Source organism: Pongo pygmaeus, chromosome 1 (assembly GCF_028885625.2).
Source record: "Pongo pygmaeus isolate AG05252 chromosome 1, NHGRI_mPonPyg2-v2.0_pri, whole genome shotgun sequence".
In the NCBI taxonomy this organism is placed as follows: domain Eukaryota; kingdom Metazoa; phylum Chordata; class Mammalia; order Primates; family Hominidae; genus Pongo; species Pongo pygmaeus.
The window spans coordinates 123,669,464-123,741,552 of record NC_072373.2 but is presented as its reverse complement, the minus strand read 5'-3'; the positions used below and the strand labels follow the sequence as shown (position 1 = coordinate 123,741,552).

General features: G+C 34.5%; 1 long non-coding RNA gene across 1 annotated transcript; it reads right to left on the bottom strand.

Moving 5' to 3' along the window:
- Positions 1-35,691: 35,691 nt before the first annotated feature.
- On the bottom strand, positions 35,692-62,828 carry LOC129038638 (uncharacterized). Its single transcript, XR_008503194.1, has 3 exons — positions 62,559-62,828; positions 37,126-37,239; positions 35,692-36,647 (listed from the first exon to the last, which is right to left on the bottom strand). It is a non-coding gene; the product is annotated as an uncharacterized LOC129038638 (long non-coding RNA).
- Positions 62,829-72,089: the final 9,261 nt, after the last annotated feature.

The window sequence follows — 72,089 nt, the reverse complement described above, 5'->3', positions numbered from 1 at the left end:
TGTTGGCACGCACCTGTAGTCCCAGCTACTGGAGAGGCTGAGGTCAGAGAATCGTTTGAACATGGGAGGTGGAGGCTGTAGTGAGCTGAACTGAATTCACACCACTGCACTCCAGCCTGGGTGGCAGAGTGAGGCTCCGTCTGCTTAAATAAATAAAATAATAATGCTTGATGGCAAGAATGTGGTAAGAGTGTTGTATATCTGTTACTATTGGGAGCATTCAGCCCTTCACTTATTTAAGTCATTTACTGAGCACATACAAAGTGCAATAAGCCATGATGACACATCAGTGAACAAGAAGAAAAGCTTTCTGCTTTCATGGAAAATATGGTTAATCAAGGAAAATATTAAACAAATACTTAAATGAAAATAATTATCAAAATTCTTGCAATCTTAAAATAAATATCTTGCCTATTTGAATTCAAAAAGTTTAGAATTTGAAAATTTATTGCTGAAATTGAATTGCCTCACAATCACACACGGAATATGTTTATAACTCATAAGTTTTCCTCTTTCTTCAGATGTAACTGATATTGATTAATTAATTGATTAATGAAGGTATTTGAGGTATTTTGATTGCTCCAAAATAATTTAAGGAATAATCAAAGTTACATACAGAGCAATACTTACTGTCTAAATATTTTAAATACTCTAATATTCTTTTCTGTTGTCCCTTTAGATTCAAAGATAATTCAAGTAAATCATCAGGCATAGAAAGGAACAGAACGGGATACAGAGTTTCTTTGAGACTTAGTTTAATTCATGATTTTTTACCCTTATTTATTTCAATGTTTTATAGCATTCTCTAGGAAACGTATTTTTAAAACTAGAAAGCCCCACTCACTATTAATTTTCAGTGTTGGGGACCTAACAAATCTATGACTTGGTAGCCTATTGTGAGAGGCATATGTTGCTGTGTGTATGATAACAGCACTCACTCTGAGGTCAAGGAACTTTGTATTAAAATTTCAGCTCTCACATTTTTTTGTGACATTAACCAAAATAACTTTTAAACTCAGTTGATTTTTCATTCATATGGTAACAATAATAGTAATGTAGATTACATCAGGGCAGGTATTATTGTTTTGTTTATTGCTGTATAATTAGTGCCTAAAACAGTTTATGGCAGCTAGTACCATGCCAATTAAATATTTTGGAATAAAATAATCAACCAATTAATGAACAACATACTCTAACTCAAAATATTCATGTGAAGGTTAAACTGTAATGTCACTAAATCATTAAGAGTTATTCTGATCCAACATTCCACTTCCTTTATGGACTTTGAATTTACAGAATATATTTCATGTTCCTGGGTGTTTCACTCTGCATTAGTAAAGGGTATGTAGAGAAGTTAATTAGGTTTGTTGATGTGATTGTGTAAATACCAATTCTAAATTTTTATCAAAAATATGAAATGACAAGACAATTCTAATTACAGTAATTCACTTACATGTTATACCGGATTGAGAGCTAAAGATGAAGAGTACAATGCAGTTTCTTATAGTGATTTCAAAGCACAAAAATGAAAGCATTTATAACTCGTATTATCCGGGGAAATCTATTATACTTAACCAAACAATGAGCAAAGTCATCTTCAAAATTAATATGTGACTAATAGTCTCTTAAAATAACACATTAATACTCTTAAATTACATATGTATAGTATGAATCACAATAATTCCAATTAATTTTTCTTTAATGCTGTTATTTTTTATACACTGATACATGCCAGACATATTTAGGACCTATATTAAGCTGTTTTCACATTATGCTGCTGCAAGGAACTATCTGAGACAGGGTAATTTCAAAAGAAAAGCAGTTTAATTGGTTCACGATTCTGTAGGTGGTACAGGAAGCATGGTGGTGTCTGCTTCTAGGGAGACCTCAGGAAGCTTCCACTCATGGTAGAAGGCAAACGGGGACCAGGTGAGTCAAATGGTGGGAGCAGGAGCAGGAGACGAAGTGGGGAGGTGCCACAAACTTAAAACTATGAGATCTTGAAAGAACCCACTCACTATCACGAGAATAACACAAAGTGGATGGTGCTAAACCATTCATGAGAAATGAGCCCCTATGATTCAATCATCTCTCACCAGACCCATTTCCATCCCTGCGTATTACAATTCAACATATTTCGTTGGGAACACAGATCCAAATCATATCATTACAACCCTGACAATTCTTATGTCTCATATTCTCACATTGAAAAATGCAATTATGCCTTCCTACTAGTTTCCCAAAGTCCTAATTCATTCCAGTATTAACTTAAATGTCTGAAGTTCAAAGTCTCTTCTGAAACTAGGCAACTCCCTTTTACCTATGAGCCAGTAAAATAAAGAAAAAAAGTTATTTAATTTCAAGATACAATGAAGGTACAAGAATTGGGCAAATATTCCCATTTCAAAAGGCATAAATCAGCCAAAAGAAAGGCACTACAGTCCCATGCAAGTCTGAAACCTAGCAGAATATTCATTAAAACTTAAAGCTCTGAAATAATCTATTTTGACTCCACTTGCTGCAACCAGTGCGCACTGGTTCAAAGGGTGGGCTCCCAAGGACTTGGGAAGATTTGCCCTTGTGGCTTTGCAGTGTTCAGCCCCTGCAGGTGCTGCCACAGGTGGTAGCTAAATGCCTTTGGTTTTTCTACACACAGTGTGCAAGCCACCAGTGGATACAATGAATATATACAATATACAATTCTGAGTTCTGGAGGGTGGTGGCTTTCTTCTTGTAGCTCCACTAGACAGTGCCTCAGGGAAGACTCTGTGTGGGGTCTCCAATGCCACATTTTCTATCTTCACTATACTAGTAGAGCATCTTTGTGAGGGCTCCACCCTCGTAACAGGCTTCTGCCTGGCACCCAGGCTTTCCTATACATCCTCTGAAATCTAGGTGGAAGTTCCCAAGCCTTAACTCTTGCACTCTGTGCACCCTCCAGCTTAATACCAAAAGGAAATCACCAAGGCTTACGGCCTACATCCTCTGAAGCAGCTGGTCCAGTTGCACCTGTGCTCCTTTGAGCCACAACTAGAGCTGGAGTGGCTGGGATGCAAGGAACAGTGTCTCAAGGCTGTGCAGGGCAGTGGGGCCCTGGGCCTGGTCCATGAAATCATTCTTCCCTTCTAAGCATCTGGGCCTGTGGTGGGAAGGGATGCCATAGATTTCTCTGAAATGGCTTTGAGGCCTTTTCCTTATTGCTTTGGCTATCACCACTTGGACTACTCTTAGTTATGCAAATATCTCTAACAAGTAGTTGCTCCACAGCCTGATTGAGCTCTTCTAAAAATAGGCTTTCCTTTTTACTATATGGCTAGACTGCAAATTTTCCAAACTTTTATGCTCTCCTTTCCCTTTAAATGTAAGTTTCAGACACAGATCAATTTTTGCTTATGCATCTGAGCATAGGTTGCTAGAAGCAGCTACACCACACACTTAACACTTTGCTGCTTAGGAATTTTTTCACCAGGTACCCTAAATCATCAGTCTCTAGTTCAAACTCCACAGATCCCTAGGTCATAGAAACAATTCAGCCAACTTATTTACTAAGAAATAACACATGTGCCTTTTGTTCCAGTTCCTCATTTTCATCTGAGCCCTCCTCAGGCTGTACTTCCCTGTCCATATTACTATCAGCATTTTGGTTACAACCATTTAGTCACTCTCTAAGAAGTTCCAAACTTTCCTTCATCTTCCTATCTTTTTCTGAACCTTCCAAACTCTTCCAATCTCCATCTGTTGCCCAGTTTCAAAGTCATTTCCACATCTGCAGATATCATTGTAGCAATGCCCTACTCCTTGGAACCAATTTTCTGTATTAGGTCATTCTTGTATTTCTATAAAGAAATACTTGAGACTGAATAATTTACAAAGAAAAAAGGTTGAACTAGCTCACAGTTCTGCAGCTATACAGGAATCATGATGCCAGCTCTGCTTGGCTTCTGCAGAGGCCTCAGGAAGATTCCAATTATGGTGGAAGGTGAAGAGGAAGCAGGCACGTCACATGGCCAGAGCAGGAGCAAGAGAGGGATAGGGGAGGTGCCACACAATTTTACACAGTGAGATCTCTGAGAACTCACTCACTGTCACGAGGATAGCACTAAGTGGATGGTGCTAAATCATTCATGAGAAATCCACCTCCATCATCCAGTTACCTCTCACCAGGCCCACCTCCAACATTGGAGATTACAATTCAAAATGGAATTTGGGTGGGGACACAGATTCAAATCATATCAGGACCGTAGAAGGTTTCAAAGGTAAAGTTGTTCATCATCTTAATAAATGTATTTTTTACTTTAAAATCTAAAAAAAATACTATTTTACAAAATATTCAAGCTTTTAAAAATATTTTTAAAATAGACATAATTATTGTCACATGATTTAAAAATAAAAAATCTATACATTTTAATTTTCTTTAGATCCACATTTACTACCTTAGCCTAAATTTTAAAATAATGATTTATTTTTATATACAAATTAATGGCATGGCCTTTTAATTATCAACTTAAATAAATTAGAATTTTATAAATATATTATAACATTACAGATGAAGTTATTCATAATATAGCTAGGTAATGATCATAGAAAGCATTTCTACATAGAAATTTTACAATAAAAATGCCACATACCAACATAATTGTTTAATATTACTGTTGATATTTTTAAAGAATTCTTAATTCATTGAACTTGAAAAAAATCTATGACTTTTTATCTATATTCTTATTTTTAAACTTGTAATTTACATAAAGTTCTCTTCATTCTCTCTTCCATAAGGTAAAATTGTCATTTTGTTTTCATGAAAGGGGAGAACGTGCATATTTTTTAAAAATCTGCCATCAATATCTTTAAAATAAAGTTCTAATAAAGTAGGTATATGAGAACCCTGTGATAATTATGTAAACAAAGTGCTTACATATGTAATAGAATTGTATATGTAATTATATGTAAAATATAATTATGTATCTCAAAGTGTTGGTATTATATCTATGAGCAATCATACCTTGCCCAAAATCGTTTTAATAAATTTCAGTGAGTGACAACAGATATACAACTTAATGAAATCAGAAAAACAATTCATAAAAAAACAAGAGAAATTTTAGAAAGCAATAGAAACCATAAAAAGAAGCAAACCGTAATTCTGGAGCTAAATAATACGATGAGTAAAATTTCAAAAGCAATAGACAACATCAACAGCAATCTGAAATATTCTGTGAATTCAAACACAGGCATTTGAAAACAATCACCAGAGGAGAAAAAAGAAAAAAATAGAATGCAAGGGAATAAAGAAAGCCTGTGGAATTTATGGGACACCAATCAGAGAGTTAACATTTGTGTTATAGGAGTGAGATAGGGTAAGAGAGAGAAAAAGAGACAAAGAGCTTTTAACAACGGCTGAAAAATTCCCAAAGCTGAGGAGAGATACATACATCCTGGTACATGAATCTCAATGGTCCAAACAGGTTCAACCCCAAGAAAACTTTACCAAGACATAGCATAATCACACTTTCAAAAACTAAAGATAAACAGAGACTCTTGAAAGCAACAAATGATTTTTTTCTCACATACAATTTTTTTGTCTGTTTTTACAGTTTTTTATTTAAAGTATATTTTATCTGATATAAGTATAGCTCTCTTTGGTTTCTGTTTGCATGGAATTTTTTTTCTATCCATTTACTTTCTGCCTCCGTGTGCTCCTAAAGTAATTCTCTTGTAGCGAGCATAGAGTTGGGTCTGACATTTTAAAATTGAGCTACTGGGTTTCTTTTGACTTACATTTAAACTAATCATTGATAGGTAAAGACCTACTGTTTCAATTTTATTAATTTTTTTCTGGCTGTTTTGTACATCCATTGTTCCTCTTGGTAGATTATTTTGTGATTTGATAATTTTCTATGGTGGTATGCTTTAATTCCTTTCTACAACTTTTATATATATATGTTTATGTTCCCCATAAGGCTGTCAGTGGAATTTTCAGCAAGAAACTTTGTAGGCCAGGAGAAAGAAGAATGCTACATTCAAAATTCTGGGGGAAAAAAAAAGCATGCAACTAATAATACTATCTTTACTGGGCAGAGCTGTGCATGAAAAATAAATAAAACTAAAGACCTGCCCAGAGAAAGATAAAGCTGAGAGAATTCATCATCACTAGACCTGTCTTGCAAGAAATACTAAAGGCAGTTCTTCAAGCTGAATTAAAAGGATGTTATTAGTAACATGAATATATATAAAACATAAAACTCACTGGTACACAGGTAAAATTAAGTACGTATTCAAATGTTAAAGACTCTAATACTATAATAGTGGTGTGAAAATAACTTATATCTTCAGTACAAAGGTTAAAAACAAAAATATTAAAATAACTATAATTCCAATAATTTGTTAGTGAATAAACAATATGAGAATGTAAATAATATCAAAAATATAAAATATGTGTGGGGAAGCAAGTTGTAAAGTTATTGTATGTGATCAAAGTTAGGTTGTTACCAGCTTAAAATATAAGATGTTTCGGTAAGCCTCATAGTAAGTACGGAGAAAAAAACTATAATATATACATAAAAGTTATACAAAGGAATTAAAGCATATCACCATAGAAAATGATCAAATCACAAAATAATCTAGTGAGAGGAACAAAGGATGTACAAAACAGTCAGAAAACAATTAATAAAATTGAAATAGTAAGTCTTTACCTGTCAATGATTAGTTTAAATGTAAACCAAAGAAACCCAGTAGTTCAATTTTAAAATGTCAGACCCAACTCTATGCTCGCTACAAGAGAGTTACTTTAAGAGCACACAGAAGCAGAAAGTAAATGGATAGAAAAAAAATGCCATGGAAATAGAAACCAAAGAGAGCTATACTTATATCGGATAAAATGTACTTTAAATAAAAAAGCTGTAAAACAAGACAAAAAGTCTTATTATATAATAATAGAAGTCAACTCTTTAAGAAGATATAACTATTGTAAAAGTACACACTCCCAACATTTAAACAGTTAAGCATATAAAGCAAATACTAATGGATGTGAAGGGAGAAATAGCAGTAAAACAATAGTAGAGTACTTCAATATCTGACTTTAAACTATAGATAAGTCATCTGGAAAGAAATTGAAGAAGAAAACATTGGACTTAAAGTATACCTTGACCAAATTGACCAACAGACATATACAGGAAATTTCATCTAGCAACAGCAGTATGTACATTCTCCTCAAGTGCATATGGAACATTCTCAAGGATAGACCACGTATTAGGATACAAAATATGTCCTAACAAATTTAAGAAGATTGGAGTCAAATTAAATATCTTATCATTATGACTCTGGTATGAAATGAGAAATCAATAACAAGAAGAACCTGAAAAATTTACAAATATGTGTAAGTTAAACAGCATTTCCTGATAAAATGACATCTCAAAAAATAAATAAATACTTAAAAATTATTTTGAGACAAATATAAATGGAAACAAACTATATTAGAGTTTATGAGAGCAATTCTAAGATGTAAATTTATAACAATAAATACCTATATAAAAATAACAAATACACAATCTAACACTACTTTTTCTCAAGGAATTAGAGAAGAAGAAACAACTAAGCCCTAAGTTAGTAGTCAAAATGAAATAATGAATATCAAAGCAGAAAAAAAATAAAATTGAGACTATGGGAAAATGGAAAATATCAATGAAATTAGAAGATGGATTTTTAAAAATACATAAACAAGATCAACAAACCTTTAGCCAGACTAATACAAAAAGAGTAAAGACTGAATAAATAAAATCACAAATAAAAAGGAGATATTACAACTGATACCATAGAAATACAAAGGATCATAAGAGGCTACAATGGAAAATTGTATACCTGCAATTAAGATAGCCTGTAAGAATGGTTAAATTCCTAAAATCATATCTCTACTGAGACTGAATCACAAAGAAATAGAAAATCTGCTCTGACCCTTAAGTAAGGAAACTGAATAAGTAATATCAAATATGTATCAAAGAAAATCCTAGGACCTGATGGCTAGCTGTTAAGTTTGAACACACATTTACAAAAGAATTAACCAATCCTTCTCATACTCTTTCAAAAAATTAAAGACAGAGTACTTCCAAACTCATCAGTCCAACATCACTCTGACTCCAAAGCCAGACAAAAACATTACAAGAAAAGAAAATTCCAGGCTGACATTTCTGATGAACATCGATGGAAACATCTCCAACAAAATACTAGCAAACCAAATTCAACAGCACATTAACAGAATCATTTGCCAAGATCAAATGAAATTTATCCCTGGTATGCAAAGATGATTTAATATATGCAAATCAATAAATATGATAAACCACAATGACAGAATGAAGAACAAAAGTTACATAATCATTTAAATATATGCAGAAAATATTTGGATAAATTCAACATGCTTTTATGGTAAAAACTCTCAACAACTTAGGTTTAGAAAGAGTGTACCTCAACACAATAAAGGCCATATATGACAACCCCACAGCTAACGTTATATTCAGAAGTGAAAAGTAGAAAGCTATTCCTCTAAGATCAGGAACCAGACAAGGATGCCCACTCCTGCTACTTCTACTTAACTTTGTACTGGAAGTTCTAGCCAGAGAAATTAGGGGAGAAATAAATAAATAAAAGGCATCTACATCAGAAAGGAAGAAATGAAATTATCCCTGTTTGTAGATGACATAATTTTATATGTAGAAACCCAAAAAGACTCTACAAAAACACCTGTTAGAACTTGTAAGCAAATCCAGTAAATTTGCAGGATAGCCAATATATAAAATATAGTTGCATTTTATTAGCTAATAATGAACTATTCAAGAATTAAGAAAACAATCCCATTTATAATATTAAAAGAATAAAATACTTAGGAATAAATGTAGTCAATACAATCAACTAAAAATTATAAAATATTGATGAAAGAACAAAAAGTTTGTGTACAGCAAACCATCAGCAAAATGGAAAGTCAACTTATGGAATGGGAAAAATATTTGCCAACCTTACACCTGATAAGGAGTTAATATCGAAAATATTTAAGGAGCTCATACACCTCCATAGCAAAAAGCCAGACAACCCCATCATAAAATGAGCAATGGATCCAAATAGACATTTTTCCATTTTCCAAAGAAGACATAGAAATGGCCAACAGGTAAATTCAAAGCACTCAATAAAACCAATTATAAAGAAAATGCAAATCAAAACCACAATGAGAAATAACCTCCTGCAGTAATCTTCCCTGCAATAGGTGAGGAAAACACTTTATGTAAGTCAATATCACCCAGGCTTAGCATTCATTACTTAGAGGGCTTCTTAAACTGCAGATTTCTGAATCCCTCCCCTTGTTTCTATGAATTAGTCTGTCTGGGTTGGTACCAGGGAATTTGAATTTTTAACAAGTTCCTAAGTTATTATTTGATTTTTAAAACACAAATTTATTATTTTACAGTTCTGCATGTCAGAAGTCTAAAATGGGTTGGCAGGACTGTGTTCCTTTTGGAGGCTCTTGAGGAGACTCTGTTGCCTTACTTTTTTTTCAGTAGAAGGCATAGTGGCTGCTTGCATTCTTTGGTTCATTAGTTACCCCATTTTCAAAGCACAGTGTCTCCTAATATCTCTCTCTCTCTCTCTCACACACACACACACACAGACACACACACACAGACACACACACACACACACCCTCTCTCATACTCTCTCGTTTTCACTCTCACCCCTGCTTCTGTCATCACATCTCCTTCTCTGATTCTGACCCTCCTGCCCTTCTCTTGTAAGGATCATTGTGATTACACTGAGCCCACCAGGACAATCTTTCAAAGTCCTTAACTTTTGATATGTACTGTAATGAATTCAGAGATTCTCATAGTGAGGACATGGATATAACACAGTTTTGAAATATTATATGATATTTGTAGGTACGGAGGTAAATTGGAAGCAAAACTAAAAAATGTTTTCCATTTAGCGCTGACTTTTAGTGAAACAAGCAACTACAAAACCTTGGCTAAGTCAGTAGACACATTTGAACATTTACTTCGTTGTAATAGAGGGATTGATCTAGTTATTTCTAAAATATCTAACAATTCTTCATGTTGCGATTATATAACTAGAGGCTACCTCTGATTTTTTATGACAGTCATAGGTAAAAATAGATGTTGAGTTTTAAAATACAGATAGTACAAAATTCAGAATTTAAAAAAATATCAGTACATAAATATAGTTTGTTTCATGAATAAATTGTATAATTAATTATGCTACGTTTGTCTAAAAGTATTATCCTTCTTTTAGGAAAAAACATGGGATAAAATATAGTTTAGATGATATCTAGCACATAATCAGGCATGTAGAGACCTCAGGATTCAAAAACAAATATCAAATGAAGTGCAATAAATTGCATTTTTTATATAGATCCTTTGAGTCCTATGTCAGAAAAGAGAGAAATGGCTTATCCAGTATTTAAGCAGAGACAAATGGTATATGAAGAGGGCTTATCAGGGCAGTGGAGAGAATTGATGATGAAAATTGGTAGGGGGTGAGTAAAACAAGTTTGAGACTTTGTAAATTTTTCCCTAGATTGTGGATTTCTAATCAAAATTCAAATAGAAAAAGGATTCCATCAAAGAATCTAATTCAACATTGATAATACCATTCACAAGGAGAAACAGAGTAACACTTTTCATTTACTAAAATTTGTTTTACTAAATTTCTTAGGGGGATGAATCTACTAAACGACATTCAAGGCTGTTAGTTTAATCATGTCTGTTTATTAATGCAGAACAGATGGTTTCAGTGTTTCTATTCAAATATATGTCAATGTGAACTTTGCTGTAACAGCAAACTGGTGTTTTCAGTGTATTTTAAAATTTATTAATCACCACTAGAGGGCAGGGTTATTTCTCAATATTAGTTCCCTTATTGATGAAATTAACAAAATAATTACATCATACTTATATTTCTGTTAACTTTTTTGAAAGACAATTTCTATATGATGATATTTTTGGGTTACTCTTATTCTAATGATTTCTTAAGATGTCCTTTTAAAAAAATATCAAATTCCATCCTACTTCACAAATTGTCTTAAATATATTAAACATTTAAAAATTCATAGTCAATGGACAGATACCATTTTGAACTTAACTGTGAAACCTTGTCCCTACTAAAAATACAAAAAATAAGTATACAGGAAAATGATACAAGAGTGAAATTACAATATATTAAATATTAAATGTATATTAAATTATATGTAACATATTAATATAAGTAATATTGTTAAAATATTATTTTGGATTCAACATGGCATTTTTTAAAAATTACCGGCCATTTTGTTAGACCCCAAGAATAAAAATGATAAGACAGTCTATTTTAGATATTATTCTGTTTTAGAAATCTTTTACTTCCCTTTGCAGAACTGAATTATGTGCTTCTGTACTTCCAACTCAGATTGTAAAATATTATGTAAGAATCACTCACATACTCTATCCCCTTTCTGGACTTATGAACTCCCTAGGCACTGATTCAAGATTGTGTCAACCCTTTATCCCAGAATGCAGACTTGACCTGCCATATAGTAGATAAATACTCAGTAGAAATTTGTGGCTATACAATAACGATGGTAGAAAAAAAAAAAAAACAATGAAAATTTAATTATTTACTATGATAATACCTTACTGTTTTATTTTATCTCACTCAATTTCATATCAATATAATATTGATTTTAAAACGATATATGAGCTGGGTGGGGTGGCTCACGCCTGTAATCCCAGCACTTTGGGAGGCTGATGTGGGCAGATCACTTGAGGCCAGGAGTTTGAGAACAGACTAGCCAGCATGGTAAAACCTCATAACTACAAAAATACAAAAATTAGCTGGGCATGTGGCACATGCCTGTAATCCCAGCCATTTGGGAGGCTGAGGCAGGAGAATCGCTTGAACCCAGGAGGCGAAGGTTGCAGTGAGCCGAGATCACACCACTGCACTCCAGCCTGGATGAGAGAGGGAGACTCCATCTCAAAAAAAAAAAAAAAAAAAGTATGGAGAAGAGTGAACCAACAATAACGTGATTATCAATTAAGGTTGATTCAGTAAGCATTTCTTGAGGGCCTAATATGTTCCTTGTATTATGCTCGGTGCTGGGCATAACAAATTGAATAAAAAGTTTATGCCTTTAAAGGACCAGTGAATGGAAAAGCAGATACAACTGATAATTCTAATCTTTGTAATTAAACATCTTGGCCAACTTATAATTGGTCTTCAGGTTGACTAAGGTAGAAATGTCAAGAAATGTCAAGTTTGGGGCAGAATATGGAGAAAAGGGACCCCTATTACATTATTGGTGGAAATGTAAATTAGTACAGCTATAATGGAAAACAGTAAAGAGGGCCTCAGATAACTAAAAATATAACTACCATATAATCTAATAATGCCACTACTGAGTATATATCAAAAAGAAATATCAGTTTATATTTTAAAATGCAGAGTCTTCAGAAACTAAACTTTTCTCCCACATATTTATGTTAATGTTCAGCTTTATACTAATTTATCAAAATTATAGACAATTAATATGAAGATGCATTTGAAGTAATAGTCCATAATGATTACTCTAAACAGGAAAGGAAGTAAAAATTAATGGGACTAAGCAGATTGGGAAAAAATATATCAGTGGATTAAGAATGGAAAACTTTCTTATTAAAGGAGTAGTAATGTATACGGAAAATAACAAAAGGACCAGGAAAAGTAAAATATTATAATTAGAGAGAGAATGAGACTTTGTGTTTCAATGTTAATCAGCTATCTGATTAAAAGAAGAAGAAAAAACTATTTATCATTGCTACCAGGATATTCCATGGAGTAAGAGCTACCTTCTGAGAGTGACTTAGATCTGTCTGCTCTCATTTATATAAGGACTTTATTCTCACTTTCCATTTTACCACATTGTTTACCACCAGCAAGAATTAAAACTAATGTATATCCTCAGGGACTTGCTATTTTAAAGTGTGGGTATCTATCTATCTATCTATCTAACTATCTATCTATCTATCATCTATGTTTTATACTTATATAAGATATGTTTACTAATATATAATTAATTATATGTATATGAGACAATCTTGATAAGACACTCAGTTTCTTTACTTCTTTACTTCTTTACTTCTTTACTTCTCTGAATTTTGCAACCCTTCTTATTGTTTGCAAACACTGAGAATGATTGACCATGTCCTTGAGTAACTTTACTAATACAGGAGGGTGAATATTTAGAGCAATATATAGGGATTTAGTCCGTGATCCCCATTCTTATAAAGTAATATAAATATTTACAGTGCATTTATCCCACAGTGTCTGTCCTAGGAGTGAATATAATGAAACAACAAAAACTACTTTTTAAAAAATAGTTATCTGCAGCCTCCACTCTACTTACATTTAAATTTGTGACTTAAATAACACAATGTAGAAGATATTATGGCTTCCTAACATCTCAGAATTCAGTAAAACATAATCAGTCTAAATATGGCCAACACTCCTGAATGAGACATAAATGTGAAATTAGGGCTATGAGTAATTTATAAATAGTTTGAAGAAAAAATGTACATTTTTTAAAAGCCCGAGTGGAAAAATAGAAAAGTGATTAATTATAATTCTTCACCTTATTCCCATAAGTGTAGAGAGTCAGCATGATAAATTTAACATTTTTTATTAATACAATATGTCATATACTCTGCTAATGTAAAAATGCAAGTAAATTGACCTTAAATCATCCTGAAGATTTAAGGTCTATCTGAAGATTTAAAGTAAGAAGATTTAAGGTAAATCAATCTGAAGTATCAGATTAGTAGAAGAGTAAGATATTGTAGCATAACCTCTGTTTCAAGGCTAACAAAATTATATCATTTTTGCTTTGTCTCTGTTTTATTCACAGTACTGATTTGAAAAAAAGTTAAAAAACTCTGATTTTGAATATAAGGAAACAACATCTTCTCAGAAACTAGCTAAGACACTGATATTACTCTTCTTGCTATGAACTTATCTGCTCTTGAAAATATTTATGGTTCCCCAACTTGGCTGTGTTGATATCAGTTCCATTAGGTTAAAAACAAAGCAAAACAAAACAACAACAACAATAAAAAAAAACTCTCATCAAAGTTGCTTGCAGTAGTATGTTCTGTACAGTATTTCACCTTGCTTTGTCTGGTTCAAGAGCAAAATAGGAATCCTATCCTACCAAATGCCTTTCCAACTCACTCATAGAGAAGCCTCTTCTGTGCATTAATCCACTATGTGCTCATCACTACTGTTGAACTTGAAGAGGTTAAAATATGCTATTCTAGCATATTGGCTATTTAAGTTTAAAGTGGTTTAAAAAACAATACATACAAAAGATCACTTTGACCTCTGTGCTGTCTCTCAAAATCAGAAGATAAAATTCCCATGTGAAAGACGCCCTCCCTTTACCAGAAAGATGCAAAATCTTTATATTCAAGGATGTGAAGTCAAAACTAAAAACTATGTAAAGATCTTGTTAAAATACCTCTTGTCTTTTAAGCCTCCCACATGATTTAGTTGCTTCTTCGCAACTAACTATTCTTTGTCCAATTCAGTGTTTAGGTAACTGACCCTAACTACTTATTTGGGTCTTTATTTCCTTATGAGAGCTTCCACGCCCTGTAAAACTTGTATTACACTTTTATCTTGTTAATCTATATAATGTCAATTTAATTCTCAGATCCAGCTGAAACCCCACGGGAATGAAGGTGGAATTTTTTTGCCCCTAGACCTACTCTTTGCACCATATTATGTTTGCTTATATAGCTACTTTCCCCACTAGACAGTAAATTCCTTGATACAGGGAGTATGTCTTAAATATATGTATCCCTAATACCTTACACTATTTTTGACACCAAATTCTCCTCAAAATAAATCTTTCACTATTTAAATAATTTTCACCAAGGTTTATATGTATTCATAACCCTATCCTGAATGTGTTAGAAAACATGGCTTAGTTAAGAACTTGCATTTATATGAAAATTAACATTCCATTGAATAAATCGAATTATCTCTTGTTTGACACTGAAGACTATCTAAATAAAATTCCAAGCCATTCTATACTGTTGTAATTCAGGTTTTACATAGTCAATTATCACATAAAACAGTTTTGCACAATTAACTCTCATGGGATTTCAATTTTCAAAATGTTAACCAAAGATACCACTTTAGTTTTCCAGGGAAATGATCCATGGCATAAAATGTGTGTGTGCATTTACATGTGTGTGTGCATGTTTGGCCCAGACAGAATTATACATAATCTTTAAATTAATAAAAAAACAGCATATTTCTCTTCCAATAACAGAATAGGGAGAAAATGTTATAAAAGTTAACTTATTACAAAACTATTTATTTACTAGGAGAGAAAAAAGTAAATGCATCAGATAGACACACCTATTTTTTTAGCTTTAGAGAAATGAGTTAGGGGCGAGGTATAGGGCACTGAAACTGCCTAAGCCAGGAGACTATCATGTGATTTAGCATAATACACAAATACACCTACTGACCAGACATTGCTTTGTAAACAGTACTTACCTCTAAAAGAAACTAGGACTCCCTGAAGAAATGGTTGATTCCAAGGCGACGGCAGGAAAATTTCAGATGAGCCTAAACATCTTATTATATTAAGCCAGAAAGTAGAAATTCCTTTATTTTTCAGATATAAAGAATACTGTTTTAAAGAATCTTAGGTAGGTATCGAAAGGGCACAGGACCTAGCTTAAAGGGGATTACATTCCATTAAATCTGGGACAGTGTGGACATCAAAATAAATACAGAGTAATGAATTATGGCATAGAATAAAGCAAGAATCCATGAGTCTATACTTATGTGAAAAGGTAACAAATAAATCTTTTGTAAGAAATGGGACATTGACCTAGTCTCAAAATATCTCCCCACTAACACTTATTAATTACAAGATTTAAAAAATGAGTAGAGAAGCCTATCAAACACCACTTTAATTAAGCATTAAAGTGAATATTACCAAGTAATAGAACAAGTAGAATTTGTGCCTCCAGCAGATAGGAATGTTTGGGAACCAGCATCACTCCTGTAGTATTCCTTACAAAGATGCCTAGTCTGAATGTAATAAAAAAAAATTTAGGGAAATCTAAATATAATGACATTTTGTATAATAACTGACCTGTAGTCTCCCAAAGCATTAAAGTCATGAAAGACAGTGTGAGGAGCTATTCCAGATCAAAAGAGGTTAACAAATAAATGCAACACTTATTTTTGAACTGGATCTTTTTGGTATAAGGAATATTTGATAGGATGGAGGGTAGTTGGCAAAACTTGAATGGGGTTTGAGGATTAGATGTTTGCAATATATTTTTCTATTAATAGTTTTCTATTTCTGTATATGTGGTCACTCTCAGCCTAGTGGCAGAAAGCAATAATGACTTCATAATGCTCATAAATCCTGTGGGTTAAGAACTTGAAAAGGACTCGGTGGAAATAATCTGATTCTGTTCCATGATACTGGGGGCTTCAGCTGAAAAAGCTTGCTGGCTGAAAGCAGGAATCCTCTGAAGGCTTGCGAAGTACAGGTCTAGTGGTTGAACTTGGACCTAAATAATGGACCTAAAGTATTTAGGCTGTTGGCTTAGAACCCAGAACTCATTTCAGAATCTCCACATTGTTACATGGGCTTCCTCACAGCATGGTGACTGCATCTCAATAGCGAGTGTATTAGGAGAATCAGCTAAAATTCTATAACTATTTATGCGTTAGCCTCATAAGTCTTAGAGCCTTCCTAGATTCAAGAACAGGAAATAAAGACCTTCTCCCCTTTCCTTTTCCAGGTCAAAACCACACATTTGATAGCAGGAGGATGAAACTCACTTTGTAATAAGAGCGTGCAAGACAGAAGAGAGATTGAGTTGCAGTTGTTTTTAGAAAATAAAATCTGTAAATCAAATACTGCCTGTTCTCACTTATTAAGTAGGAATTAAAAAATGGGTGTACATGCACATAGAGATGAAACAATAGATAATGGGGACTCCAAAAGGGAGGAAGGAGGGAGGGGGAGGGGAAGGGTTAAAAAACTACTTATTGGGCACAATGATTACTATTTGAGTGATGGGTTCAATAGAAGCCCACACTCCAAAATTAGGCAATATACCTATGTAACAAACTTGCATATGCACTCCCTGAATCTAAAATAATTTTTAAAAACAAAATAAAATAAAATTTCTGTCATTTGTAGTTATAATTATTTTGAGAGTGGTGCTGTGGCTTTGTAAGATAGTGACCTCATATGTAGGAAGTCCATACTTAAATATTCATGGTCAGTGAGGCATTATGTTGACCACTTACCCACAAATAGTTCAGAAAAAAAAATGGAAATGTATTTTTCTTACATAGTTTTGTAAGTTTTTAATTGTTTTAAAACAAAAAAGTACAACAAATAAATAGCTAAAAATATAAATGGAGGTTATCAGGAGGACCTGATTTACATTACTTTGCAAAATAGAAATCGAGAAAGTCAGCTAAGAATACACCTGCATGTGTGTTAAGCTACTACCTGAGGCTGTGAATATAAGGCTTTAGTTAAATATGAACATTTGAATCAAATGCTCAAAGGTAATTAGCTATAGACATATCCTGTTTCTTACTTCACCTTCACCAGGGTATTTAGAAATTCATGGAAGAATTTTTTGTTTTCACAGTAAATGGGAGGCACTGTTGGAATTTAGTGGGAACTGTAATGGCAAATATCCCATTCTTGGTACATCAAGAATTGTGTATCCAACATGATGCTAACACTTCCTTCAAAATAAACTGCTGGTATGCATAAGTGAATTAAGCAGGAGAGTTATATAAATATATTGTAAACAAGTAGAATAATATTCTATAGAACAGTAACATTGTTTTATATGATGTGAGATAATGCATTAATAATGGAAACAGAATTACAATTGATAATTGGATTATTTAGTCTCAAAAGGTAGAGTTTGGTATCACAGATACTTTTGTTGCCACAGTGATATTAGTTGTTTAAGACACTAAAGACACAGGTTTTATGGACAGATCTTGTCCATATTACCTACTGGTTAGTAACCTTGGACAAATTACTTACATTCTTCAAGCTGTCTTTTTATTTTTCTATAAAACAAGACTAATAGTCTATAGTATTCTTGGGAGATAATGGACCTAAAGTATTTAGCACAATAAATTCTTCATATTTAATAGAAGCCAGGCCTTGTGGCTAACGCCTAAAATCCCACCACTTTGAGAGGCTGAGGCGGATAGATTGCTTGAGCCCAGGAGTTCAAAATCAGCCTAGGCAACATGATGAAATCCTGTCACTACAAAAAATACAAAAATTAACCAGATGTGGAAGCACACCCCTGTAGTACCAGCTACTTGGGAGGCTGAAGCAGGAGAATCACATGAGCCAGAGAGGTTGAGGCTGCAATAAGCCATGATCACACCACTGCATTCCAGCCTGGGCAACCCAGTGAGACCCCATCTCAAAAACAACAACAGAAAACTATTTTGTACATAGCAAACGTTAATAATGATAGTATTGCTAGTGTTGGTGGTAACAATGATTGTAGGAATAGTAAATAGAAGACTTTCTAAGTTTCATCTACCAAGGGGAATGTCACTATTGTCTAAACATTTCAGAGTATTCCTAATGGGGGAAATTAGGAGTAGGATTTCAGCTTCTACTTCCAGTAGAAACCTTGAAAGAACTCATGTAAAGAAAGAAAATCCTTTTTATCTATTTCACAGAGAACATACTGAAGTTTTAAATTTAACGTTAATGCAGGAAAGGTTGAAGAAAATATTTTTCAGGTTAGAAAGACAGAATTGAAGAATCACACATCAAATCTATCTTCTTAGGTATACTGCTTATATTCCTTTAAATTCCCAAGTGAGGCCGGACGCGGTGGCTCACGCCTGTAATCCCAGCACTTTGGGAGGCCGAGGTGGGTGGATCACGAGGTCAGGAGATCGAGACCATCTTGGCCAACACGGTGAAACCCCATCTCTACTAAAAAAAAAAAAAAAAAAAAAAAATTAGCCGGGCGTGGTGGTGGGCGCCTGTAGTCCCAGCTACTCAGGAGGCTGAGGCAGGAGAATGGCGTGAACGTGGGAGGCGGAGCTTGCAGTGAGCTGAGATCGCGCCACTGAACTCCAGCCTGAGCAACAGAGTGAGACTCCGTCAAAAAAAAAAAAAAAAAAAAAAAAAAAAATTCCCAAGTGAAAAGGAAATTATAATTGGTATCAGAATATACTTTGTATCCTCCAGAGCTGGGCTGTCCAGTGGAAATATAATGAGAGCCATATATTTAATTTTAACTTTAGTAGTATTTACATAAAAAGTAAAGTTAAAAAGATGAAGCTAATTTTAACATTTTGTTTAACCCAACATAATCAAAATTATTTCAACGTGTAACAGATATTTAAAATTATTGAGTTTTTAAAATATTCTTTCTTTTGGAATGTCTTTAAAATCGAATGTGTATTTTACACTTAGCTATGTCTCAGTTGGACTAACTGCATTTCAAAAGTGCTCAATAGCCACGTAATATGTGTGGCTGCTATTTATAACATATATATAACATATTATATATGTATATATATATATATAACATATTATAAATTTTTTTTTAGTCATTTCTGTTATCCACATATTTGGGGAATATATTGTATCAAATAAACTTTTTTAAGCCAGTCATTTAATTTGACTACATATGAATAAAACAAATTTATTTTCAATCTTAGAACACTTGGAATTGTATATCTCTACAAATTTGAAAAAAATATATATTATTTTATCAGTGCCTAATTGTTTTCATCTCCATTAGCCTTGGTAGTCTCCCAAGTATTGTGTGTCTGTCTGTGTGTGTGTGTGTGTGTGTGTGTGTGTGACCACTCTGGATTCTATATCATCTTCCTCTCCGAATGACTAACACCTTATTTTTACTTCCAACTTTAAAACCAAATGAAATTTAGTACTTCAATTTTTCTCTGTGGCTTCTAACAGATTTCTTCTGTTCTGAACCAGTGGAGAATAACGACAGGCAGTAGAATTTCTCTATGTCCTAAACCATCCTCACTTATTCTGCTTACTGCATCAGAGATTCTCTAACTGAAGTCTCACATGTTCCCTAGAAATTTAACAGTAAACAGAGCAATACTCAATGTACTCCACACATCAACTCATATACACACAGCTAGTTACTCAACCAGGGCTCATGGTGGGGGTAATGAAGTGTTTCCTTTGCATCCCAGAAATAGACACAAATTTATTCCAGAGCAATGAAACAGACACTTTTGCCAAAAGAGCAGTTTGTTTTCAAGACTTTTCTTGACTAGTGTCAATGTTGTTACTGCTTTTCCCCTCTCTTAGCTTGTGACTATCCCCAATTTTGAAATTATGTGGCCCCTCTAAATGCTATATTTGAAAAAACAAGAAGCCCTTATTATGTGACTCAAAATAATAGAAATCCACATTTGTACTTAACATTATGTGCCCTAGAAATTTCCTGATTATCCTTTTTCTAGTTAGATTTAGCTAGGACTAGATAGCACCTTTGATTATTAATTGGAAAATAAGGCAACGTCTACTTTTCTTGATGCATTTAGACCAAGAGAACATACAAAATTCAGACATGAAACACAGAATTTTGGTATAAAAATTAGTGTTGGGAGGTTGATTTCTATAGTTGATAGAACAGGTGAAGCAAATCAATAGTCTATCTGAATGTTCTATTTTTCATGAGAAATCTATTGCTCATTGGGATAAGTAATCTTAAATAAACAATTGCATTCTGCTCTTTAGAAAGCTCCCTTTCTCCTTGTAGTCCACTTATTAATAGGAATAAAAACAGTAAAATATTATTTTTTTCAACTATATATTATTCTCGATGCCTGCCTCAGTTTTCATCTTGTATTGTTTCTATTTGTAAAGTTTGTACTGGTACTCCTGGCAAGCAGAATGACATAGTCACCTAAAATTATTTCTTTAGCTACTTGTATTCAAGCACCTAGAAAGGGGAAAACTACATGGCAAGTGGTTGCTACCATGAAACATTTTTGTAAAAATAAGCAGTAAAATTGAGTTTGTTCATTGCTTATAAAGTGCAGTGAAAAAATCATTGGGAAAAATGATATGCTGAAATGATAAATCCATACCTACTCAAGTTCAAGGGATTAGAAAACCTCTATGAATTTTCTATAAGAAACTCTCATTTCTTATGGCTTCATGGTTGAGATTTCAGAAAACTAAACCCAAAGTCTATTCCTACAAATAGCTGAATTATAATACAAATTGGATTATCCTGTTCATAGGATTCCTTATGTTAGATATAGGGCATTGTTAGGGAAGGACTTAATTTCTGAGAATTGGAATGAGAACATAGAGGCGTATTTCCATGAAGCTGGAGACCTTAAATTGGTACATTCTATTGAACCATATTTGACAGTGGGTGTAGCCTTTTTCCCTCTTCCAGGAAGTTAGGCTTCCCTTGCTTGAAGAACTTGAAATGCCTATTTGTAAGGGACTGTTTATCCTCCTCAGGAGGAACATAGCCTCTAAACCTATAGCTAGACTTATGTACCAATTGGCCCCAGAGGATGAATTACGAAGTATGAACAATTGATACTTTAATACACACCAAAGTAATCGCATTATTTTTTCAATTTCTATAGACAGAAGCCTGGGGAACAATATGTGGAAATGGGTCCTAAGGCTATTGGGTTCAGTTGGAAAGAAAATAATATTTGATGAGGTTGAATTTTTTGATGTGAGAATCTCATTTGCATCTATTAGCTCAAATGGCAAGGAGAGGTTCCAAAGTTTACTGTTGACTGGCGTATGGATCCAAATGAAGTCTGCATAGGAAAACTGAAATGCCAGAACTTTCTGGGTGTACAATAGAGGAAGTTGTCCAAAGATTTAGGGAAATTTAAATGAAAGACTGGATTTATTATGTAAAAGTTGCCTGCTGTCCTCTCAATATATTTTCTTGAAGAGTCTATTAGAGAAGATACTCCTCCTTCATAAAGGTCATCAGAACATTCATGAGGGGAGGTTTGAAGATTTGTGATAAGCCTCTTTATTCTTGAAGAATATTGTTGTATTTGTTCCCTGAGATCCACAAATGAAAATGAGAAATGCCACCATCGTGGGAAAGGTCCCTTTATGCAATAGAGAAGATGAGATATCAAGGTGGCTACAGCCAAGTGAGGGCTTCAAATTGTCAAAGACACATAGGTGCTGTTAATGGACACATAGTTGCAGTAATCCAAAAAGTCTTAACTGAAGACATATTTGGCCTTGACTATTGGGTCATGTTGCCCTATATGGATGGCCTATTAAAGATATTTCTGATTTGTGTTAGTTGAATAGCTCTATGTCTGGTGAGCAGAAGTCTGACTTGAATTATCATGATTGGTTTGGTTCCTCAATCAATTCCCTGATTATGCCATTTCATTGGCCCAGAGCACTTTGAGGGAAAGGGTGGTTTGTGGTAGTTTGTTCCCTTAGAGGATGGATAATGCTACAAAGCCAAAATGTTTTATCTTTCCTCCTGACTTTCCCTCATGTGACCTCTGAAGACATTTCCCAGAGTCTTTGCATTGGAGTAGAGAAATTGTCAGAATTTAGAATAATTACCAAACACAGGATCTGCACTGATGTTAATTCCTAAAGATTAAAAATTTCACTGTGGTTTACCAGTCATAGTAGGAGCTTATGGAGGTCAATCATCAGGGGAGTTTTGGCTTAAATCTATATGAAATGAGTCTACAGCACTGCTACATTGCCTTCTACATTTCAGCCTGCACTATGGGTTCTCAGGTAGTTTCCTATTCTCAGTTGACTAAGGAAAAAAAATGTTCAAGCCCAGTTTATAGATAAAAATGTGTGCTATGCAAAAATAGATGTTGGCAGCCTTGCAGTACAACTACATGATAGCCCTGAAGGGTAATGATGATGGCAAATCCCTCCCATAGGCAGAACTCCAAGAAATGTGCTCCTTTGGTTATTTTGTCTTGAATATATCTTTGTGAGAGTTATGGATCCCCAGATATACTTGCAAGCAATGGCTAAGAACTTTTCTAAATGTTCAAAGATTGAATGAAGGGTAATTGACAATTGATGACAAGGATGACTAGAGAATATATATGTATGTAAATAGAGCTCTCTGAATGGTTACAAAGTATGAAGATGTTTGTACCCCAAGTGAATGCTCACCAAACAGTAATCTCTTATCAGAAGATAATTTTAATAAGTATGTGAACAAGGAAACAACCCAGTGTGTGGATGCCATGCTAGCTTCTTACTCCAGCCAACCCAGTCATTTCCCAATGAACTCATGAATAAAGTGCTCATGCCAGTTGAGACGGAGCTTAAATATGGCTCAACACTATGGTCTTCTACTTTCTAAAGGTTATCTCACTATAACTGTTGCCAAGTGGCCAACTTGCCAAAAGTAGAAACTGACATTGAGATCTCATTATAGCTCCATTCCCTAAAGGAGAATAGTAAGGTGCCATATGTCATGTTGATTGCATTGGACCATTTCTATCATGGAAGGAGCAACACCTTTTTTTCTCACTGAGACAGACACTTGATATCTGTATCTGTCTTTCTTGTCCATGATGCTTTTGCCAAAATCTATGAACTTACAGAATTCCTCACTCATGGTAATCAAACAGTGTTTCAAAGCAAGTGAAAGGAAGAAATTTGCGTATATTCATGGAATTCACTTACCTTACCATTTTGCTCATCACCTTGAAATAGCTTTCCTGACAGAACAGTAAAATGTCCTACTGAAGTCTATGCTGGGACACTGTGGTAATGTTGCTCAGGATAAAGTGTAAACTTTAAATCAGTGATTACTCTATGGTTATGTTTTTACCATAGCCAGAATTTGCAAGTCCAGAAATGAAAAGGTGAACAATGAAGTGTCCTTTCTTACCCACCCTTGTGATCCAGAAAGGTTTGTTTCCCATCCCTGCAACTGTGGACTCTGATGGTCTTCTTATTCCTGTTTCTAAAGGAAAAGGATTCTTCCCAAAGATAAACCAATAGTTTTGTTAAGCTTAGGGTTGAAATTTCACATAGATGTTTTGTACCCTAATGCTAGTGAACCACCAGGGAAAAAAGAACCTTAGGGACAGGTAATTTATTGTGACTCTCAGGAGGTATTGGGGTGCTGCTGCACAACATGGGTGAGAATGGTTAAGTCTGAAATGAAGGAGATCTCATGAAATGCCTCTTAGAGCTCTTATCCTTGCTGATTAGAGTCAACAGACAGCTAATCTGATCGGACAGAACTGCTAATGACCCAGACCATTTAGAAATGAAGTTTCGGGACAACACACCCTACAGGAAATCATGACTATCCAGAGGAATATGGAATGGCTAGTGGAAGAACTTTGGCCATGACCAGTTAGAGAAATATGCACTGCAATAATTATAAACATTTATTTTTCACTTTCATATTGTCTGTGTATACATGTATCGACGTATTTTCCTCTCCTATTCCCCTACCATATAAAACACTGTATGTGCTAGTAGTAGGTTTTTTTTATAATTTCAGTGTTTAAGTTTTAATCTACAAAACAATATGACTAATTTAAAAGAATAACTTATTTTTGGAAAGCAGCAACCTCTTTTGGGGAGCATAGTTGGCATGTTTTCAGTTGTACGAGGAGTCATTTCGCATATTAGGCAAAAGCATGGTTTATTCTTGTCTTTATTCAGAAGTTGTTTGCTTAAAGAAAACTGCGTGGGTTAAATTTTGCCAAAGAGTAGATTTTAGTGAATTTGTTTTTTATCAGGTTAGCTAAGCTAGGACTACGCTTTCCCTAGTTGTCTTTACTGTGTAATTTTCTGTTAGTATTGTTACAAGACACATTTGAATGCTTTTCAAAAGGCATAAGAGAATCACCACTGTACACTGTTTTACTCTGAAACCTGTGCATGGTACAATAGCTTTAGAATGTTGTCACTGATCTAGAGCTCACCTTGCTGCTCGTAACATCTGGAACTTTAGCTCCTGCAAATCTTCTTCAAAGTCTCTGAGTCCTAAGCCAAGTGCACATGTAGCTCTGTGGTGAAAGGCAGCAGCTTTCTTAACAAGTCTCCAATAGCTTCAAAGTAAGAGGTGGGAGAAGACAGATATTTCATCCTTTTGGGTTCCAATTTGCTACTAATCTTTTTCATATCCAGATTTTATTTTTAATTACTGTCTGGCCAAGCTATAATGACTTTAGATTCAACACTAGACACAGGGGCATTAGCCAGCCAAAAATGTTCCATCAACTCCCACGGTTGCTTAAAGTCTAACCTTTATAAATCATTTATTCTATACCCTTCATCTTGATTCTTCTTTTCTTTGTACCATGACTGTTCCAAATGCTACACAGCAAGACAGTGAAAATTGCAGCCTTGAACTTCAGAAATTTGATTTGTGAAACATTCATTTAAACATGCTGAAAGTTTAAAAATGGCCAGGTTAACTATAGACCTGCTTGGAAGGTAGTCCTGCCCCTTGAGAAAAAGTAAGAGGAAAAAATGAAATCAGAGTTAGCTGATCATAACCTATATTTAAAACTAATAATGAAAAAACGAGAAAAAGTTAAAGAGAAAAACCAAATTTTCACAGTGGAACTGGTTACATTTTGACTGTAACTACTTTCTGAATGATAGTATATTTCCATCTTCATTTTTTTCTTTGACAGTCTATTATGATTCACTTTTTTTTAGACCATAGGAAACAAAATTTTAAATCATAATCCACATATAAAATGTATTTGGAGGCTAACACTTCCAAGTGTCTATTCTACTTTGCAAAGTGACACTCATGTAACAGAGACTGTGAATAGCTTGGCCAGGCTTGTTCAGATCAACTTATTGAAAAAAAAAAATCCCACAATGCGTTCCCGGTGCTGTAACCACATTGTTGATATAGATCTCACTGATTTTGTTCTGGTAGCTCCTCTAAATGTTTAGAGACACTGAAATTACCTTTATCTTTCCCAATTGATATTGACATGTCAGATCTCATTTCAGGAGTAAGCTTGACAACTATGTGGCTATATCTGTGGATTTTTTTTAATTTAATTCTTTCTTTATCTCTCTACTTTTCTTTCTCCTTTGTTGGGTCTTTTACTGTAGACTTTTAATAATGCTAAGGAAGAGTTCATTTGCTTCTTTCCATTTCTTTTTTAATTACTTGAAATTTTACACCCTGACACAAAAATTTGTACCATCATTTGAACTCAATGTCTTCATGCATAATCTGAGAAAATTTAAGCAAACAGAAAACAAAACAAAAAAAAAACACTAGAAATAATTCAATTTTTAAAATCTCTGCACAGATTTCTTTCTACAAAGAATATTACATTTAAAGATTAGAAATCAGAATACATCAATGTGACCTTGGCCTCATTAAGTTTGCAGTAAGATGTCTGTTTTGTGATACAAGAAGTTTTACATCATTTTCAAATTAGATATGTTTTTCTCTTTGCAAATAGGGCTTGTCTTTCCTTAAAATGTAACCCCAGTGATCTATACTAAATGTTTTGACAGTAAGTTCTGACATCATTTCATCTTCCTTTCTTTTAGACCAAAAGCACAGTGATGCCTTTCTTTTTACTCACATTTGATGACATCCATAGTGAGAAACAGCAGTTCCACTGTCCAACACCAGGAAATGCTCTGACTGCTTTACCACTCCAGCTAATACTTACAGAGGTGTAGCCTATTCCCACTTGTACTGGGGCTTTAGAATCCGACTCCTTACATTCCTAAGATTAAAAGACATCTTGTGCTATTTTATGTTCTGAGAAGGATTGATTACCACAAAGATAGATCTATAGGTATGTATGGGTAAATGAAAGGCTGACAAACAGCATGAGGTATAATCACTTTTATGGTTAGGAATCTAATATGCTGCCAGCAGAGACTTTTCAATTCATACTTCCATTTCCTTTTAACCTTGATGCTTGGGTATGGTGTAGGTAAAATGAGGGTTAGACTGTAAATGAAAGTCTTTTATAAGAAAAGGAAAGCTTATTGATGGTGGTTGGATCACCTGAGGTCAGGAGTTTGAGACCAATCTGGCCAACATGGTGAAACCCCCTCTCTACTAAAAGCACAAAAATTAGCCAGACATGGTGGTGTGTGCCTGTGGTCCCAGCTACTGGAGAGGCTGAGAGGGGAGAATCCTTTGAATCCAAGAGGCAGAGGCAACAGTGAGCTGAGATCATATCTTTTTCTAGATAAGAAAACTGAGGCTAATGGAAGTGAAGTGATGGATAAAATCTTAGAAGAAATAAATGACGGCTAAAAATCTCAAATGGATAGGAAAAGCTACAAGGAGTCTGGATATTCTCAGGACTGTTATCTGAAAGACTGCATGAAGCAGAACTCATGTGAAGTGTGCCTAGTTACAGACGTACAAAGACTCACTCCCTTTCCCTTCAAAGACAGTGGTGATCCTGAAAAAGCTTCCACTCACACAGGACCATAGCTTCGTTTCCCCCTTTGACCTGACACTGGGACATGAAGAGGAAGGATTGGTTTCTTCACTGGTATTCTGAGAACAACCTTATGGATACTGAGGGTAGCATAATCTGGGAGTCCTAGGAACCCAGGTACTATCTAGGATGGCAGACTGCTGTCATTTCAAGCTTTGATCCATGTAACCAAGTCCCTAATTAGCTTCACACAATTGCTCTTTCATTTATCCTCAGTTCTCTTTAACATGTCATATGATTTCCTAAAAATCACAGTGTTATACAAAGTCACACACACAATAAAAACAATAGGGTATATGAGGAAAAATGGAATCAAGAGCATGCCTTAGTCACTTTGGGTCAACATAAGGAATTATCATAGACCGAGTGGCTTAAACAACAAATATTTCTTTCTTACAGTTCTGGAGGTTAAAAGTCTGAGATCAGGGTGCCAGAAGTGTTGGCTTCTTGATGAGGGGTCTTTTCCTGGTTTACAGATAGTTTTCTTCTTGCTGTGTCCACACAGGGTAGAAAGAGAGTAAGTTAACTCTCTGACCTCCTCTTCCAAGGACTCTAATTCTATTCAGGAAAGCTCACAACATAATTACCTCTCAGAGGCCCAACCTCCAAATAACATCAGGGCGGGTACTAGATTTCAACATACAAATGGGGGGAGGGGCACAAACATTCAGTTTATAATAGAACACAATAGTCAAAATAATGTAATAAATAAATAGAAGATACTAACCTAATAGAAATGGTAGCAATAATTGGGGCATGGTGGCTAATGCCTGTAATTCCAGTACTTTGGGAGGCCGAGGTGGTTGGATCACCTGAGGTCAGGAGTTTGAGACCAATCTGGCCAACATGGTGAAACCCCCTCTCTACTAAAAGCGCAAAAATTAGCCAGACATAGTGGTGTGTGCCTGTGGTCCCAGCTACTGGAGAGGCTGAGAGGGGAGAATCCTTTGAATCCAGGAGGCAGAGGCAACAGTGAGCTGAGATCATGCCACTGCACTTCAGCTTAGGTAACAAGAGGGAGGAGACTGTCTCAAAAAAAAAAAAGCAGGAAAGAGAAAGAGAGAAAGAGAAAGGAAGGAAGGAAGGGAGGGAGGGAGGGAGGGAGGGAGGGAAAATAAAGAGAGAGAAAAAAAGAAAGAAAGAAAGAAAAGAAAAAGGAAGGAAGAAAGAAAGGAAGGAAGGAAGAAAGAGAAAGGGAGATGGAAAGGGAAAAGAAGAAGGAAGGAAGGACAAAAGAAACAGTAGCAACATTTTACAAATGTTAAATGGTTAACAATGCTCTTTCATTTATCCTCAGTTCTCTTTAATATGTCATATGATTTCCTATGTGTTACAATACTACAATAATATTCCATGTTTCTTTAAAACCACCTGAAATTTGCTTGTGGAAATAGGTGTCAGTTTGGGGTTTATTGTAAAGGTGTAGCAAGAGGATTATTAGAAATTTGACAGAAAATTTTAATCACAGATGTGATTGACTGTGGCTCATACCAAACGCAGTACACCAAGGTATCTGGGAGATGCTTGAGATACGTATATGTGTGCATTTTTTGTGGTCCTCCACAGCTCAGTTCAGTTGAGTACTATTTTGTTCATTTATCCAGTATTTCTAAGGGACAAAGTCAAATATAGGCAAATGCAGTATTTCTACTATGCTTTTTTTTTCTAAAATATCAATTATGTTAGACCCAATTTTCATTTTTAAAACTAGCATTATAACAAAACTGACTATAATTAAAAATGAGTCTTTAGTGTGCAAGAGTTACAAATTTTGCCTAAAAGGTCAAAAATTTGTTGAGGAAACAGACATTAAATAAATCATCAATTTAAGTATGATGAGATTTTATGAAACAGAACTACAAAACACTACAGGAATAAATGCAGGAGTGCCTTATTTGGTCTGGGACAGAGATGGGCACTCTTGGCCTATGGAATTTACACTGAGACTTTAAGTGTATGCAGGAGTTGGGGAAGTGAATGAACAAAGATAGTGTTACTGGCAGAGAGAAGATCAAGTTTCAGAGCTTAAAGGCAAAATAATGCAGCATGTTCTAGACAACAGATGGAAGTTTAGTAATTTTGCAATATAATCTTAAGAGAAAACTAGCAACAAATGGGGTTGTAAATTTAGAAGGGGCTGAGATAAATATTACACATAAGCATCTATGAAAAGAAGTGAACTTCATTCTAAAATCAGTGCATACCTTTAAGTCTTTAAACAAAGAAATATTAAATAAACTGTTTTAATTATCATGTGTATAGTTTGGAGAACAATTTGGATTACAGCAAGATTAGAAACAAATGTGGCAGAGTTTATCAGCTGATAACACACAACAAAAAAGCCTTCTTCTAAGAACAGTGCTATGTTATTTTCCAGGCTTCCTTCACTTGATTCAGGGAAGGGACCATTTTTTTTTTTATTCAAATAGAATGTAAGTGGAAACTACATGAGCTGCTAATGAGACAAGGCATTTAAGAATCATCCAAGTTCTTTCTCTTCTTGCTGGCTGGAGGTAAATACCATTGTGGAGCCACAATATGAAAGGAGGCTGGGTCCCCAAATTGCTGCATGAAAAATAGCTGCCTGCAAACCAAGAACACTCAACTTGGATTTTTATCGATATAATATAATGCTTTCATTGTGCTTGAGCCATTGTACTTTGAGGTATAAGTGGAGGATCGTTCTTTTCTTTTACAGCTAAGAATTGAAGAACAAATACCATCAAAGAGATTCAATACAAATGTCCAATTTTGAGATAAGGGATGGATAACCATAGTGTAAGTTGAGCCACAGAAATGCGGATGAATTCAAGAAATATTTGGATAATTGTTTAACATAACTTCATAATTGATAGGAATAGAAAAGTATAACAAAGAGAAGAAATCAAGGCTGCAGCATGACAAAAGGTTTCTATTTTAACTTCAGGAGATCACACATACTCTGTTTTTTCCTCTACTGAAAGATTAGACTAATAATCCAATTTACCTGGACAAAATAAGCTTCTGGGAGATTCTGAAAGTTTGTTATCTTCCTTATCCTTGCCTTTTTGTATTTGAGAATTATATCACCATTCTCACCATTATAGGATGTTTTCATTAATAATTTTTGAGATTTAATTTATAAATATCAAGCTTCCTGGTTCTTGAAACCTACCCCTAGTTAACAACTGATTCCTAGTTCTAGGGTTAACAACTGATTCCTAGTTTCAGGGTTTTCCTGAATATTGTCTTTATGCCAGCTTTACAGCATTTTGGAAGGCTCATTTATCCCACATTATGATATTCTCCTGCTTTCAATTTCTCTGTGTCTTCTCGTTTCTCTTAAAGCTAAGCTGGACATTGCAAACGGATAGTCTCTTCTACCTTGTCCAGCCTTTTCTCCTTTCCCATTTTTGCATTCTCTCTATTCTCTGATCACAGAATTGTTTCCATTTCTCAAGGTACAACTAGTGTCACATCTTAAGCACATGTGGTTCCCTTTACCAGGATTATACTTTCCCTTAAATTATCTACCCTTTACTTGCTTTATTCTGACTTAACTTCAGATTATGGCTCAAATGTATTTCCTCATAGAAATCTTCCTTGACACCTCATAATAAATAAAGTTCACCATATTAAATGCTTTCTTCTCTCCCTGCACATGTTTCTTTTTAAAGATATTGTTGCTTATTAACTACCTGTGTGATTATTTAATAATACCTTACTCAACATTTCCTCAGCTCCCTGAGGTCAGAGATTGTGTATTTTGCTCTCCATGGCCTTCCTAATATCAAGCACAGTGACTAGTAAACAACTGGTTGTTACAGATACCAACAGTCACCTGTCTGGCACCCATTTCTCACATATTCTGATTGACAGAGCTCCTGTTTGATTCAGGTGTGCATGATACCCATGTACGACTCCGGGACTATGTTTCTCATTTCAACTCCTGAAGTAATTTTTTATTGATTTAAGCTGATTGTTATGAGCCAATTCCTTTTGTAAATGATTGGCTTAGGCCGGGTATGCAAAACGTTCTGTCTGATGAGACTTGGAAATCTACTTGGAAATTTCTACGAAAGCTTTCCTTGCTCTTAAAATGTGATGCATAAAAAGAAGCAGTACTGCTTCTGAATCATTCCTGAGTTCATTAGGGGAGCTAAGTAGAGATGACACGGCCGGAAGATGTAAAACATTCAGATGTCGATTAATATTATTAAGCTACCAAATTAGTCCATTTTAAAGGTACATTACCTTAAAAACTTTATGTGACGGCCGGGCGCGGTGGCCTGTAATCCCAGCACTTTTGGAGGCCTAGGCAGGCGGATCACGAGGTTAGGAGATCCAGTCCATCCTGGCTAACACAGTGAAATCCCGTCTCTACTAAAAATACAAAAAAGTAGCCGAGCGCGGTGGCGGGCGCCTGTAGTCCCAGCTACTGGGGAGGCTGAGGCAGGAGAATGGCGTGAACCCGGAGGCAGAGCTTGCAATGAGCCGAGATCGCGCCACTGTACTCCATCCTGGGTGACAGAGTGAGGCTGCGTCTCAAAAAAAAAAAAAAAAACTTTGTGTGACAAAAAAAATCTTCAAGTTCACCGAGAACTCCTTGTTTCTCATATCTAGAAGTTTTCTAACAGTATTTATAAGTACTCAACAAATATTTCTTGAATAAATGAAGTGTCTATGTTTAGTGCCTAATAAACAATATGCACAGTACATGGTTGTACTTCCAAGCCTTGGCAATGATGTTCACTGAAAACCTTTCTTATCTATACATGACAAACTCCCAGTCTTTCAAGAGTCAAAGTAGGTCCCTATCTCCAGGATACTCCTTCTCTCACATTGTTAGGTTAGCAGCTCCTCCATTATACTCTAAAACTAAAACTAGTTTAGATTTCTACCATTGGCTGTATCCCTATAATATATTTAATTGCACTTCCCACATTCAGCCAAATATATCCTGAAGGAAGGGGCTGCCAAGACTAAGGCAGAACTTGGCCTTTAGTGCATGATGAATATATAGTCTCTCCAGAGGAAAAAGAGTTGCATGAATGAAATAACCAAGGAAGCCTCTGGAAAGCAAGTGGAAACTGGGCTTATTGTAATAATGTGTAAAAGGGCAAAGAACAATGCTATAGCAGATCACAAAGGGGAAGAAAACAGAGTTGTTTCCCCAGGATATTGGTGGTTTAAAAATTAGCATACACATTGGTAAAGAATACCATGCAAGAAATATTGACAAACCAAGTCACATGAGAGCAACAACTGAATGTCAGTGCAAGGAAATTGAAATTTACTTTACAAGTGTAGGAATGCTATGTTAAGAATACTCATATAATAGTGTTCTATAAAAAGAGTCAGTGATGTTGGTGAATGATACATAAAATGTTAAATGTAATAGCCACACAAGGAATATAATGTTGAAAATAGATGGTGATATTACAAATAGAAAGGGACAGATACAAGGAAAATGTCTGGTACATAAATAATGAAAAACTACATTACTACTACATACCTATCAGAATGGCCCAAATCCAGAACATTGAAAACACAAATGTTGGTAAAGATGTGGAGAGAAAAAGGAATTCTCATTCATTGCTATGGAAATGGAAAATGGTACAGCCTCTTTGGAAGACAGTTTGGCAGTTTCTCACAAAACGAAACATACTCATACTATACAGTCCAGCAATCACACTTCTTAGTATTTACCCAGAGGGGTTGCAGCATGTTCATGAAAAAAAAAAAAAAACTGCACACAAATATTTATAGTAGCTTTATTAGTAATTGCCAAAACCTGGAAGCAAACAAGATGTCCTTCAGTAGCTGAATGGATAAATAAACTGTGGTACATCCAGAAAGTAAAATATTATTAAATATTTAATGGAAGTGAGCTAATAAGCCATGAAAAACATAGAAGAATCTTATTAATAAATTCATATTACTAATGATGGAAGTCAATTTGAAAGGCTGCGTATTCACTGTGATTCCAATTATATGACATTCTGGGAAAAGCAAAACTATGGAGATAGTAAAATGAACAGAGGTTGGAGGAAAGGGTGGGTTAAATAAATAGAGCATAGAGAATTTTTAGGGCAGTGAAACTCCTCTGTGTGATATTATAATGGTGGATAAGTGTTACTATATATTTGTCAAAATCCATACAATGTTTAACACCAAGAGTGAGCCCTGGCCGGGCGTTGTGGCTCATAATTGTAATCCCAGCACCATGGGAGACCGAGGCGGGCAGATCACTTGAGGTCAGGAGTTTGAGACCAGCCTGGCCAACATGGTGAATCCACATCTCTACTAAAAATACAAAAATTAGCCAGGTGTGGTAGGGCATGCCTGTAATCCCAGCTACTTGGGAGGCTGAGGCAAGAGAGTCACTTGAACCCAGGAGACAGAGGTTGCAGTGAGCTGAGATGGCACCACTGCACTCCAGCCTGGGTGACAGAGTGAGACTCCATCTCAAAAACAGAAACAGAAACAAAAACAAAAACAAAAAAACAAACAAACAAAAAAAGAGTGAGCCCTAATGCAAATGATGCACCTTGAGTGATAGTGATTTGTCATTGTACTTTCACCATATGTAACAAATGTGCCAGTCTGGTGAAGGATGTTGGTAATAGGAGAGTCTATGTGTGTGTGGGAGCAAGGGGTATAATAAGAAATTTTTTTACCTTCCCCTCAATTTTACTGTGAACACAAAGCTGCTATAAAAAATAGTCTTTAAGAATATAGTATCTAATCAATAAGTTTTTGTAACTGAGTTTATCCACATGTTTAAATTACAATGAGGTAAAGAACACAGTTTTGTGATTGAATAATCATTTGTTGCATGTTCTTCTGAAAAAATAAAATTGAAAAAATTATCACTTACCATTTTGAATGTTCATATGATGCAAATCATTTATTTTCCTATCAAATATATTTATTGAATTTCCGCCAACTGTATAGCTTAACAACAATCTGTGTGGTGGTAGTATTCTGCTCATTTTTAATTAAAAATTACACTGACATAATATATAAAGCAGTGAAAAACAATTGTGCGATATTATATGCTTATGTATGTCTTAATTTTGAAATGTTACGAGCAAGAGGAGATGGATTCCCCCAAATATGAAATTGAAATTCAGTATCATCTCTTTTCAGTTTAACTCAGTGTTCTGATATAAATAATTTAATTGCCAGACCACCTAGATAATAAAACAGAAAATACTGTGTATGTGTGAGCATCCTTCAAGGGAATTTAAAAATAAATTTTATTTAGAAATGAACATGACTGATTAGAACATAAAGTGTTCATAAGTTTGTATGTTTACAAATAGAAATACGGAGGAAATTTTAAACTCATAGAAATCTTATTCAAATCATGTCCCTCTACTCCCTGCAGGCATGCCCTCAGACCTTTTAATCTTTATGAAACATTTGAAGACCTCGGGAAAGGACAATACCCCTGGTTCTATACAGATGCTGTCATGAATTCATCTTATATCAGTTTCATGTAAGTCATTTTACTTTCCTGTCCCCACTTTTATCATTTGTCAATTCAGAGACATCAATTATGTCATCACTAAGATGTCTCACATGATTTCTGAAGACAGGAAATCCTCAGAAGTTGACATGTAATGAGAGAAATAATAAATATCAGTAAAATATTCCCAGGTTTTTATGAGATTATTTTAGAGAAAACATTTAATTGATAAGTGAATAACTGAAAACTTCAGGTTCTAAAATCAAACTAAATGAGTATTTTATCACTTCTCTTCTTAACTTTTGCTATAGCAAAATGATATTATCTGTGTACTTTCTTGGATTTGAAAGGTCAGCATCCCTTTCATGCACAAAATTTTGTCATGCCTCATATTAAACACAGAGTCAATGTTGATACTTTGCTGTTTTTAATGAATAATGGGGCTACCGACAATATAATGAGCTCTTACTCCTTAAATACCAACTTTTATTTTAAATCAGTTGCTTGTCTTCTTGTAACACTCAGAATTCTTCTTATTTGCAAAGTTAGCCCCTTTACTAGTTGCTCCCCACCATTTCCAATATACAACCAGATAGATTTGAGAAACTCCAATCATTTTCAAGGCTTACATATGGACAATGTGTATCAAAAAGTATTTCAAAATTATTTCAAATATTATCTCAGTAATAAGTTTTGGCCTAATATTTTCCATTTGTTCCTTTATTGTTTTTATCTGTCATGCACAGCCATGTGTGATAAGCAATTACAGAAGATCTTTTATGAAATTGCATTATTTTGTGCTGTGTTCTGTGTTGTGCGTAACCCAAGGCATTTATCTTTACAACACTGAGTCAATTAAAAGAATATGGAATAGTTAGAGGATAATAAGAGCAAGTAATTCAACAATTCGACATTTAACTCTTAGGATTGATTCTCAAGGTTATAGCAAATACAAAGTGTTTTCTGTCCTTTTTTGTCTTTGTGTTTAGAAATCCGAGAAAACAAACTGGAGAGAAGGCAACACATATTTCATTTTAGCTGTGAGCAACTTCCATTGTGAATCAAGAATTCATTCAAAATACATCTGGTAGGAAGTTTTGCTTTTAACAGAATGGCAACATCTAACCTCATCACACAGGTGAGGACAAAGCAATTGTATCTTTTAGAGAGGTACACATTTTAAAACTTCAGATGTGGGTTTTCAGATATAGGAAAAAAAACTTTGTAATTTCTCCAATAAAAAAGCCACCACTCACTTATATCTGGGGTGTGCTACATGAAGCACACCAAGGAATATGAAGTTCAGCTCTGTGATTATGATTTTCAAATGTTAAATAAATAAACAAATATGGTGAGCTCTCCTCATTTGTTTCCCTTTGGTAGAGAATAACAGGGCAAAAATGAAGTACATCCTGGTATAGAATTTATAGTGTGACATACAAAATGTGAGATTATGTATTCTTCACATTGCTTGTTTTAACTAAATTTCACATAGATATATGGGCAAGACCCCATTCATCTTATGACTACAGTATGTTGCACTTGAAAAAAAAATAGTGTTCTTAAGCTTCACCTATTTACAGAATCCATGTAGTCAAATACCATTGAGGATAGTTGAGTGGTCACTATGTTGTAATATCAGACAAAGATGACAGTGAATCTGCAAAAGAAGAAAGCATTCTGAGAACCACTGATTCCACAGCAGGTGAAGGTAAGAGTATATTTCAAAACAGAACACAAAAGAATCTATGCTCAAAAGCTATATTTTAAAGGATAGATTTTTCAAAAATTTTTCCAATAATTAATAATCATGGGATTTAGAGTTCTAAAACTATATTTCTACCCATTATATGCATAGAGTAAAACTATTAAACAATGGCTAGATGTCTAATTTGTGCTGTGAGTAATCAGAATGTTGAGAAAATAACTTTCATTGGATATAATCATAAAGCAACATTATTTCCTAAACTGCATTGGGGGAGTTCTTTCTTGGGTACTAGATAAAAACAGGCAGTTCCATGCCTTTGCAGATAATTCTTAGATTAAATACAAATGATATTAATCCAAAGGTCACTATAAGTTTCAAACATAATGTCAAGGTATTTTGTTCACTCCTATATAATAGTCAAAACTCTTACCATTTGATCTAAAATGAAATATTCTCTCTATCAGCCAGGTTTGTAGTCTGTGGAAGGGATGAATCCTTGTCTTTCCACTTCTTATTCAGCTCATATTTGATATTTCTGAACACTCTGAAAGTGAAGTGAATATTGAAGGAGTAAAGAGATAAGAGAAGGGGCAGCAAAGTTCTTACTTAACTGCTACAGTCAGCAACTGACTCTAAGCTTTGTAGACCTAGTTTTAAAGCTTCCTTTCTCTTATAGGGGACTTTTATGGTGTAGCAGTAATATTTTCTGTGTAGCAAACCATCTCAACACTTACTACCTTAAAACAGCAGCTCTTTATTATATCCCATGAGTCAACAGGTCAGCTGTGTAATTCTGCTGATTGGACCAGACTTCTCCTATCTTTGCTGGGTTCTGTCAAAAGTCAGATGGTGGCTCCATTGGGGCTGAATAGCCTCAGAAAGCCGTATGTGTGTTTGCAGGTGGGTTGACTGTCATCAGAGACAACAGGTTTGATTGGGTCACATGTCTCACCTTTCAATAGTGTAGCTTCTTCCCATGACAAAGTACAAAAAGCAGTAAAAGAGATGGTAAGCCCCAATGCAAAAGTGCTTTTTAAATTGCTGCTTATGATGTTTGCTTTTATCCCATTGGCAAAAACAGATCACATGACCAAATATGAGTCAGCATGAGAAGGGGTTACCAGGGTGTGGATGCAGGAATGTGGAAGAAATTCCAAGATTTCACTGCAACATTGTACCACCTATGATCTCTTCAGAGACACTGTCCCTTATCTGTCATGTTTGCTTTTCTTGATGCAGATGGCGTATTTCCTCTGTCTTAAAGGATCCACTGCTATCCTTGGTTTCTCTTTGATGAGGTTTCCAGACTATGGGAAGCCCTCTTGGACATGATCTAAGATACATTAAGGTGACCTGTCTTAGTCACATGACTGATAGCTGGTCTCTATAAAACGTCTGTATCCTTTGTCCAGTCAAACTCTGGGAAATACAGCCTCAGCCTAATGAAATCACCCATTTACTTCCAGATGTGGAAGAACTAGCTACCTCACCTCTCCCCATTTGAATTTACCAGCAGGACAAAGACAGGTCCATTATATTACCCCAACTTCATAGCATATCAAACTCTCTACACAGTCCTAATGAAGCCAGTCCTACAAAGCTTGAGATAAGGGTCAGGAACCCATATCTCTTTGCACTCGGGAAGGTTTGGACTCATAGTTCACCAAAAGTTCTCTCTAAAATATATCTTTAAATCTCTCTTAATTACCAACAACATAATTTATTAACAACCTGGATCTAGGTGAGAATTAATAATTTTGTAATCAAATTTTTTCTTTTAAAAATATTCATCTTAGCTTGCGAAAATTTTCTCCCATTTTGTAGGTTGCCTGTTCACTCTGATGGTAGTTTCCTTTGCTGTGCAGAAGCTCTTTAGTTTAATTAGATCCCATTTGTCAATTTTGGCTTTTGTTGCCATTGCTTTTGGTGTTTTAGACATGAAGTCCTTGCCCATGCCTATGTCCTGAATGGTATTGCCTAGGTTTTCTTCTAGGGTTTTTATGGTTTTAGGTCTAACATTTAAGTATTTAATCCATCTTGAATTGATTTTTGTATAAGGTGTAAGGAAGAAAATGTGGCACATCTACACCATGGAATACTATGCAGCCATAAGAAATGATGAGTTCATGTCCTTTGTAGGGACATGGATGAAATTGGAAATCATCATTCTCAGTAAACTATCGCAAGAACAAAAAACCAAACACCACATATTCTCACTCATAGGTGGGAATTGAACAATGAGAACACATGGACACAGGAAGGGGAACATCACACTCTGGGGACTGTTGTGGGGTGGGGGGAGGGGGGAGGGATAGCATTGGGAGATATACCTAATGCTAGATGACGAGTTGGTGGGTGCAGTGCACCAGCATGGCACATGTATACATATGTAACTTACCTGCACATTGGGCACATGTACCATAAAACCTAAAGTATAATAATAATAATAATAATAATAATTACAATAAAAGAAAAAAAAAATATTCATCTTAGCACGACACTTCAGTTTGGAGTTTCATAAATACATTTCTATGGTCTCTTGGTTCCTCAGCTACAAATGCCAAATTAACATCTTTAATGTGGAAAGTGACAAAATTGGGGAAACAATTGGGCATTGTAACTCCAAGTAAAAAATAATGATAAAATAAATTATAATAAAATTGTATTTAATTTTGTACTTATCAATTTAAATTCACCATTATAGACTGGGCAGAGTATCTTAAAGCTCACTCTTAAATCACTGTATTACCTCTTTCACCCAGATCTACATCAATTAAAAATATGGTGGTTGTGTTCCTTATGCCTTTATCTAGGTAAACAGTAGAACTATTAAAGAGTAGAGAATCAAAATCAAAGTTCCCAGTCTTGCCATGAACGAATGTCTTCATTGTTGAAATAAAGCCATTCATAATTTATTAAGCAAACATTCTAGATCATTAGTATAGAAATTGCTAAAAGGAAAAAAAATCACATGAAGTTATTAAACTGCAGGATTTGACACATGGTAAACAAGCAACAAATATTAGCATTCATACAATTATGATATCAAATACCCAATAATGTTTCCAAGGATCCTTAAATTAGCAATTGCTGAAGTTAGGTTTAAACCTCTCATGTGTTCTTTCATCTATATATCCAAGCCCTCCATCCCACAGAACACTCAACCAACATCTAACCACACAGATTCTTACAGTTCATTTTTCTTGAAATAATTATTTAAAAAATTACTTCTCCATGACATATTTATTATACTGGGGACAGAGTAAGTGTTCAGGAGAATAGCAAACTAACGGTTCCTAGCTTTTCACATGACACAAAGTTGCCGCTACTCTGAGCAATATTTCTTAGACGCTCCCAAATCCCACACCAGATTTCACATACACTTTACTGTCTAAAAATTACTTCTTTCTCTCCCATTTTTCTACTCTTCTTACATTTTGAGAAGACAGACCTTAACTGTCTTGCTTAGGACCACCTCTTTCATCCTAGACAGACTTTCTAGATTTCTTCCTTCCCTTTACCCAGCGGGAAGCTCTTCACAGGGAGCTGAAGACTGTAAGTAGACACTCATGTGGCTTAACCAGAGAAGCCCTGTGACTCTTTTGTATTTGTTTCTGTCTTACCACTGAACCAAAAAGTGATTTATTACCATCTCCTTACTTTCATCTTCCCACAGAAGACAATGATTCCCACATCTCTTCAAACACCCGAGTATCTTCTTCACTAACTCTTCTTTCAAGAAAGTGTTCTGGGATTTTTTTTTCCCCAATTCCTCCTACCTTCTCCACTTAGAATACAGTTAATTAGTTTCACTTATTTTGATGTTCTTTTTTTTTTTCTTTCTGAGATATCTAGAAACCATGTAGTATTTCTTCCAGGTGAGTCACTATTATTTTAATACATCTTTCAATTGGCACCTTAGCACTCATATATAGTTTGTTTTGTTAGAATTCACACTATTGTCTCCAACTGGAATGAAAGTAAGGCTTGCTCTTGCTTACCATGGTAGCTGAAACCTAAAAAGTGTTGGGTGCATAGTAAGCTAAAAAGTGAGGGAGACATAATAAAAGTGATGGGTACATAGTAAGCTCTTTATGAATAATTGAATCAGTGGGTAAATTAATGAATATTATTTTTCTACTTGAGTGTCCATGTACCACAATATTACAAATCATTTTAATCAAAATAGTTAACCCACTAATCATCCTAAAGAGTGATTTTATATATAACACTTCTATTATCAAAAGATAAATTTTATTCATCACTTTAAACAGAATCCAAATATTCTGGCCTGTGTCAGGTCATTTGTATCATTTATTGAATTCCTGCAATATAAAAGCATTGTGGAGTCCAGATACATCCTACCGCTCTTCCAGTCAAATGAGAAACACTATGAAAGCACATAGTAGTGTAAGTCACAGTAGGAAAATTATACCAAATGAGAAATATAAAAATAAACTTTGGTAGTGTTTAGGTAGTTACCATAAATAACTTCTACGTGGGGTAGGATTCAGGGAAAGTAAAATGAAAAAGAATTCCTTCTCTCTCTTTTCTTCCTTTCCTTTTTCTTTCTTTTCTTTCTTTCTCTCTTGTTTATTCTTTCTTTCTCTCTCTTTCTCTTTCTCTTTCTTTCTCTCATTCATTATCTCTTTCTCTTTCTTTCTTTCTTTCTCTAGCTTCCTTTCTATTTTCCTGTATTTACTTTCTTCTTTCTTTCTTGCAATGTCTGATGGAAAGGAGAAGAGAATTTAGGGAGAACTAAATAGTAGACATAGGACACAGAAATAAGAATAACAAGTTTTCCAGTTGCACATTGGAAGATAATCTGGGCACACTTCAAATTCTATTCAATTTTTCCTTGTTTTCTTTATATTTTTGCATCTACATCACAGTTGACATCCTTCCTTGAATTTGAGTCACTGTAGTCTTAATCTTCCCTAAATTATATTTCAAAATCCTTATGTCACATGCAAAAAAGACATTCAGTAAATTCTGTTGCTAATGATATATTATAAAGTAATTAAAAACGAACAAACAAACACTGGTGAAGCTTCCTGAATCCTGAAACCAAATATTAAGGGCAGTTCAACAATGATTTGGACTCTGTTGAGATTAGAAAGATAGGTGGAGGAAAATAAGCACAGGTCAATAGCTTGAGGTCTCTTCTGAACCTTGGTTTCTTGCTGAGCACCTAGAAAATGACCAGGTCAATACTCATGCTGTTGTCTGAAAATGTGTGTCTCTCCAAATTTTATACGTCGAAATCTAATCCCCAACGTGCTGATCATAAGAAGTGTTGCTTTTGGTAGGGAGTAGGTCATGAAGGTAGAAGCCTCATGTATGGGAATATTGCCCTTTTAAAAGAGGCTTGTGGGAGCTTGTTTGCAACTTCTACCAAGTAAGATCACAGAAGGCAGTATCTAAGATGAAAAGGCTCACTAGACATCAAGTCTGCTGGTGTCTTGATCTTGAACTTCTCTGCCTCCAGAAATGTGAGCAATACATTTCTGTTGTCTGTAGATTACCAGCTCTAAAATGTTTGTTACAGCAGTTCAAATAGGTTAAGACATCCCATACGACAATCAGCCTTTTTATAATTTATAATTTGCAATTCATAGTCATGAGTTTATTCCGTAAGATTTCAGTTTTAATTACTTTCTGAGATCGTCTTTTTCTATGGGCATTCACCATAACACATGTGTTTATTAGATGTTAATTGTGCTAGGTGCTCTGGTTATAAGGACTTACAAAGCACAACACTCAGGGAATTTACAGAATAGTCTAAAAATAGGTGAATGTCTAATTTGAATAAACTGATATAAGTATAGTGAAAGAAAAAAGGACAGATGAGAACATTTGGTATGTACTAGTTTGAAGTATGGCCAAGAAAAAAAAAATCACAGAAGAAGTCTTAGAAAAAATAAAGCTTGAAACTTGAAATGAGACTACAATGTTAGATAAGAGTCAGTCAATTGAAGATGACAAATACAGGCATCACAGGCAAAGTACTCAAATTAGGTACTTTTATCTTTTATTCACATGATATTCCAAGTAATGGAATCAGTAGTGCCTGCTACACAGTAGGTAAGCCACGAATACATATTGAATGAAAATAAATATATGAATGAATGAATAAAATATCATCCTATAACCAAAAATGAGCAGGGTGGAGAGCTGTGGGAATCATAACTGCTTTAGTACCAGAATGTTAGAAATCAGATGAAGAGTAGTTGGAGCTGATGCTGGAAAGGGAGGCAGGACCAAATTATGGAGGGCTCCAGGTACTACTGACAAGGAGATGGAGAAAGATTGCCAGAAGAATTGTTTGGTTAGACTTCGTTATGATAGATCACTCCAGGATGGGTTAAAGGATGGATTGAAGGAGCAAGACGCAAGGTAGCAGCACCAACTGCGAGGCCACAGCAAGGGCACAAGTCAGAGGTGATGAGTATCTCAAATGGAACACTGGGAAGAGGGAGAGGAGTAGACAGGTGAATCTTTATCATGCTGAAAGCTGGAATTCTCATGCTGACACGTAGTCTTAGGATCACGTGCATATTTTTAGGAGGTAGAAACAAGTCAGTATGTGGCTGGCTAAAATGTAGAAACATAATTTAATCTGAAAATTAAAACAGTGACTGTGCCCACAGAAAAGGGGAGGGATAATTTTGAGTCGGTAATGAAAAGAAAAACAGGCCAGGCACAGTGGCTCACACCTGTAATCCCAGCACTTTGGGAGGCCAAGGTGGGCTGATCATGAGGTAAGGAGTCTGAGACCAGCCTGTCCAACATAGTGAAACCCCATCTCTACTAAAAATACAAAAATTAGCCAGCCCTGATTGGGTGCACCTGTAATCCCAACTACTTGGGGCATGAGAATTGCTGGAACCCAGGAGGCAGACGTTGCAGTGAGCTGAGATCACACCACTGCCTTCCAGCCTGGCAACTAGAATTCTCTAATATTGGGGTTTTGTGTGGAAAGCAGTACAACCACTTTGGAAAAACACTTAGACAATTTTTAATGAAGTCTTTGTAATGAATTCGAACATATACTTACCCCATGACCCAGCAATTCTACCTTTCGGCATTTATCTAAGAGTTGTGAAAACATACCTCCACAAAACATCTTGTATAAGAATATGTAAAGTAGCTTCACTCATGATAGCTCAAACTGAAAATAACAAGTGCCTATCAATAAGAAAATGGATAAGCAGGCAGGGCGCGGTGGCTCACGCCTTTAATTTCAGCACGTTGGAAGGCCGAGGTGGGCGGATCACCTGAGGTCAAGAGTTCAAGAACAGCCAGGCCAACATGGTGAAAACCCGTCTCTACTAAAACTAAAAAAATTAGCCAAGCGTGGTGGTGGGTGCCTGTAATCCCAGCTACTTGGGAGGCTGAGGCAGGAAAACTGCTTGAACCAGGGAGGTGGAGGTTGTAGTCAGCAGAGCCTGGGTGACAAAGCAAGACTCTGTCTCAAAAAAAAAAAAAAAAAAAAGAAAGAAAGAAAGAAAAAAGAAAATGGATAAGCAAAACTGAGATATATTCATACGTTGGAATACTACTCAGCAACACAAAGCAAAGGAACAAGATCCTGACACATGTAAAAACATGGATGTGAACGGTCTGACTTCAGGCCAAAATTTATGTGTGATCTTTCAGGCCAGATCATAGGCAAGTACAAGCCTTTGTTTAGCAAGCCTCACCCAGGGAAACTATCCTCTGTACAGCAGGCTTGGTGCACAGCCAGGGTATTGCAATTTTCTGGAGAGAGTTGCAGTCAAGAACTCAGGTACCTTTGGGCAAGCCAGGTTTATACACATGTCTGCCTTCCTAGTCTAGGTGTCTCCATGGGAAGTATCGTTAATGGAGGACTTAACTGAGGCACTCTTTTCCATTTGGACTCTGCCTTTCTATTTCTAGCCATTTTCCTTCTCCCTCCCACTGCCTTTTCCCTGGACCAAAGTCCAGAAGGAGGCAAAGGCTTTTTGTTATGCAGTGAGGCAATTCCTCCCATCTGTGCTGATTCACCTGACTGATTCTTTTCCATTGCCAATCCATGCTGGGGGGAATGGAATATTAGGGAGGCAGCTTAGCATTTTGCCTATTTCTGGCACTGTCATAGTAAGTGAATTAGAGCTTGATTGTTACTTTCAATTTGGTCTATTGTCTTAATTGACCACCTTGACAGTTGATTGCTCGACCAGATGGAGCTCACAGTTTATGCATGATTTCATTTATCTAAAGTTCAGAAACAGGAAAAGCTAACCCATGATGAGCCCAATTAGAAAAAAAGTGGTTCTCTTGGCAGTTGGGAAATGAAAAATAATGGTGAATGTACTGAGAAAAGGAATGAGGGAACTCTTTAGAGGGCTGGAAATGTTCCAAATTTTGGTGATATTTGAGATTGATCAGTAAATAGTGTGTGTCAAGATTCATTGAATTGCAGATGTAAGATTTGTGCATGTTATTATATTAATTTTTATGTCAAAATTATAAACAACAAAAAACCACTCACAAGTTTTGAGGCCATTATTATCAATTAATGTGACATCACTAATACATAAAAATCTGTAAAACTAAACCTGCAAGTCAAATTTATTGACAGTAAATGAATTAAATCTTAACACATGTGTCTCTAAGTTTCTGCAAATGAGAAATAAGCAGAGTTCTCTCCTAGCTTTAGTTGTAATTATAATTACCTTTGTTTATGCAAAATTTATTATTTCCAAATTACTCCCCAAAGGCCTGATTAAAAATGGTGTGCATGCTCCTTATTCTTTAGTTCAGTAATGTGTTTCTCAAAGAAAGAAAAAAATGCTTATTATACACCCAAATTAATTAAATTTGAAAGGTTTGCTGTTCATGAAATTTATTCTGATAGTGCAACTGTATCCCTTTCAATTGCACTACTGGGAGGTGAGAAATCTAAGGAAAGGGTAGTGGGAAGGAAAATAAAATTACAATAAATTGACACTGCCCAAATGCCATACATACATGGCCACTGGAGCAGAAGTCATGTACATATAGCTGAGGGAAGAAAAAAAATATCCCTGTTGGGGAACTGACTATTCTCCACTAAGGAGCATGCGGCCCTCTATTCACATCTGTTCCCAGGCTTCCACAAACATTCCATTTGCTGAGCATCTAAGTATCCTTTAATTTATCAAGATATTGGTAACAGCTCACCAATTCATCCAATTTTATTTTGAGTTTTAAATGCAACTCATATAAAAATAATAATGAACTTTGCACATCGAAATTTGAATAAGAATAAATTTATCTTACTAAAATTACTACCAGAAATATAAAGTTTATTTTCTATTGCATATCTTTTGGTCAACCTGTGGAACAATATTATGTTGTTCTACTAAATGCCAATTGTTATTACCACACTAGTTCTTACTTTGAAGTCAAAATATAGCCAAACCACTAAGATCATTTTAAACTCAAAACAGACAGCTATAAAGGTACAGGCAGAGGTGTAGATACAGAACTAGGAATAGAAATAGGACAAGAGTAGGTACAGGAATAGATATGGTATAGACAGAACAGTGCTTAGGTATGAAAAGAAAAGTGAGTATGTCTGTAGGTTTAGGTGTCAAGATTTGGCTTGCATTGTTACATACAAAAGAAAAAGTGTCAAGTAATAAGAATCATAAAGGGTAAGGTAATAGATAGTTTCCCATAAACCTGAGGTAAGCATTAAATTTATCGCCAACCTTTCTAAATACCTAATGATAACAAGCAAAAGGAAAAAAAAAGAAAACCAAAAACAAAACATTATTTAAAAAATGTCTTTTATTCAAGAGAAGCTTCTTCTTCTTCTAATTATTATTATTTTTTACTACTTTTTAGGAGAGTTCTGTCATGTGGTACTTTAAACAAAAAACAGCTACATAACAGACAGCTGATAAACAGGACTTTCTTTCTAGATCTGACCAACTAAAGTTCCAAGAACTTTAGGAATAATCCCCATATATTCATGTATTTAAAAGGCTTAAGCATTATTTCTAAATATGTTTTAATATATTATGATTCACCATATAGTGGAATTACAAATATAAAGCTCAAATTTAAGAATGCAAAGAAAAAAATGCTGTTGTATTTTTGATGACTAAACTAATCTCACTCCTTAGGTAGTGATCATTTTTCCTGGATTCTTAAGCACCTGGAGATTTTTTCTCTGTTAATTCTGAGTCGCTGTAGCTTATTCTGGTTCTAGGGATTTCTCTGAAAGTTGCCTGTAATCCCTAGTTGATCTCTGCTTCACTGTCAACCTTATAGCCATAAACTACAGAATTGCTTTGTGCCTTCTTTCTTTAACATCTCTGATCCCATATATACACTTACACACAACAATCAAAGATAATGCTTCTGAAGAAATCATTATCCAGTATCAAAAGCTCTATTTCTGGCTCTGAATGGAGCTGATAGTGAACTCTGGATCTGCGGTGTTCAAACTCAAACTAAGGGAAACTTAAGAAGAGAAATTCTGATCTTCTATCTGCCTCCTCACCATACCACCACTTTTACCCTGATGAGCAAATCTTCTTTACATGTTGCCACAGGACATCCCTGAGAAGCCCTAATCATCTACTTCCACAAAAATCCATATAGTGTGTGGGACACAAGATTCTATACTTTTGATTTCCATAATCTAATCTTTCATTCCATTCTTGTTGGAATTTTGGCTCTGGAAAAGAAAGTATTGTGACTATGTTACAGAACTCTTGGATATCTTCTCTTTCTTTCAGTTTCTCAGCCAGTAGTCTTTCCTTCACCTTTGCTGTTAAACAAGATATTGTTCTTTGTCATAATCTTTTTCTTGCTCAAGTGACATTCATCCTTTCCATTTTAATGGGGCCATAATGTCAGTATGACTTTCAAAGCTGATTCATGTGGGAGAGGCCTAAAAAGTGTAGTTGTTCATTAAATACTTTTAAAATATTATCTTCATTACACTTGATGGATTTTCCAGCTTATTTTCCATCTGTAGTGCTGCCTCTGACATCACAATTAAAATACGTTAATGCTTAGATGTCACACATACAACAACTAATTTTTCTGGCTTTGGGGAGAAAACACACAAGTGCATTTTCCAGCTAAGGAATCATACATATTGAGCCCAATGCTTTAAGTTATTTAGCCATAAAAGATGCAAATATATTTTATCTTTTCATTTTAAATATATTACTAAATAATCTACACAGTTTTCAAGAAGATTATCATATGTAAGAAATTATTGTTCAATTCCCACCTATAAGTGAGAATATGCGGTTTTTGGTTTTTTGTTCTTGCGATAGTTTACTGAGAATGATGATTTCCAATTTCATCCATGTCCCTACAAAGGACATGAACTCATCATTTTTTATGGCTGCATAGTATTCCATGTTGTATATATTGCCACATTTTCTTAATCCAGTCTATCATTGTTGGACATTTGGGTTGGTTCCAAGTCTTTGCTATTGTGAATAGTGCTGCAATAAACATACGTGTGCATGTGTCTTTATAGCAGCATGATTTATAGTCCTTTGGGTATATACCCAGTAATGGGATGGCTGGGTCAAATGGAATTTCTAGTTCTAGATCCCTGAGGAATCGCCACACTGACTTCCACAAGGGTTGAACTAGTTTACAGTCCCACCAACAGTGTAAAAGTGTTCCTATATCTCCACATCCTCTCCAGCACCTGTTGTTTCCTGACTTTTTAATGATCGCCATTCTAACTGGTGTGAGATGGTATCTCATTGTGGTTTTGATTTGCATTTCTCTGATGGCCAGTGATGGTGAGCATTTTTTCATGTGTTTTTTGGCTGCATAAATGTCTTCTTTTGAGAAGTGTCTGTTCATGTCCTTCGCCCACTTTTTGATGGGGTTGTTTGTTTTTTTCTTGTAAATTTGTTGGAGTTCATTGTAGATTCTGGATATTAGCCCTTTGTCAGATGAGTAAGTTGCGAAAATTTTCTCCCAATTTGTAGGTTGCCTGTTCACTCTGATGGTAGTTTCTTTTGCTGTGCAGAAACTCTTTAGTTTAATTAGATCCCATTTGTCAATTTTGGCTTTTGTTGCCATTACTTTTGGTGTTTTAGCATGGCACATGTATACATATGTAACTAACCTGCACATTGCGCACATGTACCCTAAAACCTAAAGTATAATAACAATAAATAAATTAATTAATTAATTTAAAAAAAAGAAATTACTGCCTAACCCCAAGTCAGAAGATTTACTCCTACATTTCGTTCTGAGTGTTTTTAACTTTGGCTCTTAGGTTAAGGTCTATGATTCAATTTGGGTTAATTTTTGTTTATGGTCTTGGGGTAAAGGTCTTAATTTCTTTTTTTTTTTTTTCAGTAGATTCCAGTAGTTCCAGCATCATTTGTTGAAAAACTATGATTTCCAGTTGAATTATCCTGGAACACTTACCAAAAAATTAACTTATCATAAATGTGAGGATTTATTTTTGGACTTTCAATTCTATTTATTTCATCTATATGTCCATTCTTATGCCAGTTCCACATTGTCTTGATTACCATTGCTTTGTAGTTAAGTTTGGAAACTGAGAAATGTGAGTCCTCCAACTTTATTCTTTTTCAAATTTGTTTTCACTTGTCTGGGTCTCATGCCTTACCATATAAAATTTGGGAACAAATTACTAATTTTTGAAAAATAAAAGCCAGCTTGGATTTTGATAACATCTGTGCTGAATGCACAGCCTTGTTATTAGGTGGATGTATATTTATAATTGCTATTTATTTCTGAAGAATTGTCCCTCTTACTATTATAAAACAGCCATTTTTTCTAGTGATAATTTGTCTATACATATATATATATAAAATATGTGTGTGGGTGTGCATGTAAAGAAACTATACGTACATATGTATATTTGATATCGGTATGGACACTCCAGTTCTGACTACTTGCCTGGCATATCATTTATATTTTAAACCTATTTACTTTAAACCTATTTTTGTCTTCAAATCTAAAGTGCATATTTGTAGACGGTACAGAATTTGATTGTTTTTTAAAAAATCAATTCTACCAAACCTCACATTTTGATTAAACTGCTCATTCTATTTAATTTTAATGTAAGTGCTGATAAGACTCAAGACTACTAGTTTTCTACTTGTTTTTTATATATCTATGTCTCTCTTGTTCCTTTTCGTTCTTAATAATTAACTTTTCTGTGTTATGTATTTTTTTCTGTTTAATATTTTCTGGTATACTCTTTTAAATTCTTTCTAATTTATTTTACTCCTTAAATACTTTTCAAATATTTAATTTGAAATATTTACTTAAGGGATTACAATCAATATGTGTTACTGATCAAAAGTTTGTATACTCCCAATATTCATATTTTGAAGCCCAAATCCGCAATGTGATTGTATTTGGAAGTTGGGTCTATGAGAGATAATTAGGTTTGAAAGAAGTACTAAGCATAAAGCCTCCATGATGAAAATGGTGTTTAGAAAATTAAAAAAAAAAAAAAAAAAGGAAGAAAGACCAGTGCTGACTCTCTCCCTGTGTGCACAATAAAGAGGTCATGAAGGGGCTCAGCAAGATAGCAGCAGCCTACAAGCCAAGAGAAGAAGCCTCAGAATAAAGATTTATTTTTTTGGCACCTGGAACTTGGATTTCTGAGTCTTAGAAGAGTGAGGCATAAATTTCTATTGTTTAAGCCACACAGCCTATGGTATTTTATAATGGCAGTCCAAGAAGACTAAGACAACCTAGTCTTAACCTAGAACAATATGATTTGGATTAATACAACTTAATTTTAATACCAAGTGAAAACTTTGTTTCAATGTTTTTGTGTTCTTTCTACCCTTTTTATAATAGCATTGTCATAAACATTTCATCTTTATACATTACAAACCCATTACAAACCTTTTGTTTACCTGGGAATGTATTAATTTATCTTTTATTTCTGAAAATAGTTTTGTGGTGTATAGAATTTGTGTTTTACATTATTTCTTTTGGAGTACTTTGTATATGTTGTCCTACTGCCTTCTACTGTCATTGTGTCTGGTGATAAGTCTGTTGTTAATGATACTGATGTTCCCAGTCACCTTTCCTTTGCTGCTTTCAAGATTGTGTCTTTGTAATTTGGTTTTTCAAAGTTTGACTGTAATGTGTTTAGTTGTAGACCTTCCAGTTTATCTTACTTGGGGTCTTTTGAGTTTTCAGATGTGTAGATTAATTTTTTTTCTACAATGTGGGGGTGTTTTAGCTATTATTTATTCAAATATTTTTCTACCCCTTTGTCAAACTCTTCTGTTATTCTTCTATGACTCCTATCATATATATGCTAGTAGCTTGATAGTGTTCCATACTTCTCTGAGGCTGTATTCATTTCTATTCATTCTTTATTCTTTCTGTTTTTCAGAATAATCTTGATTAACCTATCTCCAGTTGGTTGATTATTTTTTATACTCACTTAAATATGCCTTTGAATCCTTCTAATGTTTCTTTTTTTATTTCAATACTGTAATTTTCAACTGAAGAATATTAAGTGATTTGTATAATTTCCATTTTTATTGATATTTTCTATTGGAAAGACATTGTTCTCATAATTTTCATTATAATTTGTTAGACATGGTCTCATTTAGTTTTTTGAAAATATTTATAATAGCTGATTTATAGTCTTTGCCTGGTACAAAGTAAAACATCTGGGCTTCCTCAGAGACAGTTTCTATTAAATACTTTATTCCACTGCTTTATTCAGTCATGCTTTACTTTTTGTTTGTAAATCTCCTCGGTTGTTATTGAAAATTGGACATTTTAAATAATAAAAGTAGGTATTATGAAAATAAAATTTCCCTTTCCCCTCCCCAGGGTTTGCTTTTGTTGATGCTACTTCTTTTTGTTGATCTTATTGCTTATTTAAACTAAATCTGTAAACTGTGAACTATTTGCTGTGTATGGCCACTGAAGTCCTGCTTAGTTAGAGTAGTGGTCAGCTAATGATTGGACAGAGATTTTATTAAACATCTTGAACCAGTGAGGCTCCCACTCTTTGCTAAGGGCTTTGTGTGTATGTTGAGACACATGTTAAACACTCCAGCAGTTTGTAACTGTATTAATTCTCACTTGCTGCTTGCAGCAGCCCTCAAGTTCAGCCAAGGGGGAGGAATAGAGCCTTCTCAGTCCTTTCCTGGGTTTTCACACACTCCTGCACATGAGCATATCCTTCTAGACCGCAGGAATATGTCGAGTTCTTCCAAGCCACCATGGATGTCTCATTTGACAGATTTTCTTTTAAGTTTTTGCCAAGCTTCTTGTTTGTCCAACTAGTGTTGCCTCCTTAGGCAGCTGCAGTGTTAAGGCAATGCTGCTGATTTTTCTTTCTTTCTATTTTTTTTATTTTTTTATTTTTTTGGACAAAACCCTGGGGATAGGGCTTTTATCACTAAGTGGACTCTGAGGCGGATCAAATAAAGACAAGCCCTGGGAATGGAACTTTTTCAAGCACCTGATAAACAGGTCAAATAGTAACAATTCTCTTGGGATGGAGCTTTTTGAGAAGTTTCAAACCTATTCTGTATCCTCTAGTCATTGCTAAACTGTTTATTTTCAAAGCTTGCTGGTTGCATGACTGATTGCTTTAAAGTCTACCGCCCTAGAGCTGAAGAGAAAGGAGGGGAATAGAATAAGACAAAATGCTCAAACTTGCAGTTCTTCCCCCAATTTAATCATTTTCCTTGAGTAAATACTCCTCATATTATAGCAACCATTTAGTTAATTTCCAGGACTCAAAAATAGTTGATATTGACTATTTGTGACAGTGCTCTCTTTCTTTTTAGAGATTTTTAGGTGTCCTTACATTGCCATTTCAAAAAGTAAAATAGAGCTTAACAGAAAAGATGAATCAATCTGAAATGTATAATTAACATGCAAATTTTATTTTAAAAACCCATTAAATTTATGCTGAGAGATGATAAATTTAAAAACAAAAATAAGTCACAAAGTAGCTTTTTTCCGAGATATAAATAGCAATTTGAAGTGAGAAGGAATAAAATAAAGCTGTCTTAGATGGGAGTGTATTGGTAATTTGTGTACTCTAATAATGTCGCAATTTTTCCATTTTAATTGTTCTTCTAAAAACTAAAAATATACATCCGTGTAGCTGTGTTTGTACTAAAACAATCATATAGATGAAAATGAAGTTACTTTTATTCGTAGAAAAATAATACATGCCTATGGTTAATCTTTTAGCCTTAATACAACTTCTCGCAGAAAGTGAATAAATATACCCCAGAAGGCCATAATGGTTTTGTGTTGGTGGTATTGAATAATCAAGTAATCATTTTTTCAAGGTTGTTAATCAATTGTCTGACCTACAACCCTGATTAAATATTTTAAAAATTTGTATAGAAAATTTTACCTAATAAGTCCCTGGATACCTCTGAACAGCTATGAATGAATATTTTTCTAAAGGATTATTTGAGATTGTACTCATATATAAAAGCTCTTTAGTAAATGAAGTACTGTCTTTAACCATCATATACACTAGTCATCTTGCATGACCCTGACTGCTTGCCTTGCCTCTATTCAATTAACCTGTCACCCAATGCTCCAACAAAGGACACAGAGCATTACACATCATAAATGGCTTTCAAGTGAGCTCACTCAGCTGTGATAAATACATTATGTGGGCCTCATGCAGAAGAACTCATAAAGATACAATATTCCTGCCCCTTTATGTTGCTTACATTCCTCTCAATAATCCAATTCACCATGCTTTCTCAACACCCAGCAATTCCTCTCAGTCAAAACAAGTGATCATAGCAAAAAAAAAAAAAAAAAAAAAATTAGAGTTTGTTATGCTACATTCCAGTCACATTTATTCTCTTATTTCAGGGAAGCCTACAAATGACTATTAAGTTAAGAAACTACACTAAATAAGTATGTAAATTTTCTTTAGAATGTTTTTTTCTGGAACCATGTATTCATTACCACTAGCAGGTATTTTACATATAGCTTTCTAAATATAAAACATGCATGGTTTCCTATTCTGCATTAGTATGTTTGAATAGATAAATTTTTTAATGCTCATAAGATGTTGTCAGCATTTTGTTTCTTTTTAATTTGAGAATTACTTTCCAGCTTTATACAGTGAGGGCAATGGGTACAAAGGTTAAGAGTGATAGTGACACATTAAAGCAAATTCTTTAACTTGCTGACTTTGGGGTATTCAAGATCATCATCTCATTGGTGATCATGCTTGGGTAATGCATTTGAAAAGCTATCTTTTATTTTTTTTTTAACTTTAAAGAGTTACTTTCTGCTTCATTGTTTTGCTTATGTAAATATAATTAATTCATTAACTGTTGCCAGAAAGCAATGCAACTGATATTAAGTGATTTTTCTACATGGAATTTCAGAAATTATTTTTTTAATTTCCAAATTAAGGGCCAATTTACTGCTAATCATAGAGCCATCTGTGTGAAACTTAGTGTCCTTCAGTCTGAAAAATGAGGAGCTTGTATTCTATATGAGGAGGAAAAATGCAGCCCGTCTTTCCCCTGAGGAGAAAGCTTTGAAATTCAAGGATTCTGGAATTTCAATCCCAGAATAACACTTACTACCTGTCTGATCTTTATTGAGTTTTTTTTTTTACCTATCCCAGCTTCAATTTCTTTAACTGAAACCCAAAGTTGATAGTATTGTTTATCTTATAGGTCACTTGTGAAGATAAAATGAGATAATGAGCATAAAATTCCTAAAGTCTTGAAAAGTATGATACATTTTATCTATCATCTATCTATCTATCCCCCTTTTTTAAGTCACTCTTCTGTATTTCTCTCTCTCTCTCTCTCTCTCTCACACACACACACGCAGTGTAAAACAAATAAATAGAACACACTGTATTGGGACAAGTCATTACATCTTCTTTGCCTGAAAAAAAGATTCCAGTTATTTCATTACTATCAGTGTTTATAGAAATCCTATTGTCAAATGATTGTAAAAAACAAAATGAAATGACTAATAACTCAGCTGTGTTTTGAAAAGGCATTAAATTCTCAGTGATTTGAGGTTTTTTCTTTATCCATTACATGTTTTATTTTTTCACAAACTGTCTAATTTCAAGATCACTATGGAATATTAATGTATGAACCGAAAGCAGCTATATTTAGTTAACCCTTCAGCAAACCATAAAGAAAATCTACTAAATCAGGACAAGGACTGGTAGTTTACTAAGTTTTTTTTTTTCTTAAATCACTGTTGTTATTGTCATATTATTATAAATGCCCTGCTCAATATACACCTTTACATTAGTGTTTACATTAACACTTAGGAATTTAGCTGTCTGAGCCATAAAAGATACTGAATAGCCAAAGCAATCATGAGGAAAAAAAATGAAGCTAAAGACATCACACTACCTGACTTCAAAGCATACCACAAATCTATAGTAACCAAAACAGCATGGTACTGGCATAAAAACAGACATATAAACCAATGTAACATAATAGAGAGCCCAGGAATAAATCCATGCATTTACAGTCAATTCATTTTCAACAAAGTTGTCAAAAGCACACAATGAGGAAGGGAGAGTACCTTCAATAAATGGTACTGGGAGCTGGCCAGGCACGGTGACTCATGCCTGTAATCCCAAGACTTTGGGAGGCCAAGGCAGGCAGATCACAATATCAAGAGATCGAGACCAACCTGGCCAACATGGTGAAACCCCATCTCCACTAAAAATACAAAAAATTAGCTGGGTGTAGTGGCTCGTGCCTGTAGTCCCAGCTACTCAGGATGCTGAAGCAGGATAATTGCTTGAACCCAGGAGGCAGAGGTTGCAGTGAGCGGAGATCATGCCACTGCACTCCAGCCTGGTGACAGAGTGAGACTCCATCTCAAAAAATAAATAAAAATAAATAAATTAATTAAATGATAAATGATACTGGGAAAACTGAATAACTATGTGGAGAAGAATGAAATTAGATTTCTACTGTATGCAATATAGAGAAATCAACTTAAAATGGATTAAAGACTTAAATGTACTACCTGAAACTGTGAACCACTAGAAGAAAACAGGGAAAAAGCTTCATGACTTTGGTTTGGACAATTGTCTTTTGGATATGATCCCTCAAAACACAGATAACAGAAGCAAAAAAAAAAAATACATAAATAAGATTACATTAAACTGAAAAGCTTCTGTATAATAATAAAAACAATTGACAGCGTGAAAAGACAATCTAGAGAATGAGAGAAAATATTTGCAAATTATATGTCTCGTAAGGGGTAAAGATCCAAAATATCTGAAGAACTCAAACAACTCAACACAAGAAAACAAATGGCCCAATTAAAAATGGGCAAAGGACCTGAAGAAAAATTTCTGAAAAGCCATAAAAATTGCCAATAAGTACATGAAAAATGCACAACATTGCTAAACATGAGGGATATATAAATTAAAACCATGAGCTATTACCTGACACATGTTATTGTCAAAAAGACAACAGCTAACAAGTGTTGGTAAGGATGTGAAGAAAGAGGAACTCTTATACACTGCTGGTGGGATATTAAGTTACATAGTCACAGACGAGAGCAAGGAGGTTTCTCAAAAAAAAAAAAAAATTAAAAATAGAGCTACCAAATGATCCAGCAATCCTATTACTGGGTATATATCCAAAGGAAATGAAATCAGTGTGTCATAGAGATATCTGCACTCCCATGTTTATTGCAACACTATTCACAATAGTTAAGCTGTGAAATCAACCTAAGTGTCCATCAAGTGATGAACAGATACAGAAACTGATATATCTCTTATCATTCAAGATTATTCAAGGCTTTCTCTTTTCTTAGGCGTCTCTGTTAGTCACAAGTTACTTCATGTATTGAAAATACATTGTTGTCTAATTAAAAGTTTTAAAATCAACCGATCAACATAGGATGATTTTGTTTGCCTAATGGAAAAACTATTAGAATTTTAAAAATCAAAACAACATAGGTAACTGCTTCTGAAATATGTGTATCCAAAAATTATGTGAGGATCCTGTTAATATGTAGATGATTATGATTCATGAGTCCTTGGATGGGTCCAGAAATTTTGTATTTGAATAACAGACAACAACTCAGTGCCCATTCGGAAATTTTAGTTTAACTGAGGAAGAGGGTCAAGCAAGCCCAGAATTAAGCAGGAAGGGGCCAGAGTTTTATCTGTATAAAGGCATATTGAACAAGGTGCGATCCAGAATATCATTGGCATGATGAGGATGAATGTTCTAAGTGAAGTTGACTAAAGCAAGAACAACTGCAGCTCTGACAAACTAGTAACAAGCCAGGGACCTGGCAAAACCAAGAAGCAGAAAAACCTATACTAGACAGATAAAAAGTGAGCAGTTGATCCCAGGAGAGACTGTGCTTTTGAAAATCAATAAAAAAATATAAGTATTGTTATTCACTATGATGATGATTATTATTATTATTAATTTTTTCTAATCTGGAGACTATCAAGTAAATGGATGCATCTCCAAGATGTTTTATTTTTCAGGTTTAAAGAACTGTGTTTAACATTGAAGAGCTTTATTGCCTCATTGTCAGAATCTCTTTCCACATATTCCTAAGCTTATACATTGTCTCTTTTTATTTCTTCATTCATTGAATATTTAATCAAAATTGCTACTAAATCTTTTTTGTCACTGACATTTTAGCTAGACTGCAATCATCTGTCAAGAATTACAATTTTAATTCATTTCTTTGTTTCATGCATGTATAGCTTAGCACCTGGCATACAATTTAAAAATTTATTTCTTTATAAAATGTTCTATCTTTAAATGTGCTTAAGAACATTATCAGAAAACTGCATTTTTTTTTCTCTAGCTCAGCCCTTAGGAATCCCTAGAATTAAAAACTAATCATCTAAAGTCATCAAGACCACTTGTACTTATTGAAGGCCATATGAATTATGTACCTGACTATGAGCCTACCGTATTTTGATTATTTGGAGTAAATATATTACTGGTTCTTTCTCTCACTGTGAAAATTGTCCTAAAATACAAAGCTAAAGCTATTCTTTGTAAAATAGTTATTTTCATATATTCATGCATATGGAAACATTCTTTTCATAGAGTTGTTCAACACTGTATGAAAATGTCTTTCTAATAATATCATCAAAGGCAACAATAACTTGTTCTGAATATGAAAAGTTTAAGCTCATATTAATGGTTAATAAATAATATATTTCCTTACAAAGTTTTACATTTATTATCATCTATACTTATCATTTTTGGCAATTCAAAAATGTCTAAAATGACTATAAAAAGAGTATAACAACTACAATAAATCATAGCTGTAAAAATGATTAACACTGAGAAAATGCAATGTGTATGTTGATCCCAGGGAAGAATATTTAAACATCTTAAATTTAATGTATGTATTAGTTATAGAAAATCATTTGAGAAAAGATACGTCACCAAAACACAGTGTTTGAGGTATTCACATCAGAGTTTACTAACTAGGTGATTTTACTGTTTTTAAAATGGGAAAGTAAGATAGTACTTAATGTTATATATTTTTAAAAACAAAGAAGTAGAATATAGCTTCTGTAAAATAAGGAAGTAATATAGTGATATCATAAAAATTAGCATCAAGGTTTTACATTATTATTTTTCTTTCTATTTGCTGGTTCCTGCTGATATAGTAAGTGTGTTAATTTTAGGTAGAGTAAAACTAAGATATACTAAATATATTGAATTACTGAATATATTGAAATAACCACATGTATCTTGCCATGATAATGAATTCCTAAGCCAAATAATAAAAATCTATATTTTGGAGTTTAAATGAATCTGTGAATCAGAAATTGATTTTATTCTTTCTGAAAAATTTGTTTCAAGTAGTTTTAATTTAATAGTTTAATAGTCTTTACCACATAACTACAAAATATGGATTATTAATTTCCACAGAACTAAGCTTAAGATAATTGATGCAAATTAGCTAATCAAATTTTTGAAAACTAACGTCAATAAATACATTTCAAAATCAGTAAATTGCAAGATAAGTCAGTTATCAAATATTTTATATGCTTATCTTTTCCAGGAATTCATTATTTCTTTTCACTTGTTGCAAGATCAGGAGAATCTTAGCAATAGGTTGAGATTTCATACTCAAAGAGTAAAGAGAAGACTTCGAAAAACAAAAGATAGAGTTTCAAAGAAAATGGTGGCAAGTCAATCAAGTCAAAAGCTCTAGACCGGATGTGAAATTATTGCAAATGCTATGTCAGCAGAGTGATAGGGACTGAAGTCAAACTGCATAGATTGAAAAGGAAAAAAGTAACTAGAAGGTAGCACTCAAATATCAGAAATATAAGAGGTGCTTTGGAAATTTTCATAAAAATTTAATAATAAAGGGAAAGGTATAAAGAGAGAGCTTGAGAGAGAGGAGACGGTACTTAGAGAAACTGCTGGGAAAGACAAGACAAAATATTTCAATAAGCTACTGACAAAGAAGAAAGAAGAGAAGAAAGATAAAAAGAAAAGAATATTTATTTATTTATTTATTTATTTTTAGTATTTCAGATAGTCCTCTTTATTTTTTTAGGAGAATGAAATCCCCTAAGAAGATCCCCTACCACAGATTTTTAATAACGATCCCCAAAGACTCATGAGAAAGCATGCTTCTTCCATAAACTTTCATAAAAGAGCAGGCACACAATAAATATCCGTTGCATAGAAACATGAAGTTAGGTAGTGCTTTCTCTTCACGTGGCCCTTTCCTTTAAGTTTATGAACCTCACCTCAGGTATTTAATAATTTAAAATATCAGGAGTGAGAAAGGTTTGAACAAAGAGAAAAGGTAAAGAAAGTTGGAGACAAGCTGGAGAGAAAATGAAGTATTTATACTTTATTTGTCTATTTATGTCTCCCACTGAGGGGGACTGACTGCAAAAATGGCTTTAATCCTTCACGAACTCTATATCCATACCCTTTAAATATGATTTTACAATGCTTTTCATCAAGAGTCAGTCGACCTCCCATTCTGTAAATGTAAGATGGCCTTATGGCTTTGCCTGAAAGTGTGACAGTTCTAAGCCTTGTCCAAAAGACTTTAGAAACTTTCTTCCCACATCCCCGCCTCCTGTCTTCACCAAGAGGACATACACAGGATAGCTTTCTCCTGGATGTCTGCTTAGGCTGTTACAATAAGCCCAACTAGTCTGCTGGAGTACTAGAAATAGCATAATGCAAATATAAGTTGTCCTACCTAAGATCATTTTAGATCAGCAAAACCACACTGTTGATCCACAGACTAATAAAAAAAATAAACATTTATCACAGTATGCCACCCAGCATTTTGTGGTTAGATGTTAGGTAGTATTGTTGTTGCTATTTATAACATACATCTAATCAAAACCAATATATCTTTGAAAGAGAAGCAGTATTTTGTTTAAAGTTGTAGCCCCAGAATCTATCATAGCCCCTAAGACAATAGATTAATTTCAAATTGTATTTGTTTTATGAATGAATTATGACAGATGGATGGATGAATTTATAAATAAATGAGATATTTTAGAAAATGTAAATACCAGAAGTTTCCTACTGGCTATTAAGAAAAGACAGAGTCCAATTTTAGAATGTTGTATAAACTGATGTTATTTTAGGATAGATATAGAGGTTTTAAAAGAGTTTTCTTTTTAATTAATTTTATTCTTATTTGCTTTCCACAGTAAATCTGTGTGTCAGTTAAGTATTTATATGCACACTTCATAGACATAAAAATATATTTTAGGGAGATTATACTAATCTCCTATGTCCAAGACTCAAACCAAAGTATTCTAATATAAAATATACCTATCTTTCCATTATTATCATAAAGACCAACTGCTCTAAAAAAAGAAACTTAGAAGAATGACAGATATTGAAGGACTTCAGTGAGATACATTGATTACTATTTAAGAACGAAAATGCTAAAGCAACATCCTGCCATATGAAATAATATAAAAGATAAAAGTGATTACATGGTACATAATAACACATAAATCATCTTTTTTACTAATTTAAATATACTTAATATTAATATAAATACTATTCTTTTCTTGGCCTTAGATACTACAAATTACTAAAAACAAAGAAAAAACATGAAATCAAACCCAGTATTTACGGCATTGGAGCTAATTAAATTTTTTTGTCATTTAAAAAAGTATTTCCTTGAAACCTTTTGGCCACTGGTGTATTCTACATTCCTTTTTCCAAAATTTTTAGATATTATTAGAATATTACCGATTTGATGTTATTTTCCTTTCAATTTTCTTTCTTAAAAATCAATACAATAAAAACTAAAAAGTCAATACATGTAAGTAGTAAATATATGTAATAATACAAATAAAACTTGACAGCATGAATGTGGCTATGCCTAAATAAAAGTAAAATCTTTTTAAAATTATCTTCACACAGCAATGGTTTATTGAAAATTGTTACATATACTTGACTCATGTAAAGACCTACAAAGAAACAGATCACCTCCTGATATCACCTCTATCTTCCATGCCTAGCAAAAGGTACCCAGAATCTATGGATCAGCAATTACAAATCTATGAAGATAATCTGATAATGTCATTGAAAGTCTCTTTAGAGATTTCTTGCTCTAATTATATATTTCTCAGCAGATGTCCCAGAAGTCTGTAATAAATACAAACTGCAAAATGAGTTGTACTCTATTAACATTCCCCTTTTCTCACCCACCTGACCACCAGCACTGAAATTCATTTTTTCCAAGACCAATTTTTAAAATTTATAACACATTTGGTTTCCCCCATCTCCCCACTCCAGATTTTCTAAGCTGTCTCTTACTGACAACTCCCTAGTTCTTTCTGTTCCATAAAAGCAGATTAGACCAACCTGTTTTGGGGGAAAATTATCTTAGAGAAAGGATCCTGGATCCTCTAGTTTTATTTGAAACATAAGAGTACAATTTTGGTGAGAGAGTAGCACTCAATAGAATAGGTAATATAATTGCATGACAACAATTTTAAGACATGAAAAAGCAAGAGCACACTCATTACAAGGTATTTATTTTACATATTTACTCATCGATGTTAAAAAAAATTAAATAGCCATTAGTAGGAGACAGATTGTTACAAGATGAGGATGCAACAATAGTAACTAAAATGCTACCTTGACTAATGGTGCATAGAATTCAGTGGAGGTGATCAATAAGCATAGAAGAACTAAAAGGATGATATAAGCCTTTAAGGGTGGGCAGTCTCATGTAATTATCACATATTTTAATAAGATGGAATTAATTAAGCCAGGAAGGGAGGAAAGAATAAAGGAGTAGAAAAATAATGCTTATTCTTACTTTACATACACTATGAAGAACCCAGACCACAAAACCCTCCAAGGTTCCTTATACAGAACGATCAGAAAAATGATCCTACATGGTAGAGAAATGGTTATTAAATGTTCAGGATATATACCTCCAATTCACACGTTTAAAATTCTCTTCAGATGCCAAATCACTTAGAACTCATGGTTTCTTATCTTTCAGCATCTGTCTCAGCTATCAAAGTGGTACATGACCCCAACTTCAAGGAGTTAAGGTCCAAATACAATTAGAGGCAACAGTCCCTGAAAAGCCACCCTCACTTCTGACACACCAACTGCAAATTTTCAGGTTTCCCAAAACCACCCTCAGGTTCAATAAGTCACTAGAAAGACTTACAGAACTCATTGAAAGCTATTGTACTCACAGTTATGCTTATTACAGAGAAAATACAGAAAATCAACAAAGGAAGGAATGTATAGGGCAGCCTGAGAAGGTACCAAATGTGAATCTTTTGTTTTCCTCATGATGCATTATTCTCTTAGAATAATGTAAAACCATGTACCTGGAGTGTTGGCAACCCATGATGCTCACCAGAACTTTGTTGTCCATAGTTTTTATGAAGACTTCATTGCATAGGTATGATTGATTAATATGTTGCCATGTGGTTGAACTCAGTCTGTAAGTCAACTGATACCACGGGGCCCAAGCTCCTACCCTGAATCCTGTGCTTTGTCGTTTTTACATGGCCGGTTTCACTCTGACTACTGGGTATGGCCAGCTCATAGAGTCATCATATTACCATAAAATATCAGATGAGGTTCTAGGGGCTCACATAAATGACAAAGCCATTCCCACTAAGTTCTAAGTTCTAAGCATTATGACCTCCTATCATAGTGACTTTAATAATGACTAGAGAAATTATATAAAAAGTAATAGAAAAACTATTTAATGTTATAAAATTACCTTTAATATGATGAGAGACATATCTCCTTTATGTCATTAGAGGGAAAGAAGTACAACCATACAGTAAAAACAGAAGTGAAAATGAGTAATAGGAAACATAAATACAGACATACTGAAAATGACTTCTCTGGGAGGATGCTTATACCAATATTGGTGGGAGATTTTTACTGAGTGGTGGACTTTTAGGGGATTTTGAACCTTTTCATAATCTCATTTTGTATTGGCTGAAAATAAAGCCTGGCAATATATCTATTCTATAATATGTCATATATATGGCATATATAGTAGATGTATCTATTTAAAGAAAGTTAATAAAAAGAAGGTTTTGATATATTAAATTTTTCTCTTTAGATAAGTGGTTGAAATGTAAACATTCTTAAAATTAAGGCATATTTGTACTGTAAATACGTAGAACTGTAGATATTTTCTAGGAAAACTATTCTTTTACTTTACCAGAAAATTAACAATATTACCAATGCTACTTGTATTGTGAATACATAGAACTGTAGATATTTTCTAGGAAAACTATTCTTGTAATTTACCACAAAATTAACCATATTACCAATGCTTTCATACATACCAAATGTTTTACTCTTAAAAATTAAGCATGTAGTTGCTTTAATATAAAGTACAATAAGTGCACCTATTGTAGACATATTGAAATCCCAAATGTACATATATTATTAAAATAATTCATAGGTAATAAATATTTCAGAAAAAATTGACATTTAAAAGTAAAAGAATGATAGAGAATGTTCAGCATGTATTGAACTAGAGAAGTTCTTTCTAATCTAGGAACTTCTTATAACTCTTGATGGGCTTTGCAGATTGTGACTGAGACTCCTGTTTCCTCTCCCATAAATAGGGGAGTTTTCTAAAGTTTCTATCTACTTCTGGTAGATTAAAGTCAATAGAATTTATAGATAGATAGATAGATAGATAGATAGATAGATAGATAGATAGATAGATAGATAAAAAAATTGTAATACAAAATATTTTCTATTAACAAATTCTATGTCATCTTTAGCAAAATCTTTTTGGTTTTCTTTCTTCAGGTTCTATGGCAAAATACTCACATTTATTTAACTTGGTACTAGATATTTTTCTGTAGTTGAAGTCAATTGCTTAATAAGTTCATCTTTAATCTTTCTAAAGCTAATTTAGGTTTTTAAAAAATATATCGTATCTGACAACTTTTATCTTTTACTTTAATGCACATGCAGTCAGTCTGCTAGACATCAGTGCCTTATTTCTGGCCATTTTTCTGGCCTTATCACCTATGAATGTCCTTCTGTCTATGCTTTATCATGCAATTATACAGTTGCTAGTGGTTTCTTTCTCTTCTCAGAGTAGTACTGACTCTACCATATCAATGTGACAGGTTACACATTTCTAATAGAAATATGCAATGGTGACTATGGTGTTGACCAATAGCATGAGAAAGTTATTCATTTAAGATTGATTCAACAAATCAAATGCTTTTCAAACTATAATGTTTATTTCAACAATAAAGAATGTTAAATCACCAAAACACGTATAATTGTATCAATATACAATTGTAAGGGTACAGATTTTTTTAAAAGCAATGATAGCATATGATTTGAGCATCTCCTTTTCTCTCACTGGAAATAAGCTAGCCTGACACAGTTACTTGAATAATTCATGAGAGAAGAATAAAAGATTTATCAATAAAAAACAGGGTCAACTTCTATTGAGGAGCTTTGGAATATAAGTATATGCTAGAGCGGCTTCAGAAGAGAGTTATATATTTGAATGCTCAATTTAAATTTCCATCCACTGCAGGTCTTTATTAATAACTTAATATAAGCAATTCCCACCCCACCACAAAGCCTGTGATTTCAGAATCACTGATTTTTAAATGTTGCTCTTGGGAAAAATCTTCTCATGACTATAAAATTATTTTTAACTATGTCAGTTTTTAAGAACCACTCCAGTATTCTTAACAAAATAAGAGAAGTGTTTCCTCCCTACAGAGGTACTTGCATAGCTTTACGTAGCATGACATTTCAGGAGAGACTATCAGATAGATTTCTTGTCATCTACATATGATGTGATGCTTGGCTCATATATATGAATGAATATATTTATGCTACATATACTCATACCTGGTGAAGCTATAGGTGAACAAGACCACATGTGTGATTGCACTGCAGGTATACATTTACCAGGAGAACTGTCAATGAATGCTCCCACATACAGCAATCCTAACAACAATGACAGGTTGCTGCCAAGCAAACAGGGGCATTCCAGAAATAGCACAACTGCCAAAATGCAAGACAAATGTTTTTAGAATTAGTAATAAATCACATTAGCTGTCTCAAATTTCTCCTTAGTGTATTGATTAAAATTAAGTAATTAGTTAGAATTATAATATCAACGCATATAAATGTTAAGCTTATAGATAAAAGGAAATTGGCACTATGGATTCTCAGGGTGATGTTTAACAGTGATAGGGATGAACCGAATTTAGAAAACTCACCTGCTAAGCATCTAGAGAAATTACCACAAGCATTTTACACAAGCATTTTGACCATCACAGTTTCCTTTGTAAAGGCTTTTATTCTTGTTGTTTCTTTCAAATCCTTTCCTCCCAGGAAATCTTCTGGCAGAAGGAATGGTATAATGTTAAGTTGTTGGCCACTTTTAATCATGTTGTCCTAAGAGTGCCATAGTGTCAGAGTACAGATTATTTAAAAATTATCATTAACTCTTATTAATAATAGTGAACACACATAAAAGAATTCACAAGACATATATGTGATAATACACAAAAGAAGGATTGTATTGGTCCTTAAAATCATAAATGATTTTTATCACCATAATTGTCTGCATACATTTGACAGTTTATTGTTCATAAATGAAAATGATGAAAGGCAGACTTTTGAGACTGGGAAGGCTAATGTCCCTAAAAAGAGTTGCTCATCATCTTATCCGTGGTTTCAATATCCTAACAATGCTACAGAACTCTTTACAAGTTTTGTGCAGTTTAACAAATGTGAATTCATAGTATAGAGAACAAAATATAATCCTTAATATTCATTCAATCTTGTATTTCAATGAATAATTAAAAAATATAATATCACTATACATGACTAACCTTCAAAACCAGATCGTTTTTAATCCTTGGGAATTTTTGCTCATCAACTTAGAATTGACTAGGAATAACATATATACAAAAGAAATATTAAATTAAAAACAACTGGCCGGGCGCAGTGACTCACGCTTGTAATCCCAGCACTTTGGGAGGCTGAGGCGGGCGGATCACGAGGTCAGGAGATCAAGACCACGGTGAAACCCAGTCTCTACTAAAAATACAAAAAAAATTAGCCGGGCTTGGGGACAGGCGCCTGTAGTCCAAGCTACTCGGAGAGGCTGAGGCAGGAGAATGGCGAGAACCCGAGAGTAGGAGGTTGCAGTGAGCGGAGATCGTGCCTCTGCACCCCAGCCTGGGTGACAGAGCGAGACTCTGTCTCAAAAAAAAAAAAAAAAAAAAAAAAATTAAAATTAAAAAAAAACTTAAAAAAAGAAACAATTTCACCATCTCCCTTGCTGAGAACATTTTTATAAGGAAGAGTGGATTGAGACAGAATGAGTCAGGTCCTCACTGTAAATATTATTTTGTGAATTATAACTACAAATGTTGAAAGTTGTGTTCTTATGATTTTAATATATTGCAGGTATACTGTCAGAAATGGCAAAATAGCAATTTTTTAAATTCCCTACCGTGTAGTGAGAGATGATTTCTTAATTTAGTAGGACCTGATAACAGCTATGAAAAATTCATAATTTCAGATGAGCAATGAACTTTTTTAATTGTACCTAGGTGTGTATATCAGCTTTGAATTAAACTATGCATTTCATAAGCATTCATACATTACTGTTATTTCCATCCATTTTCTTGAAATAATATCTGATGATAATAATAGTTAATATTTATTTTATAAATATTATGTTCTAAGGACTCTATATGGGCTGTATTTGCATATATCCCTTTTATTCCTTAGAGTAACCCTGTTTATAACATAGATTTTATCCCTGATACACTTGGAGATGTTGTGTCTTTCCCAAAATAATAGAGTGGCAGTGGCTGACCCAGTATGTGAATACAGGACAAAACATGTTTTGAAGACAGAGGTTTCGGTCATAAGCATAAAAACAATAATTATAATAGATTAAGGCTTATAGAATGATATAGCCTATTATGCCATTAATCCCCAGATGTAATCAAGAACAAAGCTACAGTCTTTGAATGATGAAAGCTAAGATTCACAGATGGTTTGGGGTGAAAATAGTCTTTATTAAATACATCAGCAATTGACCTAAGGGCTTCCTTATAATTAAACACCTGCTCACCTTACTACTTTTATGTACATGAATCCTTGAGAAGAAAAGTGGTAACATGTCTAGACTTCCTTGAAATATGTTACTTTGAAAAAATAAATTCTCAGAAATGTTTAAGTAAACATAAATTTGTAACGGGACTCATTCAGTTCAACCTGCATATATTCAATGTCTTTAATGCATAATGCACAGCACTGGTTTATTGCAATAAAAAGTTGTATAAATGAAATCCTTCCCTCACATTACCCTCAATGCAGTGGGATAGACAAACAAGGATTTATGACTATTCGATAAATGTTAAGATAGGGGTATATCCATGGTACCATTGAAGCAGAAAATATGGCTCAAGTATGAATCTGCCTGTTTCAGTCCGGTTTGATCCAAGAAGCATAACCACTAGAAGATAAGGTAAAATCACACGAAAAGGTGTTCTGGAGGAAAGGTGGACACAAAGTGTGGGAAGTGAGGAAACATTAGAACATGAAAGTGTGAGCCAAAATCCACTAGGATGGACAATGGTGCCAGTGTCTCCTCACCCGTAAACTCCCCACCTCTAAACTGATGATAGTGGTGGTCTGTATGAAAGGTCGTGCCTTTCAATTCTGAGCTAAATATGCACCTAGTCATGGAGTCAGTGAGATGGAAGACAGAGGTCCTGCCAGAGAAGGAAGAACTGCAGTCCTGGCTGCTGCCCTGCATCAACACAATAAGCCTGCAAATAAGTGACCACAATGTGTCTACAGTCTCTGCACCAATGATCTTCTGTGTAAAAGTGGGATACCCACCTGTTCTGCCATCTGTTTCTCCTACGAAAAAAAAAATGTTTGTGGCTCACTATAACTGGAAATATAAAAGAGGGGAATTATGGGAAATGTAGTTCCGATTTAACTAAATTGACAATGCAAATCCACCTCACTGCCTGAATATTTAAGGGAGGTTAGATAGAAGAGATGGGTAATCTGAATGAATAATACATTCGCAAGTTGATAAGAATACAATTATATTTGAACAATGCTTGTTATTATAGAAGAAATGTGTCAGGTACCCATACAGAGATACAAAATACTCCCAATTTTTCTGACTGCTAACAATTTTCACTTTTATTTTATACTTTATGGTTGCTTTAAAATGTGAACTATTGCAAAGTGTCCTATGCTAGTAATGTTTACTTTCTAAATATCAAATGAGGATTTTAAATATAAATTTTAAATAGGTGAATGAATTATCATAGCTTAAGATGAGGGTGGTAAGATGTCACACACATAATAATGTGCATTCAATATTTTTGAATTGCAATGTGAATGCCATTACAATGAATGCTATATTTATGATGCAATAGAAAATAAGGTCTTTAAAAACACATTTAAAAAAAAAAACACTAACCATGTCAAAATGAGTTTTTATAATGAAAATGTAATAAAAGAGTACTGTTTTGTGTTTATGTGTTCTTTTTACATAGGCAAATCAGAAAATTTTATGTTCACAAACCAATCTTTTCTAGTTATAATAAATAAAAAATAAATAATTCTTGATAGAAGGAGGTTGAAACACCAGCTCCCCAGCTTAGATGAGAAGGCATTACAGCAGAGTAGAAGCTCATGTCAAGAATTTGAACCAGCATCCCTGCATTCACATCCTGACTCTGCACTGTGTATCCTGATACAGTTTACTGAATGTCACTGAGTCTCAGTTTTTCATCTGTTAATAGGGGCAATGATATTGCTTAGGCCACATAGCTTAATTTTAAATAGAAACTAAATAAAATATTTTCTATAAACTCAATCTGTTGAGTACTTATTAAGCACTAAGCACCATGGAACTCTTTTGAAAAGTGTAAGATTTTAAGCCCTGGAGCCATGGGAAGGTGAGTTTGGCTTAAATCACTGTGTTTCTGTCAGCCCTCTCCCCTGCCCGGAGTCATATAAGTTCTACATGATGTTCTTATAATTGTATTTTTGTGATGTGCAAACTAGAAGTATCTAAAGAACATTATGCTAAGTAAAATAAGTAGGACACAGAAAAATAAATGTTGCATGATCTCACTTACATGTGAAATCTAAAAGAATTTAAATTCATAGAAACAGAGAGTAGGTCCTGAATATAACACACCTTGTTTCACCTTGTTCCTTCCCTGGATGTGATAATTACATTAATAGTTTTGACACCAGTTGCAATGGTCACATTATTATATTCCACCTTACAGTCATCAAAGCTTTAACCAGATCTTCTATTTTGTTAATTTATTTTCTTCTACAAATGCCCTAGAAGTAACCATGTGAAGATATATGTGTGTGTATGTGTTCTGTTTCTGATGCTGATTCCTCATGACTTTTTGCCCTACAGATTATCATCATTCATCACTTTTGTGCTAAACAATTCATATGTGTTAACTACCAAATCTATATATTTTGATTTACATAGATAAATATATAGACAGGCAATATATAAATATACAAATGATGTGTGTATATATCAATATCTATACTTCTCTATAGCTCTCTATATAACACTATATGTATCTAAATCTATACCCCTTTCTCTTGAACCACAAATCTGCTTTTCCAAATAACTGTTCATTCTTAACGTTTCCATGTTCCAAACTAAATTATATATAACAGCTTATCCACCACATAAAATCTCATATGTTTTCTGTTGCTATAATCCTAGATTTTACAAACCTTGCTACCCTGAATTACTCACTAAAATGATTGATTTTATCATATGAATGAAAATTACTTAATCTTTTATTTATTTATTTTTTGGCTGTGAAAATACTCTGTTTATTAAAGACCAGGCGGAGGGAGGTGAGGTTGTGGGTTCTGTGAGGGAAACTGAGTCCCAGCCCCAAGGAGGGAGAAGGAGTACGGACCAACTGGCAGCCTGGGAGAGGTCACAGGTCAGTGGCCGGACCCCAGTCGTAGCCATCTTCATCGGAGGACTCCGCATCGCGGACTCGTGTAAACTTTTTCTTCAGGGCTTCCCGTTCATAGGTTCGCATGCTGTCCTGTCGCCACTGACTCTGGGGGTGGCGGCTGTCCACCTGGGCCCCCTGATGAGCTGAGATTCTCCCACGATCCCTAGGGCTCTGGGGCTCATCTGCTTGCACGGACTCTGAGGACCAGGCCAGGGCTGGAGCCCGGAGCTCATCATCCACATCCGTGTAGGGCACCGCCCCTAGCCGTCTGTGTAGCCCTCGTCCTCCGTGTACGCGCCGCCCTCGCCGTCAGTGTCCTCGTAGTCGCTGTTAACACGGGTGTCGCAGCTGAGGTCAGCAGAGCTGTCCGCCAGGCCGCGGTGAGGGAGGTCTAGGTTGTCCTCCAAGGAGCCGTCCAGCTGATCTTCCGCCGTCCAGATGGGCCGCGTCTGCTGCTCTCGAATGACAGCCTTGAGCTCCTGGTACCAGGGGTCACTCGTGCCATTCAGAGGGATGGTGGCTGTGAAGAGGTGGCTGCTGTGCTTCGGCAGCTTCTGGGTTTGTGCGTAGAGGCGGCGGGTGCTGCGGCGGGAGGAAGGCGCCAGCCAACTTAGCTCCTTCTAAATTGTCCTCATACATCCAGTGATTTTCAGGTAGCATTTTTAGTGTTCAGGTTTATTGAGGTTTGATTGAAAAATTAAAATTGTATATATTCAGACTATATAACACAATGTTCTGATTACATTGTGAAATAATTAACATAATCAAGCTAATTACCATATCCACCACCTCACATCGTTACTGTATGCGTGTGTATTGTGGGAATACTTAAGATCTACTCTCTCAACAAATGTCAAATATACATTCTAGTTAACTATAGTTACCATGCTGTATATTAGGCCTTCATCACTTATTCGTTTTATAATTTTAAGTTTATACCCTTTGATCAACATCACTACATTTCCCCTACCCTCTCTCCCCACCCTGATCCCTGGTAACCTTCCTTCTACTTTGTTTCTATGAGTTTAATTTTTTTTAGATTCCACATATAAGTGAGTTCATGCAATATTTGTATTTCTGTGTCTGACTTATTTCACTTAGTGTAATGTCCTCCAGGTAAATATCTGTTGATGCAAATGGCAGAATTTTCATGTTTTTAAGACTGAATAATATTCCATTGTGTGTGTGTGTGTTACACACACTCACAGAGGCGCACACACATACTACTTTTTTATCCATTTATCCGTCGATGAACACTTAAGTTGTTTCCACATCTTGACTACTGTAAATGATGCTGCACTGAACATCAGAGTGGAGGTATCTCTTTGAGATAGTGATTTTATAAGAGATTAATATCCAATATATAAGGAACTCAAACAACTCAATAGCAAAAATAACAACAACAAAAAAGAAACAAGTAATTTATAGATAGCAAAGGAGTAGACACTTAAATGCACAGTTTTTTCAAAGAAGACATACAAATGGCCAACAGATATATGAAAAGGTGCTCAACATTGCTAATCATCAGGGAAAAGCAAATCAAAACCCCAATGAGATATTGCCTTATATTTGTTAGGATAGCTGTTGTCAAAAAGTCAAAAGATAACAAGCATTGATGAGGATGTGGTGAAAAGAAAACCCATATACATTGTTCATGTAAAAGTACATTGGCACAGTCGTTATGGAAAACAGTATGGAAGCTCGTCAAAAAACTACAAATAGAATAACCATATGACCCAGCAATCCCACTTCTGAATATATATTTAAAAGAAATAAAATCAGTAGTATCTTATTCATGCTCAAGTTTTGTCTTCTCATATTCTTCTACTCTAACACCTTGGTCTTTAATATCTTCTGTCCAATAATCCACTTTTGGGGATTTA